The following is a 70,212-nucleotide window of genomic DNA, read 5'->3' on the forward strand; positions in this document are numbered from 1 at the left end:
GGTGTCCAAATCCTGTGGCGATCGCTCGTCAAGGCTGGATGTCGGGGTAGCGGTTGCTCCTGGCGATGACCAGGATCACCCTACAGCGGAGGGTACCATGGTGCTCGTACTCTCGGCTGTAGTACCTTGGGCGTTCTGTAACGCCAAGGTCCTCCAGGGTGTTGATTAAGAGGCCGGGAAAGCCAGGTGCTGCTTGGCAATCGCCCTGGGTCCATCCTTCCTCAGCCATCTGAAACATGAACAGGGTAAACAGTCTAGCACAGATACAAAAGGGAGTGGATAGCATTTATTATTGCAACACAGGGATACAATTTTTCATGGGCACGGGGTTATTAGGGTCGGGTTCTAGCTTGGAGTGCTAATCCTATTACGGGGATTCTTCCTCGGTCCTGATAGAGCGCTTCTTTATTGGAAGGAACCGATCCATCTCGTTTTCGGTCTGGGTACCCTTATCCCAATGGGTTTCCATGGGTTCTTCTTCTTCTACCTCTATCCATCCACCTATTCCGTTACGGTTCTCGTATTCTTGCATCTGGGCTTGGAGGGCGGCTAAGGAATACTCGGCACTTGTGGCTCTCGTCCGTTGTTCCTCCAGTTCCTGGGTTATCTTTTCAATCCCATGGATTAGCTGCTTCAGTTGTGCCGCCTGTTCGCGGTAGAGTGCATCCAAGCCAGTAAGGTAGATGGACAGGTGGGAGACCGTATCTTCTAGGTCTTCTTCTTCTCGTCCAAGTCCCCTCATTCGGGCAATCCAAGTGCGTCCTCTTCCCTCAGCGGGTGGGAAAAATCCCATAGGGGTCCGCTGAAGGTGTCGCCTGTAGAGCACACGCAGCCGGCGCAGGGCTTTACGGGCGGCCTTTCGATAGGTGTCGGGGAAGCGGAAGCCAGCGGTGGAGATGAACCAAGGATCCACATCAGGGTAGCGGGTGCTTCTCTCCACAAAAACCATCATGTCGCACCGAAGGGTGCCTCCGGCGATGTACTCACGGTAGGCATACTCCGGTGGTTCCACAATCCCAACGCGTTCCAGGCTGAGCAATAGTAACTTGGGAAGGCCGGGCTCTGCGTGGCAGATTCCGTTAACCCATCCATTGCCAGCCATCTGGAACAAGGCAAAGACCAGTGGTGAGTGTTTGCAGAAAATTTTCTAAATCGGGACAAGTTCCAGGGCCTGAAAAGGGGTCTCGCTCCTAGGGTCACGTCCTACGGCCAGCCTACGGCTCTGATACCACCTGAAGCGTCCCCCCCCATCAGGGAAGACTTAAAAGTGTCGATTTATCAGTCTCAGGAGGCTGATAACACTTTTATTACATCAGATGGTACATCACCGTACAACTCTACGCGGTAATGGGCAGTGAAGCGCCACTATCGCGAGGATTGCAAGTAAAACCCACACTAATACACTAGCTACGAAAAGAGGATCATCAGAGTCTTGCGCCATGCGGAGTTCCAACGGTGGCCTCAACCACAGGCAAGACTGGGAGCAGGACGGAACCCTACTCGACGTCTTCGGGGATGTAGTCGGGATCTTCCACTGTAAAAGTAAGAATGGGGTGAGTACGAATGTACTCAGCAAGTCCAATCACACCCACGGAGGGGGTATAATAGAAATTAATGCAAAGGACAATCCAAGGGTACGGTTAGGGTTTGTTTGCAGAAAACTAGGTTATATGCAAAGGCTCGTTCATAAATATTTTCAAAACTAGTTTCCAAACACCAAGAAGCACGTAGTGTTGATTCACACAGGATCCAAGTTTTAAACTGCTACTGGACTCCCCGTCCACCGTAGCACACGGCACAACTGCCGGATACTTTCCAAACAACTCACACCAACCCAACCATTCTCGGAGAGAAACACTAGTTATGTGACCACACCGTAACTTGCCCAATACCGTGGGCACGGCTATTCGAATAGATTTTCAACTCTGCAGAGGTGTGCAACTTTACCCACAGGTGGGGTACCACAGCACGAACACCTTAGTGCCGGTGCAGATCCCATCAAGCCCTTACCCACCTTAGCTAGACCTGACTAGCCACCACGGGATCTATCAAGGGGTCATTCGACCTATCACCGAGGTTTAACCGGGGCATAAGTCACACAGAGCTTATCCCGTCTCCTTGATCACCCGTTGCTCCCAGCTCTCCTGATGGCTATCAGACTAACTAGTGGGGTTAGGCCAAGCCGTTGCCCATACAACGGTCAAGTGGTTTGCACGACAGGAAGCTAGGTGAGACGACACATCAACTCGGTCCTTAGGGGTGACAAGATGAATATCTTCCTTCCACGCTCAACCACACAGGTACGAGCGCACCAACGGCAATTCACACAGAAATGCCATCCATCCCGTCTAACTCACTTTTCAAAACCACACTTTATCCCTTCCCACACGCACACACACTTTCTTTGCAAAACCAGGTGGTCAAGGTGTGGTTATCGCAAGTAGGGGTGGCTATCCTACCATGTTTTCAGCACACAAAACCATGCAATTTTATAAAACAGGCCTCCGGGTTGTGTTTATAAAAACTAGGGCAGGAACATGCATCAAAAGGGTGGAGTTGAACTTGCCATCGTCAAGTCCTTGCGGGAGGTCTTGATCAAAGCACTGTCCTTCGGGTTCGGGGTCGCAGAACTGGTCCTCGGTTGCTTGGTCGCAGTCGGGAACTTCTTTGTTCACTCCGTGTCCTTCGACGCAAACAAACAGGCATGCAATCAAGCGAGAGAACTAAAAGCTTTTATCGTTGAGCTTGAATCGGAAATAATTTAGTTACGGAGGTAGGGGTAATATCTTCGGGTGGTTTCTTAATGGCGTGGTTAGAACTATACTAGAAACGGAGTGGTAAAGTTTCAGGTCGATCGGAGGTTGTTTGGCGCATAAAATGACGAGTTAACGGGGTGTTAGGGTTTAAACAAGGGTCCGAGGGCCTATTCGTAATTATAAATGATATGGAAAGGGCTTGGTCGTAATTTCTAGATATGTTTGAGGCTCATTAGAAAGTGGTGGAGGTTTAGGTTTATATGGTGGAGGGTGTATTTGAATTATCATAAAGGGCAGGGTTTCTTTTGCAAACAAACGTAAAAGGGTGAAAGGTTCTTGAGGGAAATAGGGGAAGGGCAGGGGGTTCTGGGCAAATTTGCCCCTTCTTCCTCGTCTTGCTAGCTGAAAATAGAGGAGGGGGGGGGGGCTCGGCGCCGGCCAAATCCCGGCGGCCGGGGCCCGGGGCGGCTCGGGGTTGAGGGGGAAAAGAGAGAGGGGGGCGCGGGGGTCCCATCCCCGGTCTCACCTCGGGCTGGGGTGGCGCGTGGGAGCGGGGCGACGGGGACCGGCGGCGGCGGTCGGGGAAGCTCGGTGGGGCGGCGCTAGGGCAACGGAGGCGGGGAGCTGGGCGTGTGGTGGCGGTCGTGAGGGTGCCGGGGTACCCCTCAGCCCGTTTTATAGATGGCCGAGGCAGTGGGGCGGTGAGCTCGACCGACGGCGATCGCGGGCGGCCATTAATGGCGTTTTGGTCGCTCGCGGTCGTCGGGACGTGGCATGGCGGCGAGGGTGCCGGGCACCGCACGTGGGGGGGGGGGAGGGCCGGCGCTGTGCGATACAGGGGCGGCAGTGGCGGGGAAGCGACACGGTGGCGGCGAGCGGCGCGGCACGCGCGGGTCCGGGAGTGCGCGCGTGCGCGTGGGTCCGGGAGTGCGCGCGTGCGCGTGGGCCGGGGCGTACGCGTGCGCGGTTGGCGGTGCGTGCGCGTACGGCGGCGTGCGCGGCCGGGGAACGGGGCGACGCGGCTGGGGCCGGAGGCCGGGCGGCGTGGCGAGCGACGGACGGCACGGCGGGCGGCGCGGTCACGCGATGCACGCACTGGGCGTGCGTGCGTGGGCCGTGCGCGACGCGGTGCGGCAGGCGCGCGCGTGCGCGAGGGGAGAGGGGGCCGTGGCTCGCGGCCAAGCAGGAGGGGGGGCGGCGTGGGCTGAGCGGCGTTCGGGAGCAGGGGACAGGAGAAGGGAGGAGAAGGAAGGAGGGAAAAGAAGAAAGGAAGGAAGAAAAGAAAGAGAGGGAAAAAGGGAAAAAGAAAAGAAATAAAAGGGAGAGAGAAAAGGAGAAAAGGGAAAGGGAGAGAGAGAAAGGGAGGGGCGCGTCGGCGCCGATCGCGGTGACGATCGCGGTCGGTCGGCCACGCGCGAGAAGTACAGCATCACTCCGGCGCTGATCGCGGAAGGCGGTCGCGCGTAAGCGGTGCGGGATGGGACGTCGGTCAGGTCCGCTGTCGGGCAGGAAGGGTTAGGGTTAGGGTTTTGACGTCGAACGACTTTTAAATGAAGCACTCTAGCGCATGATTTAGTTTGGTGAATTTTCAGGGCGTCACATAGGACTAGCCGGTACAGAAGGAAACTACTCGAGTTGTACTCGAGTACGATTCCTAGGCTAGTGTTGGACTAGGATTTTATATAACCCTATCCTCCTGGATATATAAGGGCGGGCAGGGACCCCCTCAAAATATTACATCAACACCCAAGACAATACAAACCACCAAACAGGATGTAGTCTATTACGCACATCGCGGCCTGAACCTGTCTAAACCTTGTGTTGCTTGCACCTTTGAATTCATGATCTAGGCGTCACCCTGCCTAAATCTTACCACCTTAGGCATACCCCTCGATGGGCAGGCAGTAAAATACCGAAAGCTGGCGCGTCAGGTAGGGGTGCGCATCGAAGATCCACTGGCGAACTCGATGGCATCATTCAAGTTCACTAGTGTTGTGCCCCCTCGGGGGACGACGTTCGTTTTCGGCTCGTGGGTTTGCATCACAAATGGTGCGGGCAATTTTCATCGATTCATCATCGACATGAAGCCGAAAACTCTCGCAGCGAGTTTTCATAGCGACCTCGACGAGTTTGTCGATAATCTCGACGACTTATCAACCCATGGCTCCACTACGAGGACCGAGGAGGAGTCCGTTCTCGATGTGACTCTGTCCAGCGCTGCAACAACCTTGCTCGGGTTGGACTCTTTCCAATCTGAGGACTTGCGTAGCCGATCGCGACTCGGTCTACGCAATTCGGCCACTAATCATCAGAAGGACAACGATTCCGAGTCCCTCTCCGCATTGGAAAAAGACCTGGACTATTTACTCCGAATCGGAAAGCCCGAAGCCACCGCACGTCGGGTGGCTGCGGGTTGTCTTGGTGACAACGGTTTGATGATCACCTCCACTCCAGAGGGCCGTTTCGTGCATTGGAAGGGCATGAAACTCTATGACCTACTCGAGGATGAAGACCGACTTGTGGCACACCTTGAGCCCTTGCCTTTTCAGGAGGGCAGGCCATTAGCCACCGTGGCAGAGGAGTCGACCGAGCTAGTCGAAGCGAGCTCTGCATCTCGCCAGGCGCTGATGGCGGAGGAGGGCGAGGATGATGGCAACTTACCCATCATCGAACTTGATGTGATATCTGAATATGAGGCCACAGCCAACGCAGGCGACGAAAACGACGCCGATCGTGAGGCACGGAGGGCCAGGAACAGAGCTCGCATAGTCCGGCGAAGGAGGGTCAACGAGCACATGCGATCTATGCATCGCGAGCTAGACGCTGAATTCGCTGCCGTAAGCGAGAGGGACTTCAGAACTCCAGTGGCCAACATCGCCAGGGTAATAGCTATACTCGAGCGCAGCAACGATCCAAACCTGCGTCAAGCACTTCACTACGCGCAGAGGGCTTGGATTCAGCTCGACCAACAAAACCCGACGTCCATCGTCAAAGAAGAACACGTGGGCGAAAGCCGCAGCCAGGGTCATAGTCGAACGACAGGAGGCCGTCCTCGACCTCATCGCAGCAACAACAACGACAACGTTCGTGGGAGTCAAGCCACTGGCGGGAGGCAGCAGCCACCTCCAGGAGGCAACCCACAACAGGCCAATCATCGGAATCCTCCAGAAGACCTGCGCCAGCGAATCAATGAAGGATGCGATGTGCGATCCATAATCGATTCCAGGCGCAGAGAGCGTGAAGTAGCCGAGACAGAGGATACCGACTGCAGCGACCATTTTCCAGCGTTCACCGCACGGTTGAGTAGTTACAAGTACCCTGAGGGCTTCAAGCTGATTGGGATCACCAAGTATGATGGCAAGCAAGCTCGTCAGCAATGGCTACATTGTTACTCCACCGCCATTGAAGTCGTAGAGGGCTCCAACATCAACAAGGTCGTCTACTTCCCGATGGCTTTGGACCCTGCGCCGCTCACATGGTTGGAGAGCCTCAGCAACAACTCGATCGACTCCTAGGAGAGGCTCAAGAAAGTCTTCATCGACAACTTCCAGGGGGCAATCACCCGTGCAGGTACTCATCACGATCTTTCTCAATGTAAACAGGAACGTAACGAGCTCCTACGGTTCTATACACGCCATTTTTTCGACGTGCGCGCCACCATTGCGAATATCTCGGAGGAAGACATCATCGACTGCTTCTGCAACGGCATCAATGACCCAGGCATCTATAGAGACTTTGGGCGGAATAGACCGAAAGCTGTTGCAGGGCTTCATGACATGATGCACGACTGGTCCGAGTAGGAGGAAAAGATGCGGGAGCGGTTCCCGAGGCGCAATGATAGCAACCTGAGGCACACAAACGACAGTCGTACCGACAAGAGCCAGCGGGACTACTCGGGTCCATCCCGAAAGCGCAAGCCAGACGACCTCGTCGCGGTTGTGGATCGTCCTTCGCGAGGCAGGAAGACTATGACATAGGAGGAGTTCGAAAAGCTCCGGCAGAAGAAATGCCCATCGCATCCAGGTGCCAATCATGCGGCAATTGATTGCTACCACCTCCGGAGGACATTCAGCAATCCTGGTGGTGGCAAGAAGAACAAGCCAGCGGACAAAGAACCTGAAGAGGATGACCAAGGGGACAAATCGCATGACGCGAAGTTCCAGGATGCCTTGAAAACCATCAACGTCATTTTCGGGGGAGATGAGGAGTTCAGTTCCACGCAGGAACAGAAACTGCTCCTCCGAGAGATCATGTCTGTCAAGCCGGCGGTACCACGACCACTCCGTTGGTCGGAGGTCCCCATCTCGATCTCGCGCGACGATCAGTGGACAAGCTTCTTGGAGCCTGGCAAGTTCCCCCTGGTTTTGGACCCGGTGGTGGCAGAAGTCGGGCTCACCAGAGTACTCATCGATGGCGGAAGTGGTCTCAACCTCATCTTTGCCAGCACTTTGAGAAAGATGGGCTTGTACTTAATGGACATGCTCGTTCCAAGCAAGTCTCCTTTCTACGGCATTGTCCCAAGTAATGGAGCGCACCCACTTGGCACGGTGGTTCTTCCAGTCACCTTCGGCACGAGGGAGAACTACCGCACCGAGTTCATCAAATTCAAAGTTGCCAATTTCGAATCTTCTTATCATGCCATACTGGGCAGACCGGCACTGGCCAAATTCATGGCAGTGCCGCATTATGTTTATTTGCTTCTCAAGATGCCAGGACGAAATAGGGTACTCACTCTCCGGGGCGACTTGAAGAAGTCGTATGATTGCAACCAGGAGTCGATCCAGTATGCTCCAACTGCGCGTGTGCCAGATGCTTCAGGAGAAGTACTCACGGCCGCGCAACAACTCTCCCAGGCCGGGCTGGAAATCCCTACGAGAAAGGCCAGCAAGTCGAGCATCCGGTCGACCAGCGACGTGGCCCTCAAGACGATCTAGCTCCACGAGGGTGACTCATCCAAGACCGTCGTTATCGGTGCAGGGTTAGATGAGAAATAGGAATTCGCGTTCGTCATTTTCCTTCAGGCTAACCGAGACATATTCACGTGGAAACCAGCGGATATGCCAGGGGTGCCCAGGGAACTGATCGAGCATAGTCTAAATGTAAACGCACAGGCTGTGCCCAAAAAGCAACGCCTTCGAAGGTTTGCTCACGACAAACGTGAGGCAATCAAATGGAAAATAGCTAAACTCCTCGCGACTGGCTTCATTAAAGAAGTAATCCATCCAGAGTGGGTAGCTAACCCCGTCCTTGTATGAAAAAAGAATAATGAATGGAGAATGTGCGTTGACTACACCGATCTCAACAAGCATTGCCCAAAGGATCACTTAGGTTACCGTGCATTGATCAAGTTGTCAACTTGACGACGGGTTGTGCACTCCTCTGCTTCCTTGATTGCTATTCAGGGTATCGCCAGATTGCGCTCAAGGAGGAAGATCAAATAAAAACCACATTCATCACCCCGTTCGGGACATACGCCTACAAAACTATGTCTTTCGGGTTGAAAAACGTAGGAGCAACCTATCAACGCATGATTCAGATGTGCTTTGCTGATCAGCTGCATCGGAATGTTGAGGCCTACGTGGATGACGTGGTCACCAAGACCACCCGATGACCTGATTACAGACTTGGAAGAGACGTTCAGCAGCTTGTGCAGGTTTCGGTGGAAGCTCAACCCAACTAAATGCATTTTCGGAGTACCATCAGGGAAATTGCTCGGGTTCATCATCAGCAACTGAGGAATTGAAGCCAATCCTGTGAAGATTACGGCCATCACAGACATAGGGGCTCTAGCCATAATTAAGGATGTGTAGAAGCTAACAGGATGTATGGCAGCCCTGAACAGGTTCATCTCTCGACTTGGGGAGAGAGAACTACCCATCTTCAAACTCCTGAAACGCCAAGACAAGTTCCAACGGACGGAAGAGGCCGAGGGGCCCTGCAAGATCTGAAACAACACTTTCAGTCACCTCCGGTCCTTACAGCACCACTGCAGGAGAAGATCTACTACTTTATATTGCGGTGACAACTCATGTTGTCAGCAGTGCCATTGTAGTCGAGCGCAGCGAGGAGGGCCATGCGTTTGGAGTGCAGAGGCCCGTGTACTTCGTCAGCGAGGTACTCTCCGAATCTAAGGTACGATACCCGGCAGTTCAAAAACTTTTATATGCAATATTGATCACATCAAGGAAGCTGCGCCATTACTTCGATGAGTACAAGATCACTCTGATTACGGATTTTCCGTTGGCGGATATTCTGCACAATCAGGACGCCACGGGGCGTATATCAAAGTGGACAGTGGAACTGGGGGCTTTGTCAATCGACTTCAAGCCATGCACTGCAATCAAGTCTCAAGCTCTAGTCAATTTTATGGCCGAGTGGCGAGAGAACCAAATTCCAACTCCAGTCGAAAAGCTAGAGCACTGGACCATGTATTTTGATGGGTCCCATAAGCTCGATGGCGGTGGTGCTGGGGTCCTATTTATTTCTCCGAGAGGCAAACAACTGAAGTATGCCCTCCAGATCCTTTAGGAGGTATCCAATAATTAAGCCGAGTATGAAGCCTGGCTTCACGGGCTATGTTTGGCAATATCACTAGGCATCAAGCGACTACTTGTATACGGCGACTCACTTCTGGTCGTTCAGCAAGTCAACAAAGAGTAGGACTGCAACAAGGAGACAATGGACGCCTATGTACAAGAAGTTTGCAAGCTGGAAAATAAGTTTTCCGGCCTGGAGGTTCATCATGTGATACGGGAACATAATGTTGGCGCGGACATACTATCCAAGCTGGGATCCACCTGTGCACAAGTTCCAGCGGGAGTTTTCGTCCAGGAGCTGAAACAGCCATCCATCAAGTCCTCACCTCAGGTAACCACCGATGCTGGCCTTAAACAGCCTGATCGGGAGGTTATGATGCTTGGAGAGGACTGGAGAGAGACTTATATCGACTTCATCCGGGACCAAAGACTACCAGTGGGAATGGACGCAAGAAGCATTGAGACAGCTTGTGTCATACGCAGAAGCAAAGGTTTCGTCCTAGTTGATAATAAACTCTACTGGCATGGCACACGATCAGGTGTACTCATGAAGTGCGTCACGGGAGAAGACGGCTATGACATACTGCGGGAGATACATGAGGGCGTTTGCGGGAACCACGCAGCTTCAAGAACGCTGGTGGGGAGCTGGTTTCTGGTGGCCCACCGCAGTGTCCGATGCTGAGGATCTCGTGCGGAGATGCCAAAACTGTCAATTCTTTGGCAAACAATCTCACGTCCCAGCTCACAATCTTATCACCATACCGCCATCCTGACTGTTTGCTTGTTGGAGCTTTAATATGATTGGGCCCTTTACAACGGCGCCAGGTGGTTTCACTCATGTATTGGTGGCTATCGACAAGTTTACCAAGTGGATTGAGTACAAGCCGATAGCCAAGCTCACACCAGATAGATTCATTGATTTCATCTCCGACATCTTGCATCGCTTTGGCTTCCCGAACACCATTATCACGGACCTGGGATCAAATTTCACGGCCAAACAGTTCTGGGAGTTCTGTGAAAATGCGTGCATCGAGGTCAAATATGTCTCTGTTGCACACCCAAGGGCCAATGGTCAAGTCAAGAGGGCGAACGGCATGATAATCGAGGGCCTCAAGAAAAGACTCTATGACGAAAACAGCAAGAAAGGAGGAAAGTGGATACACGAGTTGCCACATGTCGTCTGGGGGCTCAGGACTCAGCCGTCCAAAGCCACAGGACAAACACCTTTCTTCCTTGTCTATGGCTCGATCGGATTATATCTGACTTGTTGGACGGGCTCACATGAGGAGCTATTTCGACTACGCCTAGAGTCGTTGCACTCGGGGTAGTTTCGACTTCTTGCCATGAGCATGACAGTCGATGCGACGATGATCGCGTTTTTCCTAATAGGTCAGTTCCGCTCGATTGGATTATATCTGACTTGTTGGACGGGCTCACATGAGGAGCTATTTCGACTATGCCCAAAGTCGTTGCTCTCAGGGTAGTTTTGACTTCTTGCCATGAGCATGATAGTCGTTGCGATGATGATCGCGTTCTTTCCTAACTGGTTAGATCTGCTCGATCGAATTGTATCTAACTTGTTGGACGGGTTCCTATGAGGAGCTATTTCAACTACTCCAGGGTCGCTGCACCCGGGGTAGTGTCTACTACTCAGCCTAGAACATAGATAATCCAAAAAATCATAAGGCAAAGATGGGTATAGACATCAGTGACAGATATATAGAAGAAGAAGAGTACTTGTTTTTACAAAATCTCAATCCTGTATTACACTTTCCACTATTTTATCAGCTACAGGTCGGGCTTCTAGGAGGTACATGCTGAATTGCTCTTCAGAGCACTCTGCAGCCACACCCTGCACGTATACTTCTAGTCGAGCCTAAGGCCAAAAGGATTTTACAAAACTTAGCGCGTGGATGACACATGTGATGGGGGCTTCGTTGATGAAACTGAGGAATTTTTGCGGAGCTCTGAGGAGTCGCTCCAGCAGGGATCGCCCATCTACTTCGCCGCCTTCCTGCGGATCCACCATGTCAACAAGCTGTTGGGTGGCCCCCTTAAAGTCCTCCAGCTCCTTCTGCCGCTGCTCCAGCTCCTTCTATCGCTGCTCCTTTTCTTCGCCCAGCGTCTTGATCTGCTGAAGGCAGTCAACGAATTGTTGTTCAGTGTCGGCGATCACCTTCTGCAGCCTCTCGACATCATCTGTACGGCGATACAGCATATTCTTCACATCAGTAAGCAACTCTTCTTTATATGTTAAGATTTTCCTAAGCTCTGCGGTGAAGACAGTTTTTAGAACTCAAGTCAAACTGCTAAGGAAAAGTACTCGAGCGAGCAAAGGACTTGCCTTGGTAAGCCTTTTTCTGCTGTTTGAGCTATTCTTGGAGCTTTGCGTTGGACTTCTCAAGGTTGTGGAGATCGTTCTTGAGGAGCCATGTTTCTCGCGTCCGCTCCAGCTTCAGCTTAACGAGCTCTCTCTGAAGATACATGTTCTTCTTATGCTCTTCTGATATGCGTTGATCCTTTGCTCGGAGTTCCTGGAGGCCACTCACCACTGCTTTCAGCTTTTCAGATTTTTGTTGGGAGAGTTTGGCCACATACTGCATAAGGGGAAAGACTAAGACAAGCAACTCGACAAAGTATAATGGCAGAAGAGTAATCATGCCTTACCACGGTAAATTGGTACATCTCCTTGGAGATCTTTTGAAAGTATCGCATGTTGTTGACCATCACGAGTGGATCATCCACTAGATCTGTGGTGATAATGTTCTGGTATCCACTCCCGGACACCAGCAGATCTTTAGGATTTCTTGAGGTACCCGCAGCTTCTTCAGTTGTTTGTTGTGGGGCACCTGCAAGTCAAGACGCATTCAGTACATGAAGTTTGTGGTCTAAGCAGTTTGCCATGGGAGGTCAGACACTTACTTGTGCCATCTACAGGAGTGGCATTAGTGGCCTCGACTTGTTCCTCACCACCGGCATTGGCTTCGGGTTGCTGGAGCTTGGGGGGTGGTGAGTCGGGCAGTGTCGTGTCCTCCTCGGGGGCTGGCAGCTTGGGGGCTGGAGTAGCCGAGACATGCTCTGGCTTAAACCCCAAGGCAGATGCAGTCCTAACGAAGCAGAATCAGTTATATCATTAAACAAGTTGACAAGACCAGAATATGCATTATGAAAAAGGATCTGCACTTACAACGACAATTTCTTCATGGTGGATTTGTTTAGTCTCAGGGCCCGTGGTTTTTTCACCATGGTACTCGTTGCCGGTGGCGGGGTCCCACCAGCCGATTGCGAGGTACCCGCCACGGCAATGGTTACCATCCCTGTTGAAGTAGTCGATGGGTCCGTCCCAGCAGTCTCTGTGGCGCCACCTGCTCGAACATCATCCCCAGCGAATTCGGTGCCGATCACCTTTTGGCGCTTGGGGTCGGGTGGAGAAGCAGTAGGACTGCAAAACAGACAATCTAAGCATGCAACAACTCCGATATCTGACAATTCTACAGGACAGCAACTTCATACCTGGGGGGTTCGACTACATGCGCTTTACGTTTGCACACTACCCGACGACCCCGAGGGACCAATGGCAAGGCTTCGGCCAACTCCATGGATGATCTGGGGGAGTTGTCCTTCTTTGCCTTCCCTTCAGCCGCTCTCTCCACCGGGGGGCTCTCGCTCTAGGTCATCTCATCGCTGGGCAGAGCTTCGGATGCTTGAGCTTTTTTCACATCCGCCGTGGCACTAGGAAGAAGGTGGTCCGGTCGGGAGAAGTCGGGTTATGGTGGATAACTCTGGTACAACTCTGTGTGTCCCTGCAGAGGATTTTCAGTCAACAGTTACAAAACAACAGAACTTATTCCAAAGTACTCAAATACTTACCGGCTATGGAGGATTTTGCGCAGAAAACAACTATGGGACGTAGGGAACTGCATTCACGTCCAGCAGTACTCGCTTGACCCGGATGAACGCGGCATCGTCAGTCAGCTCCTCTGCGCACATCCGAGATGGATCCTCAGCGCCCATGTACTCAAAGCCTAGCATATGGCGTTGTTGGATTGGCTGGATTCGGCGTTTGAAGAAGGAAAACATTACGGATGCGCCAGTCACTCCTATTTCCTTATGGGCTGCTATGATGGCTAGCAACTCATCAACTTGATCCATATCCCCTTTGGAGAGTTCGGTGTTCCACTCCGGCCTTACAATAGGCGGTTTATCTGATCTTTCATGGAGTTGGGGGGCATAGTTTCCAATGTAGAACCAATGGTTTTTCCATCCAGGAATATTGGGGGGGGATTTGTAGGACAGGTATCTGTCCCCGGCTTGTTGCCTAAGCTGGATGTCGGCGCCCCCTACAATGGATGGTTTTTTTGGAGGTGGGTTGTGGCTTTACCCGGAAAAGAAAGCGAAAAAGATCCCAATGGGGTTCAATTCCAATAAAAGCTTTGCAAAAATGGATGAAGATAGCAATGTGGCGGATTGAATTCGGGTTGAGGTGATGGAGCTCAAGCCCGTATAAATAAAGAAGGCCACGGAAGAAAGAGCAAGTGGGGAGAGCTAAACCCCGTTCAGAAAAATGGTAAAATGAGACAATTTCATCCACATTTTCCATAGGAAGAAGTTCACAAAAAGAGGGCCGCCAATTGACAAGACTTTTCTCCTGAAGCAAACCCTCGGAAACAAGATTCAGGAGTTCGTTGCTGGAACACTTACTGTAAGTCCACTCCCCAGATGGCGGCTGCGACTCCTTCCCCTTCCCATCCTTCTCGTTGGATCTCTTGAGCGCCATTTCCAGATCTATTTGCCACGAGTTGCTCGGCGGCTGCGGAGAAGGGGCGGAGAGATTTGGCTAGTTTGGGGCTTCTCAAAGGGGGTGAAGGCGGAGCACGGATCTGATTGGGGATTCGGAAATTTCTCGGCGAATTGAAGATTGGAAGCACAGATTTTACCTTAAGTTACCGTGGGGTTAAATAACCAGCGGCCGGATACAGGTTTACTGTTCCGAAGTTTAAGAGTCGTGTCAGGGAATATTCGGAAGATGAGGGGTCATTTGGTGGATTTTTTAGATAACTTATTCGATTAATCATTTTTTCAGAGTTAATTGTCCCCAAAAAAGGGGTTTTCTGAATTCCAAATCTAACTTCCATCATCTGTATCATCACACCAATTATCTTCCGAGGGATTTTTTCACTGCATGCCATGACTTTTGGATCCTTTTTTCCAAAACTGAGAGATTTGGATTCAAGGCTCAGGGGCTGCGGGATACGTGGCATCAACTATTTATTTTTTGAATTTATTCGAAAAGTAAGTGAGAAAGATTCAAGACTATTGTGACCCTCAGCCTGATTCTTTGATTCAACCTAAGGCTCGGGGGCTACCCCATATGGAGTGCGATTTTTCATCGCACACCATACCAAAGAAGTAATTTGGGTATGAGCACCTCATAGCTTCGATGCAGCCAAGGAAGTACTCGAAGAAGAACTTTAAGATGGAGCTTCAAAAGAAGCCGAAGACTACTTCGAAAGTACTCGAGGAGCCTACAATACTCAGCTCGAAGAGCTCGGGGGCTTGTCAGACCCGGGACTACGGGACTGTGTACATAACGTAGTTCATACAGGATTAGGGGATAGGACATGTCCTATACCTTAACTATATTGTACTCTACTCTCATGCGAAGTAGGACTAGCCGGTACAGAAGGAAACTACTCGAGTTGTACTCGAGTACGATTCCTAGGCTAGTGTCGGACTAGGATTCATGTAACCCCGTCCTTCCGGATATATAAGGGCGGGCAGGGACCCCCTCAAAATATAACATCAACACCCAAGGCAATACAAACCACCAAACAGGATGTAGGGTATTATGCACATCGCGGACCGAACCTGTCTAAACCTTGTGTTGCTTGCACCTTTGAGTTCCTGATCTTGGCGTCACCCTACCTAAAACTTACCACCTCGGGCATACCCCTCGGTGGGCAGGCGGTAAAACACTGACAGGAGGGGCCCTTGGATGCGAACGCTTGGATTCGCACAATCGAGTCCAACTTTTCTCTACTTGTGGTGCCATGTTCCGATGCAAGTATGGTCTGTTTTCCCATGCAACAACTTCACGGTACCGCACGCCTTTGGTGGGATAATTATTTTGCCATGCTCCCAGTCGATAATGTTGTCACTTGGGAGGAATTCAAGAATGCATTCAAAGCCACCATATTCCAGAAGGGCTTATGGAGAGGAAGTTGAATGAATTTCTAGCTCTTACTCAGGGTACCGGCACTGTACTCCAGTATGCCTAGCCTTTCAATAACCTTTGTCAGCACACGGGCTATCACGCTGACACCGATGCTAAGAAGCGTGATCGCTTCCACAAAGGCCTTAGTACCCATCTCATGGACCGCTTGAACCCTATCAAGGTAGACACTTATAATAAGCTGGTTAACTTGACCATCACTCAGGAAGATTGCATCATGACTCACCGAGCCGAAAAGAAGAAGAAGGCACCAGCTGGGCCCTCTAGTGCTCTGCCACAAAGGTATCATTTGGTGCAGAACAATACTTCTAAAACTCCTCAGAAGATACCTCAACAAGGGCGTTGGGTTTTCAGGCCCCCATAGCAGGGCGTTGCATGACCCCCTATGCCTCAGCAGACTGGTCCAAGGCCGATTGCTCAGCAGCCAGCTCATTCGAGCAACACAAATCGTTGCTTTAATTGTGGGAGTTCTAGCCACTTTGCATGAGAAAGCCCCCAGCCTAGGCAACCAAATCAGAGGCATGGTTTTAGTCAGAACAATAAGAACAAGGGAAAAATATAGACTATTCAAGTTCAACAGGGAAGAATCAATTTCACTACACTTGCTGATCTTACAGAAGGTGCACCAGTGATTGCTGATCTTCCAGAAGGTGCACCAGTGATGTCGGGTACATTCAATATCTACAACAAGCCTGCAATTATATTATTTGATTCTGGTGCAACCCATAGTTTTATTAGTGCAAAATTTGGTGCAAAAGTGGCTTGAATTTTTGTCACACAAAAGGGCATACATAATATCAACACCGGGTGGTAAAATTGCTTCCAATCAAATCATAAGGCACGTACCGATCAAGTTGGGTAGTAACACTATCAAAACCGACCTTATCCTTTTGGCACTTGAAGGCATGGATAATAATTTGGGGATGAATTGGATGGCTCTGCACGGGTTATATTAGATATTTCTTCCCGAGCCGTGAAAATAAACTCACCCAGTCACAGAGCCACTACTCATTACCTACCTTCTTGGGAATGCATAAATTCTTGTGCTTTCATGATGGAAGGAGTCAAACCAGAAGATATTCCAGTGGTATGTGAGTTTGCCGATGTTTTTCTGGATGACTTGCCAGGAATGTCACCGGATAGGGACATTAAGTTTATTGTCGAACTGCAGCAAGGCACTGCACCTATCTCAAAAAGATCCTATAGAATGCCACCCAAGGAGTTGGCCGAATTGAAACTACAACTGCAGGAACATTAAGATAAAGGTTTCATTTGTCCTAGTGGATCATCTTGGGGCTGCCCAGCCCTATTTGTGAAGAAGAAGGATGACAGTTTGCGACTGTGTGTGAACTACCGACCTCTCAATGCGGTGACAATCAAAAATAAATATCCACTTACCCGCATTGATGTTCTCTTTGATCAATTAGTGGGAGCTAGAGTCTTCTTAAAAATTGATCTTCGCTCTGGCTATCATCAGATCAAGTTCGTCCATGTGATGTCCCTAAGACTGTCTTTTCCACATGATACGGGCTATATGAGTATCTGGTCGTATCTTTCGGTCTCACAAATATCCTGCCTACTTTATGTATATCATGAATTCAGTATTCATGCCCGAACTTGACAAGTTTGTTGTGGTTTTTATTGATGACATCTTTATTTATTCCAAGAATGAGAAAGATCATGCTAAGCACCTGCAGATTTTTCTCCAACGTCTTAGAGACCATCAGCTCTATGTTAAGTTTACCAAGTGTGAATTCTGGCTGTTTTTGGCCACACTACTTCCAGCGAAGGCATAGCCATTGATCCTAGCAAAGTACAAGAGGTGATGGAATGGAAACCTCCCACCTTCGTCCATCAAATTCGCAGTTTTCTTGGTTTAGGTGGTTATTATCACCACTTTATTCCGGACTTCTCCAGAATTGCTAAGCATATGACTGAACTATTGAAGAAAGGAGTAAAGTTTGTGTGGAGCAAGAAATATGAAAAAGCTTTCCACACTCTTCGAGAACACTTGACTATAGCCCCAGTCTTATGGGCACTATCTTATGGGCACTCATTGCATCTACACCGACCATAAAAATCTCAAATATATCTTCACTCAAGCCGATCTGAATATGAGACAAAGAAGATGGTTGGAATTGATCAAACATTATGATCTTGAGGTGCACCATCACCCAGGAAAGGCTAATATAGTGGCAGATGCGCTAAGCCGCAAGGCTCATTGCAATTACTTGTCCGTAGAATTCTATAATGGAATGTTATGTCATGAGATGAGAAAACTCAATTTGGAAATGATTCCCCAAGGCACTCTAAACCACATTTCCATTGAACCAACCCTCCACGATCTAATCATCATGGCACAATTATATGATGAAGGTGTTAAAATCATCAAGCAAAAACTCTCTCAAGGAGAGGAGAAATATAAATGTTTTCGCCAAGACAAGAATGGAGTTCTATGGTTTGAATCTCGCATAGTGGTTCCAAAGAATCATGAGCTCTGAAAACAAATTCTTGACGAGTCACATCTTTTCAAGTTCTCTATTCACTTGGGTAGTAGCAAAATGTATGAAGATCTTAGGCAAAATTTTTGGTGGACTAGAATGAAAAGGAAAATTGCCAAGTATGTCTCGGAATGTGACACATGTCAGATGGTTAAAGCTAGCCACTTGAAAGTAGCCGGTACACTTCAACCCTTGTGTATACCATTATGGAAATGGGAAGACATAAGTATGGATTTCATTGTTGGATTGCCCGACACCTCTCAAAAGCATGATTCCATATGGGTTATCGTGGATAGACTCACGAAAATGGCATATTTAATTCCGGTACACACTACTTTCAATGCCAAGAAATATGCCGAGATTTAGCTCGATCGCATCGTTTGCTTACTGGAGTACCCAAGATGATTATTTCAGATCTTGATGCTCAATTGGTAGCACATTTTTGGAACACTTACAAGCTTCTCTTGGCACCAAACTGATTTGAAGCTCGGCTTACTATCCTCAAACGGATGGGCAAACCGAAAGAGTGACCCAAATTCTTAAAGACATGCTTAGAGCTTGTGTCATCCATTATGACAAAAGTTGGGACAAATGCTTACCTCTAGTAGAGTTCTCATACAATAATAGCTATCAAGCAAGTTTGAAAATAGCACCGTTTGAGGCCTTGTATGGTCGAAGGTGTCGAACTCCTTTGAGTTGGTCCTAAACCGGAGAACGTAAAATATTTGGACCACACTTGGTAATCGAGGCAGAGGAAAAAGTAAGAGTAATACAAGAAAATCTAAGAGTTGCACAGTCTAGGCAAAAGAGCTATTTTGATAAAAGAAGAAAGCCTTTGCAATTTGAAGTTGCTGATCATGTCTACCTTCGGGTTTCACCAACCAAAGGTGTGCAAAGGTTTGGAGTGAGAGGGAAGTTAGCTCCCCGATATGTTGGTCCTTATAAAATCACCAAAATTTGTGGACCCGTGGTCTATAGAGTGTGACTGCCCCCTCCGCTTGCAGCCATGCATGATATCTTTCATCTCTCTCAACTTAAGAAGTGTATTCGAGTTCCGACCCAAATTGTTGAACAAAAGAAAATATTTGTAGAATCAGATCTCTCGTATCTTATGTTGAATCTCCTATCAAGGTACTTGATCAAAAGGAAAGGGTCACTAGAAAAAAGTGGTTAAAATGTATAAAATCCAATGGAGCCATCACACCGAAGAGGAAGCCACTTGGGAAACTGAAAGCTATCTAAATCAAAATTTTCACGGTTTTCTAAACTCACCTAAAGGTACATGCACTTTCCACACTAGACGTACGTATCCGAATCTCGAGATGAGATTCTTTTTAAGGGGTGAAGACTGTAACACCCTATGTGTTTAAAATTCTAAGCAAGAAAATCTAAACATAGCATCATGCATAATAACCTAGAATCGTTGAAACAATGCATCTAATTATGTGTGTGCATATGCATGTGTATTAATATGTATGTGCATGTCTACGTATGTGTGCATGTGAGACTTTTTTTCCTTTTGTGTTTATAACCATACATTCTCAACTTATCATAAAAAATATAGCATAAAAACACACTCATATTTTAAGGCCTTCCAAAGTGTACTGCAAACATCATTTGCAAATTCAAATGTTAAACACATGAGATGAATAGGAATTCGAATACTAGTAGTCTCAAATTTAACATAACTTCTAAACTAAAGCTCAAATGAACTTTGATCCAAAGTGAAAGTCATAGATTTTTAAATTCCCTACAACTTTATGTTCAAAGTTTTTCAAATTTATGTTCGAAACTTTGAGAAAATTTAATTTGAATCCCGACCCTTTCCTCTCTGCCACCCTCTCTCTTCTCTCCCCTCCCCTTGCCGCGGCCTTGTCCCGGCCGCGCCTCCCTCGGTCCACTCGCGCCCAGCTCCACATCCCCTTCCTTGTGCGCCTATAAAAGGGCTGCACCAAGTCCCTACTCACACACATCCGAGTACCACCACCACCGCGCCATTAGCGCCGCCACTCGATCTTGCCGTCGAGCCCCATTTTCTGCTCCTCCTCTGCCCAAACTGAGGCTCTAAACGGGTCGCCCTCGACCTGCTGGTATTCCCCAACTTCCCCATGCAGCCCTCCCTCTCTGGACCACCACCGCCCACCACCCGCACCTCGCCGAAGCTCCTGCTCACAGTCAGCAGCCCAACTCCGACCACCCCAGCCCCAACAGAGCACACCAACAGGTTTCCCTCGACCTCCTTGTGCTCTCCCACCCCTTTCCCCCGCCACGGACTAGTTTCCTCGCCGGATTTCAGCAGGGAAACACCAAGCCCCGCTCAGGGACTACATTGCAATCACCAAGTTCTTTTTAGGGTCCTTTCTGCTAGATCTAGGGACCTATCTGCGAGAACTCGAGTACTTTTGTTTTCAAGAGGTTGTCATTTGTAAAATTAATCTAAAATCATAGAAAAATTATAAAAATGCAAACTAAAATCTGTTGTGATCCACTTGGTGAATTCTACAACTTTTGCATAGAAGGATGACCAATTACAAACTATAACTTGATCTAAAATTAATCTTATTTTAAATAGCCTATAAATGTATCCCTTGATCTAGAATATTAATGTGGATGATTTTTGTACTGTAAGCTAGTCTCTGCTTGTTAAGACTTATGTAAAAATCTCAAGCCAGAACAAGTCTCTATGAGTAGTTTTTGTTGGACCTTGTTTGATATGCTATTTTGCTAGAGTTATTTGTTCATGTTGTTCTACTGATATTTTAGTATTGAAACTTTTACTGTAGAATAACCTTGATGCATAAATTCTATGGACAAAGTTTGTAACTTTCTAACTTGCTCATATGTTTTTAGTTAATAAAAACTACAATAACTCAATGTAACTAGTTCTGATGCTTAGAAAAATAAAAAATTTTAACTAGAAACTACCTTTGAGTAGATTATCATGTTGGAAAAGTTTGAGATACAGAAACTTTTTGGAACTGACTGTAGAAATAAATCTTGATTAATGTAGATGTATCTTAACTTATTTTCTATGCTCTGTATCTTGCACACTAAAACCTGAAAAATTTACAACAAACTCTCCATAAGTTTAGGAATACTCAGTAAATGTTGAGCACCATTTTTTGCATGGTTTGTTCTGTATAAATCGATCTTGATCCTATGAGTAGTTGTTTAATGTATTTTTCATGATTAATCTACTGAATGAAAATGGCTGGAAATTTTACAGTGAGTTTTAACTTAAGTAATATGCTCTGCATAAAAATTTCAACATTAGAAACTATCTCTATAAGTTTTTTTATTTTAATTCATGCTTACTTTTGAAAAATGGTCGTTTATGAAATGACAAAACCACTCACTTACTTAATGAAGTTAGTTAATCCAGATATTACTCGATAAATGACTGCCGAAGGAAAAAAATAAAGTGCTTTACAACTTAACTTGAGTTTTGTTGAATTACAACTTTATAGAGAAATAAATTATTTATCTTGTACCATTAAAATAACTCATATATATATGCATTCATATAGAATCGACGACTCTCGCCGACGGAACCTACGAGCTGGTGACGGAGTCCGAGAGTGAGCAGCGAGAAGCTCGGATCAATCCAACTGAAGTCATCAAAAATTCGAACAAAAGTTCGAAGAGCCCAAGGCTAGCTTTGCTCAGGAAGGCAAGCCCCGGAGCATAACCCCTATTTTTAAACTTATGCAACTTTTATTTATATATGCTATTGTGCATTAAGTTTGTAGGAGTGGATTGAAACCCTAGATGCATGATCCTAGGAACACATTAGTCTATGTCGGTCGCTAGATTGCCATGCTAATAGAACTCTGGTAAAAGTCGATTGATTTCATATCACTCGCGAGATATAGAAGTTGCTTGTTTTACTTATGTTGGAATCATAAGATTGACGGATGGGGCTATGTTACGATATTCCTATTGATGATTGAGGCCCCGTCTATTTAGCAAAAATGCTAAGGTCGCGGTGTGTGGTAGTGGTGGTTAAGCTTTTGAACGTACTAACCACGTGCTGAGAATATGGTAATCGGTAAGTTTAAGTACCTGATTGAACCGGGGTTGGAACATACATCCCAATGTCTTGACATCGTTTCCATGGGCACAAGGTGAGTGCAAGAGCAGCCACGGCCTGGCGTCGTTCCGTGGTTCGTGGATCTCTATACTTGAGGATGGTGATCTTGTTCCATGAAATGGGAATAAAGGAGAAAAGTTGCACGTGTGACTCCATGAGTAACCATGTGATTCGTGAATCTCTATGCTCGAGGACGGTGGCCTTGTTCAATGAAACGGGAATAAAGGAGAAAAGTTGCACATGTGACTCCATGAGTAACCACGTGACATGTGTTTAGATTTTCTTGCAAAGTTAAGAAATTTGATTCGAATCGTCTGTTTCTCGCAGCCATTGAGACTGCTTAACCCTTTTACCACATAGAGTAAGAAGAGGAACAATGATGATGATTAATCTGGTTGGATGCTCAATTAATTATTTCCACCATGCGTGATTGGATAGTTGCTTACCTAGAATGGTTAATCAACTAGATGCTAAAACTTGAAAGTAAGGACTCACTCATAGATGCTTTTGGCAAAAACAACCCTCAGCCAAAAGTCTTGCATGTCTAGAAGTCGGCTAAGTATATACCACTAGTCAGGTAAGCCTTGCTTAGTATACTTAACTTTACTTGTGGCTTTATTTTCAGGTTTGGTCGGTGGAATAAGATGCGTCCCCAGCCAACGATGATAACGCTGAATGATATTATGTACGGGCTTCATCATGATATTTTGTATCATCATTAGACTATTATTTATTTTCCGCTGCACTATTAAACTCTGTTTATTTTCCGCCGCACTATTAAACTCTGAAAGTTCTTGTTTATGAATATTTTTGAACTTGATTTGTAATAATAATTTCTGTTGAACTTTATGACCTAAAAATTATAAATTGTTGTAATCTCTGGGCTCACTTTCGTGTGGGTTGTATGTATGTATTGTTTCGATCGAAATTCCAATATTTGCTTCGGGATATTACCCGACTGTCGTTTTACTCCGTTTTAAATCCGTTTTAAATGCGTGTTAGCCCGAATTGCCTCTATGGTGATGGTTAGTACATTTAAGCCGGATTAATTCGAGCGGTTCTGCCACAATTTTCTTAATATAGACAAACAAAATTGGTGTCAGTGTATCAACGGTTTTGCTTAGCTTGTTATACATGCCCGTGATCATGGCTATACATTTCCATGGTATAAACTATGACGGATAGTGAATTGTATGCTCCATTTTTTTTTTTTTGCGAAAGAATTGTATGCTCCGTGACTTCGACTGACGCATATTTGATTGGTTCCAAAAAAAAAACTTGACCAGAAAGAGAAACATCCCTTGCTTTGTGTTAAGAAAGAAACATCGAGCTCTTTCGGGAGGCTCATACATGACCTTGCCATCCTGAGTTCGAGCCTGGTTGGCAGTCTCTCGGCTGATTCATGTTCATGACTAAAACATAAACGTAATAGAAGCTTCCTGTCGAAGTGTACCGTGAGCTAAACCAGGTCGTAATTGAAGATCAGTCATATCCGTATTTTTTACAACTAAATTTGGAAAAAAAATATATAAACGTTGTACAAATAATTTACAACAATTAACATATTAAACTTATTTCTGCTCCCACTGATACTTACATTCCAGAATAATTCATAGCACGTTAGTTAGTAGGTTTCAATCAAGGCTACCACATATATCAACACTAACGAGTAGTAGATAAATTATGTAATTGTAACATCTCTGAGGCTATATACAATGAATTGATATAATCCATGCCATAATGCTGTCATCAAGTTAAACATGTGTACTCACAAATCATATGACACGTCCCTTGAGCAAAACTAGCATCCCTGAGAGTAAAGGGAGTCATCCATAGAAAGAAACCTGTAGCAACAAATTTAACTTTTATCATGACATCATCGAAGATAATTGAGTATAGTCCACCAAACACAATTATAAAACATCTTATTCACCAGTTGAAGCATCAGACTGAGGAATCCCGTCATAAACTTCTGGATGATCACAGCTCTTTAATTAGCTTGCTTTAGTAGCAGAGAACATTATATAGAACCCGTTTCTGACAAATTTGAAATCAACCAACCCACATGCTTTGCAAAGATCTTCAAACTCCACTTCGGATAAGAAGGTATTATTGCCAGTGAATTGGCTAATGTACTGCAAGATAATTCCAAGCGAAAGAGTAAGGCAACGGAGCAGGGCAAAGTGAATCTACAGATAGCAAAACCAGACTATGCAAAGTTTAATCTCCCGCGCTCTGACTTGGAGGTGTCATAACACTAAAGAATATTTGAGGTTTAACATTAGTTGATCTATTGTGGTCACATGAAAACCATTATGTGTGCATGATTAGGAGTAGGGCCATTACCGGGCGTCCAATCCTCAATATCGGGATAGCTGGCGGAATAACATCTGCTACGAATGTAGAAGCAACGAAAACTCCCCCTGGGCGAAGGACTCTACTGATTTCTGCAACCTATAAAAAGATCACAAACATAATAAGAACTTTCACCAACTGTCACCAGGTAGGAGGAAGAGAAGTTGGATAAAGAACATTGTTGATGGACGGATCACTAAACTTCAATGCACTGCTCTGTTCGAGAGAGAGAAAATAGCAATCTCCTAAAGTTGTTCATGAAAGCAATTCCTTGTTCTCTATTTTATCAAGCTTCATGAACTTGTAACAAGTACTCCCTCCATTGTTGAATGTTTGATGCTGGTTATCTGGAGTGTTCGACCAACATCAAACATATAAGAACGGAGGTAGTGCCCTGAATTAGTTTTCTTGTATTGTGGCTGTGTTACTTATTTTGAGGTTGTGTTCATTAAAGGTAGATATATTATAGAAAGTGTGGTCACAGCCCATGAGATTATTCATAGTGTGCACCAAAGTGAAGAACCTGGGGTGGTTCTGAAACTTGACTATGAAAAAGCGTATGACAAAGTCAACTGGAACTTTCTTTTAGATGTCTTGAGGAAAAGAGGTTTTGGTCAAAAATGGTTGGCCTGGATGGAAAAATTTTGGCACAATGGCTCTGTAGGATGCATTGTCAATAACAAGGAGGGGGTCTCCTTTGAAACTGGGAAAGGTTTGAGGCAAGGGGACCCTCTGTCCGCTATCCTCTTCAACCTAGTGGTAGACGTGTTAACTAGGATGTTACAAAAAGCAGCTAATGATGGCCTTATTAAAGGCCTTGCCTCTGATGTGATAGACCATGGAGTAATTAGTCTGCAATACGCAGATGATACTATTATCTTTCTAAAAAGTGATGAAGACAGCTTATAACATGAAATGGATCCTTACCCACTTTGAAAAAATGTCTGGGATGCGCATCAATTACCATAAAAGTAAACTAATTCCCATGAACCTAGAGGATCATGAGAAACAAGGGATGCTAGAGGTTTTTGGGTGCCCTGAAGGGGCATTTCCAATCAAATATCTAGGTATTCCCTTACATCATCAAAAACTCAAGAGAGAGGACATACAGCCCCTTGTTGATAAGATTCTTAAAAGAATTGCTGGGTGGAGAGGAAAATTACTCTCCTATGCAGGAAGGTTAATCTTGATTAAAACTTGCTTGGCAAGCATTCCTATATACCTTATGTCCTTCTTCAAGTTTCCAAAGTGGACCCTGAAACTCCTAAATTCCCATATGGCAAACTGTCTTTGGGACGATTTTGAGGGACATGGAAAAATCCATCTTGCTAACTGGCAGCTTGTTAGTATGAAAAAAGAGCATGGTGGTCTTGGAGTGCCTGATTTAAGAGACCTGAATTTGGCTTTGCTAGGGTCATGGGTCAGAAGGTTTATAAAAAATGAAGATAAGCTCTGGCAAAAGATAGTTAAGCAAAAATATGTTAGGAGAGCTCCAAACATTTTCTGTCGCCCCAGTACCCCTTCCCCTTCAACCTTCTGGAAGGGTATAATCTGGGCAGCAAAGGCCCTCAAGTTTGGGTATAGGTGGAAGGTGGGGGATGGAAAAAGCATTAGGTTCTGGGAGGATACCTGGTTTGGTACTGCTCCTATGGCAGTCCAGTTTTCGGACTTATACTGCATTAACAACCAAATAGGGGAGACTTTGGACAAAGTGTGGGATGGTCGAGAGGTTAAACTGACCTTTAGAAGGAATTTTGATAGTGAAATGCTTGAGAGGTGGTTTGAGCTGAAGGAAATAGTGTCTAGTGTGGTCTATGACCAAGAGTGTGATGCTTTGGTCTGGGCCTATGAGAGCAAAGGAGTGTATTCCACTCAGTCTCTCTATGCGGTTATAAATTTTAGAGGGGTGCAGCCAGTCTATATCCCCTCGGTTTGGAAGATAAATGTACCACCAAGAATCCAAATCTTTCTTTGGCTCCTCTCTCATAACAAATTGATGACCAAGGACAACCTCTTGAAGAGAGGGATAGAAAAACCTAAAGAATGTATGTTTTGTTAAGAAGAGGAAACGATCAGCCATCTCTTTTTTTATTGTACTGTTGCTAAAGCTCTTTGGAACTCTGTTTCAGACTTTTGTGGCCTTTCTGTCTCTTGTTATACAGATATGGCTGGTAGATGGCTAGATTGTAAAAAGTTTGAGCCTGTTAACACCATCTCTGCAGGAGTTTTGTGGTGTATTTGGCTAACCAGAAATGACATGGTTTTTCGTTCACAGAAATGGATGGACATCAAACAGGTGTTCAGAAGACTGTGGAGGTGCATGCAGCTTTGGAGACCGATGTTCAAGCAAAACATGGTGCAAGAAGTGGACCACTGGTGCAACTCTTTGGGGAATCTGATCAGGACCCCTTCGTCGATAATGCCTTTGTGAAGAAGCTCAAACGAGGGGAGTTCGACTGGGGGCGGCTGAAGCACTAAAAAGCATCAAGATGTTGATCTTTTTCTCTAGCTGTCACTCTACCCTTTGGGCTTAAACTGTAATGACTGCTGGGGATGTTCCCTGTCTGCTGGGGCTGATCTTGCTGTAGGCAAGGGTCAGGTTTCCCCCCTGTTTTTCCTTTTTGCGCTCTTTGCTGGAAACTGTACTGAACATGCTACATTCTGCTTCGTTTCAATAGAAATGGGGCAGGGCCGTGCGCCTGTTTTTCTAAAAAAAATATAAAATGCATATGGGTTCAAGCCTTCAAGGCACAAGAGTGATGTTTGCAATGCATGTGCATTTTGAAGGAGCATTATGGAAGTAGCAAACTAGCATGCTGGCATGTATTTGAGTGCACAGAAGAATGTGAAGCAACCACGTCGATAGGTTAACACAAAAAATACATGAAGTGAACTATTTTTTATGGATGTAGGGAAACTAGCATGTTGTCATTACTTTGAGTGCACGGAAGAAGGGATTATTGTTAAGCTCTTCAGCATTGCAATTAAGAAACACGTAAAGCAATGAGAGCCTTTTGTTTGTGACATGAATTCGCAATTCAAATAGGGATCTTACAGCACAAGCTGGTGATGGCCAACAATGAATTGCAGCACCTGCATGCACAGCATCAATTGAGCCACTCACAAAAGGGAGTCTGGATATGTCAGCCCTCACCAATACTAATCTCCTGAAACAGAAGCAGAGTAACACTAGGGTTTACATTTGATGTTAGAATAAACTAATAACCATGGTCACAAAATAGGATGCACGAATACTGACATGACGGAGTAAATGAGTGCTGCAACTTAATCAATAGAACATGAAAAATAGTTACAGAAAAAAACAACAATGATCAAAGCCATACTCATCTGAAATATTTTCCCGCTTGATGTATTCATTGCACTGCTTCAACATATTCTCTGAGAAATCTAGTGCCACAACAAGAGAATGTAGTCTGCTCTTAACAAATAATCTTGAAAACAGGCCACTTCCACAACTTGCATCAACAACGGTCCCTCCAATTGTCGGCTTCAAATAAGTTTTAGCCATTTCAAACTGCAGGTATAGCAATGCTCTTCACAAAGTCTAAAAGGTTACATTTATATGCTCATACAAATGATACATAAATGCTTATATGTATACCTAAGCTGCTAAAGAAACTGAACCTGGTTCAAGCTTGGATTGTGTGGGTTTACGGCCAAGCTAAGACTGACATTAGAGGCTTGGGTACTTACTTCTAAGGGATGAGGCTACACCCTGGCCAAAACCCAGCTCACCTGAAAATGAACAGGCCTGGTGCCCCAGAGTCAACAACAGCTCAACAGTTACAATGGGCCCAACTTGGACACAACAGGGCCATTTTTTCTAGCATGGCTATTCCCGGAAAGTTCTCAGTTCTAAGTAAAAGACTATAATCATATGGTTTTGAAGAATTGGTTGCAGTTTACCACCACAGTAAGTAATGTTTTTTTGTGTGTAAGGGAAGAGTAAGTACTGATTGACAGAGCTCTTGAGTACCATGTTTTTCGCATGGGAAAGAAAAAGGAATTACTAATCAAATTACATTGTGCCGACTGTGACGTTAGATGTATCCCCCTTGTTGTAGTTAGATACTAGTGTAAGGGGCTTTCTGCATATTGTACATGCTGTATACATCCCCTTTGGGGCATCGCAATAGAGTTGAGTTGAGTTGAGTTGCTATTCCTAACATGTGAGACTGTTTCACAGATGCAATCAAACATCCTTATGCATACAATATAATTAAGCAGCATGACCTCTCTCTCTAGGCCCGGGAAACCACCCCATATGAAATTTTGGCGCCATCCTCTCTCGTAAAGAAATGATACCAGCGGAGTCCTGTTCGAATAATCATCTGTAAGGACTAAGAAATAATAACGGTAGAACTAGTTGACAAATGCAGAGTCATATTCTTGGTACCCCAACTCCCAAGCAAAAAAGAGTTCGGCAGACATTGATACTTGTACCAACTTGTAACCTTATATTGGATCTTTTTTTTCTCAAAAAACGACCATTTATTTGATCATTCCCTCTCTCTAACTCTCTATGCACAAGAAAACATGTTTGCTGCAACATTTCCAAGGCTTCATAAAGACGTGACGAGTTCTTGCACTACTGATTTAGAGCCTTAGGCATGCTTTCAGCTTTAGTTAGTAGAGAGTAATTGTTAAAAGAATTGCAATTCACAGAGACCTGAAGCAGAAGGTTAAGTGAACATGCTGCCCATCTGAAGCAGAATTTGAGTGAATTATGCCCGTAACATGAATATTTCCAAGTTGCAGCAGATCAATTTCCTCTTATAATTCACGCCCCTCGTTTCACCCAAACTCACCATGCTAAACAATTCCAGAAGAAACAAACCTCTTTACCTGAATAATTCAGTTGCTGCTGGCATGGACTCCGAGTACTCGGACGAACCAACTGCCACTGTAAGGTCCCAGTAATCCTGCTTATTGGGGTACACTTTTTTGCAGGTAGAACACTCGAGACTCGCAGCATCACTAGAAAGGAACAAACCGTCAGAGCGGGAACCTGCGATAAACAATTGGCAGGCAAGGTGAGGCCGGACGAGATACGGACACCTCGCTTACCCTGACTGATCGCTCGCGCTCACGAGGGGGTAGTAGCAGATTGGGCACGCCAGCTTGCTCAGCTTCATCTCCGGCGCCGGTTCCACCAGAGGCTCCTGGAAACAAAACCACATTCAGTTGCTGCGGAGCGTGCCGTCCGAGTGGGCTCCTCGCCTGCTCGACGGAAGGCGTCAGCGGGGTGGCGCGGGGCGGGGCGGGGGCACTCACCGCGGCCGCCTCGTCGGGTGCGTCGGCTGTGACGGCGGGCGAGACGCTCGCGCGCAGCTCGAACCTCCTCGCCAGGGCGGCCCGGCCGCGGCGCGCCGCGACGCGGTGCCGCGGGTGCCGGTTGTTGCCGCGCGGCGCCGCGGGAGCTGCTGCGCGGGTGGTCGCGGCGCCCAGCGCCGCCATGGGAGGTCGGGAGAGGTGGTGGAGCCCCGGAGACGTGGCCGCGTGGGCGTCCATGGAGGACGGAGGAGGCGGAGCGGGCAAGCGATGGAGGGAGCAGGTGGGCGGCGTGGCGTACGGGGCCGGGGCCTCCACGACAGGACACTGTTTGTGGTGAGGTCGGCTTGCGATTCTGAGTGGGGCCCTTCGCTTAGTGAGAAATACTCACTTCCCGAGTAATAAACAGTTTCAAACTTACACAAATAAAATAGTATTTATATTTATATTATAAAAAAATATAATTAAACTAATTATGTAATATATTTTCATACTAGATCTATTTAGAGACATAAATATTTATATTTTTTATAAATCTACTCAAATTTAAAATTATTTGAGGAAGCGAGAGTTAAATTCTTTATTGACGGACCGAGTACATCACTTGTTCTCCTCGATCTATCTATCATAGATTCATGGCGCACGGCATGGGCCCCTAGGCTGCATCTTTCGCAGATAAGTGCTAATGGGCCGAGTACTGCGTGCGGACGGCGGCCACCTCGCGCGCGATTCGCCTTACTCGAACGCTCCTTTAATTAATCATTCATATCCTATGGAAAGTCATGGGCCATAAGCCCATAAGACCTTCTGTCATGGTACATTTTTGCCGCTGCATTCGGTGGCCGCCTCCGCCAGCCCGCCTGTCGGAGTGCGATTATACATCACTAGTGGCGATGAAATCACCACCCATCGCCTGAAGCGGCCCACAAGCGGTCCAAAACCCCTTCTTCCTCCTCGTGCCCACTCGTCGCCCCGCTCGTCCCCGGCTCCCCGCCCCACCCTCCACCTTCATCTCCGGCGGTGGGAGCCGCCGGATTCACCGCCGACGACCGCCGCCATTGGATTTGCTCGCCCACGCGTCGACCTCCACCGCCGCCTCCGATGGGTTCCCGCCATCGCACGCGCTGCCACCGACCCTGCCGCCCAACTTACCTCTGTTGAGCGCCGGGGAGCTCGTCGTGATTCCCCCGCAAACCACCGAATATCCTTCACGGCCCGCGACCCGAGGCAGCCACCACCCCGCCTGTAACCCGCCACCACGGCCGGCTACCCTCCACCCAAGACCCTCTCACTACAGCCGGGATCTCGCCGGTGACGACCCGGCACCTCGAAACCCCTAGTCCCGAAACTCCAAGCCTCCTAGCGCGGTGGCGAGACGGAGGACGAAGAGCCGGTGAGGAGGAGCACGAAGCGGCGGCGAGCACGAGCGGATGAGGCCGGAAGTGGGCCACAACAGGCCAAAATCTCGCTGCCAAAACGCTTCAGGCGATGGCTCGATTTGTAACACAAACGCGCCTGGCGCCTGCTTCCCTCGGCCACGGCTGCCGCCGTCCCAGCCTCCCGCCTCCAGCGCGCTGCCGCTGTCACTGCCTCCCGCGCCGTCTAAAGGCCGCAGCCGCTCTCCCCGCCCTGCTGCATAACCACCACGACCGTCGACTCCCGCCGCTTTTGTCGCCTACCTCTCCGGCTCCGGGTCGATCGCGTCCGTGTGGCCTTGCTCCGGTCCAAGGTTGCTTTGTACTGCTGCTCTGCTACCGCGCGGTCTCTGCAGCCACCTCCTACCGCGACTGGTTGGATTCTTGATTGTCCCCGTACAAGAACAGTGACACATTCAGGGTTCCGGTTACATACGGGTTTTTTCTTCAGTTAGTATTCGGCCGTACACTTAGTACAGTGAAGTCTTCACTTTTGACCACTTCTTGCAAAGACTGGGGCTTTGGAATTTGGTTAAGGATTTACGTTGGGTTATCAGGGCTGGATTTGCAAGGACTGGATTAGTAGTTAGCCACTTATTTACTTGGCTTAATGAAATGGTCCCAAAGGTAAGAATTATATTGATTTCTCAATCCACTTCAGCCAAGATAGCACACAACAGTTTACATCCTACATGATGTAGTGATGGAGTTGACAAATAGTGTAACTGAGTTGATGAGGAAGGTCGCCCTCGCCAAAGGATTCTTTCTTTTGCTGCAAAAGAGGTCTTCTTATGTTGCCTGATTAAACTTTGTTTCTGAATGTCACAATTAGCATACATCTTTCAGTGAACTTCATCTGTAATTACTTGCTAGTTGCTATTGGCAAGTTTAAATTTCTATATGCGGGTATGTAAATGCATTTCGAAAGGAATCCTGACAACCCTAATGCGTATTATAATTGAGCTCTAGTCCTCTAGGTACATCTACATTCGTTTCATGTTCCTGCTAATGTCTAGTGAACGCATAACTGTGACTGATCAAAAATTATTTCTTTTGTTGTTTAAAGCATGTTCCTCCAAAGATGCATTGCTTGAGGAGGCTTTGCAACAAAAAGTACGCCGAAGCTACCTGACTCTGTCCAAGCTCGACATCCCCTGGCAACCTCGCTCTTCAGCGAGACAAAGATGGCTGACCATCCATCTCTTGTACCCCTAACAAGTAACAACAGAAAATGTTCTTCAGTTTCATCATCATTCAAAAAATTCAGAGCAATAATCAATCTGCTTCTCTCTCAGAGCTGTCTTTCTTGCTGGTCGCCCTAGTTACAGTTTTGCCAAACCAAAAAAAAATACACATATGCGTTGCTTGTGTTAGATCGAACCCAACCCAACCGATATGTTTTTGATTTTTGCTATCTCTGGCTCTGTGCTACTCTCTGAACTTGTGTCAGCATCATCCATGGCGAACTGATGCTGAAACTTCAGCTTGTTAGGATGACCGCGTCAGTTATCAAAGACTGTATGCCGCCAAGCACATTTGTCGTGCTGCCTGTCTATGCTCGAGAAGCTGATTATTTGTAAGGGCGGTCAGAATCTGCTGCAAATGCAATGTGTGCTATGAGACTGAACGAACCTTTGTTGTTTTGTAGCCATCTTAAACTTGCTTAGGTTCAAGGTCGTGTGCATTCGTTGTAAAACTCCTGCTTCTTCTTAATGAAATGCTTGCCCAGGAAAGTTCTCGAAAAAAAAACACTGAACGAACGTGTTGTGGTTACGAGAAGCACCAAGATTCTTCAGCCAAAGAAATCTAAGAAGCAGAAGTGACCATCCTGAGGTCATCAGGTCCATTTCTAGGCACAGCTAGTGTATCTCAGTGGGATATCTGGAGTTAAGTAACGTGGGAACTGTATTCAGAGATTAGCACTCAAAAGCAACTGAGCCGCTGACAGAATAATCATTTTCAGCACCAACTTGCACTTAATATTTTGATCTATGATGTTTATCTCTTTCCTAAAGGCCTGTGGAGTGTGGCTCTTGTACCTCTGTAAATACTACATCATGTAACTTCTTCCAAACAATGAAATGGGTCCAGGTCTCCAATCCAATTTCTGCAGCTTATACTTCACTTCATTGCAGTTTTTGCAGGATATCAATGAAATGGAGTACTCAGCTACAGCTTATAGTGTGGATCTGAAAATGTATTGCTACATCTATCAGAAAATTCAGATGAAATATGCCTCACGTATTAATCTGAAACTACTCAACATGATGATCAGGATGAATTCAACAAGACAGCAACGATGATTGATCATAAGGAATTCCACAATTTGTATATGAACTGCCTCAACAAAAGTTAAAAGATTTGACAGTAGCCGCAGTCTGAGATCAGTACGTCCTTGATAGCGATAACCATGCGCCATGATCTGAAAAGGGCTATGACAGAAAATAAGTGTCTTTTTTTTGCTGTTCTTTAACAGAAATTAACAGAAAATGACGTGGATTTTGCTCTGTTCTACTCCTACTTTAGATTCCTACGGATGCTACTTATTTATACCCCATGAATAGGATGATTCTCTCTTGCTCTTCTTTTAGCTGTTGAAAGGCTGCAGAGAAAAGAAGTGCCAGTAAACCCCCAGTGCAAACATCTACTCCCCCTGCAACCAGCAGCTGGAGCTAGTGGGTGTTTGTGTTGAGAGAGACCCCCCCCCCCCCCCCCTCCAGTGATAGCCAAGAATCCACCCCTCCGATCCAATTTATTTGACTAAACTTGGGAGGATCATGCAAAGATTCTGCAGTTCCACTCGTGAACTGCTCGGACTTTTTGATAGCAAGGAATCTACTCCCTAACTTTGGATGGAGTGCATTCATGCGGAAAAGTTCGTGTATCTCTAAAATGAGTAACACCAGCACAGTTCACAAATTGGAGGATCACGCAAAGACTGTCAAATAGTACAATTAGACGGAGAAGAAACGGAATTACGGAAAGTCAATCCCTCTAGCAACATGGGAAAATTCCCCTTCTAGCGATTTTTTTACCGCAGTATAAGCAGTATTCACATCACACTGCCACTAATTTACCCGTTACCACCCAAGTTTAATCCGTGTCACCCATTAAAAAACAACACCACCGTCGTCGTCCTACCACCACGCTAGGGGGCGGCGGTAGAGTTTGGCCGCTTGACGGTTTGACGTCTGCCTCCGGGAGGCGGAGACGCACCACGTGACCTTTGTACCAGCTGTACCAACCCATCTTCTTCTTCTCCCTCCCTCCCCCTGCCGCGGCGGTGGTGTGAGCGGTTCGCCTACCACTCACTTCTCACGCTCTAGCGCACACAGTTCCGCTCGATCTCTGGCCGTATATAACACGCCGGGGATTCCTTAACCCTCCCTCACGCCTCCGTCCGTCCGGACCCCGGATCCACCGCCGCCGCCGCCGCACTCTCCAGTCTCCACCCCCAAAGCCCCGCCTAGATCTTCCGCGCCGGCCTGCCCAAAATGGCGCCTTGGTCGCCGCGGCCCCTGCTGGCGCTGCTCCTGCTGCTCGTGCTCCTCTGCTCCCACATTGCGCTCTGCGCCTCCGCCGAGCCGGGGAAGCCCAAGGCCAAGCCCAAGGCCACCGGCGGCCGGAAGGCGCTGCTGGCGGCGTCCTCCGCGGGTGACGACGGGGAGGACGCGCCGGCGGCCAAGCCGGCCAAGAGCGCCCCCGCGGCCAAGATCAAGAAGAAGCTCGCCGGCGACGCCAAGAACCAGACCAATGTCGCCAAGGCCAAGAAGTCGGAGTCGGCCGCCGCGGCGAAAGGGGCCGCCAAGAAGGCCGCCGGAAAGGCGGCTGCGGGCGGGGACGCCTCCATTGCCAAGGTCCCCAAGGCGGACAAGGCCAAGGTCCCGAAGCCGGACAAGGCGGCTGCGGGCGGGGACGCCTCCATTGCCAAGGTCCCCCAGGCGGACAAGGCCAAGGTCCCGAAGCCGGACAAGGCGGCGGCCGCCAAGGCCAAGGGCGCCGATTCGGCCAAGCCGGCCAAGGTTAAGGGCGCCGATTCGGCCAAGCCGGCCAAGGTTAAGGGCGACGATTCGGCCAAGCCGGTCAAGGTTAAGGGCGACGATTCGGCCAAGCCTGCCAAGGCTGCGAAGCCGGGGAAGACGGCGAAATCTGAGGCCGCGGTGGGGAAGGCCAAGAAGCCGGCCAATTCGACCGCGGACGCCGGTGCCAAGCCGGCCAAGTCCGGCAAGAAGGCGCCGGTGGTAGCCGACGCGAAGGCGAACGCGACCGCCGTGAGCAAGGAGGAGGAGGCGGCGGCGGCGGGGGCGGAGGTGGAGGAGGACGTGGTGTTCGCGGAGGAGGCGGAGGGGACGGGCGACCTCATCTCCGAGTTCCGGGGCCTCCCCGCGCGGCTGCAGGAGACGCTCATGCCGGACCTGGCGCGCCTGTCGCACCACTCCAAGGCGTACCTGTCCGCGGCGAACGCCGGGATCGCCGACGGCGTGCGCCCGATCCTGGGCGGCCGGTGGGCGGCGGCCGCCGCCTCCGCGGCGTCGGTGCTGGTGCTCCTGCTGCCGCTCTTCATGCTCACCGCGCTGGTCCGGCGCATGGGCCCGTACCTGCCGCTCCTCCACCGCGCCCTTCTCCTCGCGCAGGCGTACCTCGCCATCTACTTCGCGACGCTGGCGCTCGCCGCGGCCGCCACGGGCCTGGAGCCGCTCCGGTTCTTCCACGCGGCGTCCCCGGCCGCGTACGCCTGGACGCAGGCCGCGCAGTCGCTGGGGTTCATGGCCTACCTCGTGCTCCAGATGGTGGACCTCGTGGCGGTGTTCTCCGGCGCGGCGTCCCCCGAGGAGGACGGCGGCGGGGACGCCACCAAGGCGTTGGGCCTCGCGCAGATGGTGGTGGGGCTGGCCGTGGGCCTGCACTACTACGCCGCGGTCTTCCACCGCGCCGCGGCGGGGGAGGCGCCCCGCGCCAACTGGCGCGTGTACGCGGTGTACGCGGCGTGCTTCGTGGTCGTGTGCGCCTGCGCGCGCGCCGAGAGGAGGAAGAAGGCCTACCTCGCCGGCACCGACGGCGCCGCCGAGGAGTGGAAGAAGAGCTGAGCATACTAGCAGAGCGAGCGAGGGAGGCACGGTAACAACAGAGATTCGAGATTTCAGAGGACGGGGCCTGTGTGAAAAAAGGAAAGACAATATGGCGGAAACCAAAGGGCGCGAGTGTAAGAAAGAATGGCCAGAATTTAACAAGGAGGAAAAAGGAGGGTACAAAAAGGAAAAGAAGAAGGGTGGAAGCTGTGATTTTCCTTTTTTTCCGTTTTCCACATTTATTATTTATGTCTCGCCCCTTTTCTTTTTAAATTATTGGCTTGGGTACAGAAGGATAAAACTTGATAATTGGGGAGAATAAGGATGCTACCACAGTACCACTAGAATCCTTTTACTAATGCGTAAGGAATTACGTTGCCCGGTTGGGAAAATCCCCCGTGGCGACTAACCGATGTCGAATTTTGGATGTGTGATTTTTGGTGGTGTTTGTTTTGTTCATATATATGTGAAATGCCTCGTTGTGTTCGAGTACTTGAATTTCTTGAGAATTTCGCAAGAAAGCAAGGATTCCTTGGAGATCCATGCAACCCAAAGCTCAGAGAGTCGGAGGCACAATGCTGGCATACCACATAGGAGAACTGTGCAGTTCCTCCGTGGAAATAAAATCTGCGTGATTTCTTCGACAAGGATGGGTGAACTAGAACCTAGAACCGGGAATGGCCGATCGATCGAGATGGGGACGAGTGAGTGAATGATTGCCGGAGTTCCTCCCTCCCCGCCCCGTGAGCTGGTCTGGAGAGCGAAAGGAGATGGGATCGTTGTGCTCTGCCGTCAGGACGGTGCGTGTGTTATTGCGTGATGCCACGCCACCACTATAAACTGGCAGAAATGCAGAGAAGCCTAACTCCCCTGTCCCCGCGACATTCGTGGTATGATATCTGTCGAGAATGCAGGAAAGCCTAACCACGTTCCGACCTCTCCGAGAGTGCTTTTCTGCCGAGAAAGATGCAGAGATCCTAGCACTTGACACTTGATCTTTCTCAAGGGAGTTCGGTAACAAGCCAATGTCGGATCTTGCAATCTCGACGGGATTCACATTCACCCAGTACATAGAGGAGAAGCAACAACGCACACTGGGGCCTCGGCGTCCGGCGCTGCGCATGGCGCGACCTCGTCTGCTGCTGCTGCTTTGCTTGCTCTGCAGGTGCAGCAGGCCTGCGGCAATCATTCATTCAGGTCCAGAGGGGTGTCAATGTTTCACCCAGCAGCGTGCAGTGAGACGCGCGGGACCCGGGAGTTGGTGGCTCTTGTCCTTCTCTGTTCGCAATGGCAGCAGCAAGCGTGTCGACTGCAGCGTGCGCCACAGCGCCAGTGCGCTCCGCAGTAACAGTCAATTTGTCCCGGTCAAATCGCGAGGACAACGGGTCACGGATAAGAGCTGGGCGGCGGGGCGGGGAGTGGCGACTGAGCTGAAGGGGAACGCTGAGCTGAGCTCGCCGTGTCGACGACGAGAGGCCGGCCGCCGCACGGTCCGTGCACGCTGCGGTGCCGCCGAACAATCGTTGACCCGCGGGCGTGGGGATGGGCCATAATCATGGTGACCGGGGGAGTCGGGGAGACATGCCAAGCCTCCACGGGCACGGCTCCACTCCCACTCCCGGCTGTCCGTCCGTGCCGGTACGGTGCTTCTCGTGCAGCGTACAGCGGTCCTAGCCCATCATCACCGTAGTCGTGGCTCGCCAGATTCCGTTCGGTGCGTCGCATTTGCTGCCAGCCTCCAGACCACACTGCACGTCGAATTGAACCGAGTTACTGACACGGCCGGACCCCCAACTAACCAGCCTCGCCGTACTTTCTCTCTCTGCACCGCCGGTGAAGCGACGCCGTGAGCGGCACAGTCCTATGCCGTCAAACTATCGACCGGTGTAGTGAGGCGGTAATTGCCGGTGCGCATGCACGAACAAGCTGGCGCACGGCCGCACCTTTTCCGCGCAGTTGCATTCACGACGGCACGCGCGTACGCCGGGTACCCACCCCACCCGCCTCAAGCGTCGCGCCCGCTCGCTCCGGCGTCGCCTTGTTCGGTCTGGCTCCCGTCCCCGTCCCTCCTCGACGTCCTCCCGTCGCAGCTCGATTCGCATGGAGGTGTTGCGGCGGCGGCACGGAGGAAAGCGCTGGAGCCCGCTGCTCCGATCAGCAGGGGAACTCCTTCGGTTTTCATTTTCTCGGGAGGGCAGGGGAACAGGGCTTGGCTGAGGAATGACCCTTTCATTACTGGCCTGTCCGTGACCAGCTTTTTGTTAAGAAAAAAAACTTTCACTAGCCTGTAACGTGCAAAGTACGCTGGACGGATTATATCACGCCCGGGATTTGTTTAAGGACCGAGGTTGATGCTGTGCCCGCACTTGTACGGGATGACCCCTTTTTTTAAAAAAATAAAAAGGTGGGAAGCTCGAGCTCGATGATGGATGGATCATGGGTGGAATGTGCTGCTCGCCTGCTCGGGCCCCGCGAAATCCAATCCCGGTCAACAGATGGTCAACCGCCGGAGTTGCAGCGCTCTGGTCGTTGACGCTCGACGGCCGCGGCGAGAGAGCCTGCGGCGACCGGCCGGAATTCTGGGCCACCGCCATTAGCAAAAGGACGGCGCAATGAAGACGTACCTAACCTACTCCACCACCACCGAGTACGTTGGATTGACAGTGGCCGCGTGAACGGATGCTTGGTGCCCCGCGCGCGCTAGCCACCTGGGCCGGACCAGACGCGGCCGCGGCGCCGGTGCAGCGCCACGCCGCCACGCGTGCCGAGGGCGGCGGCTAATGGCATGGCGCGCACCATAATCTCCTGTCACCTCTCTCTCTCTCTTAAGGTGTGACCCTGGCCGGTAACAAAATCTGATGCCAAAAATGGACCCCCACTCCTCTCCGGCCACGGACTCGACGATTGTCTGCTTCTGGCGAGGCACATGCCAATGAGCATCGATCGGGGTGGAGGTGGTGGTTAATCCACTCTGAACGCGTGAGAGCAACGTGACGACGCTCGCCGTGGCTGCGTTAACGCCTGACGCCAACGCCACGCCAGCGAGCGATCGACCACGGCCATGCTTGCCGGCCGGCTGCCTTCCTCGGCGAGAGAATGTCTTTAATAAGATTCCAGTACGCGGCCGACCGTTGCGGCGTCGTCACGGCTGGCGGCGCGCAAGGGCGGCGCCCGGCGGCGCCGAGAACAGGAGCGGGGGCGCCGCCGGGCGCGGGCGCTGTTGGGTCACAGGCGCGCGTCGCGATCGGGGCGGCGTCGCGTTCTCCCGCCCGTGGGGCCGGCCGCTCCCACGCGCTTTTCTGGACGGGATCCGACGGCCGATGGATCCGTCACCGACACTCTGTCACTCTGCCATTCACGCCGGCCCAACCAACTCGCTGCCCGCCTGCTCCAGTCCCTGTCCTGCCCTGTACCTGACGTAACTGCAAGCTCCCTGCCCCCCTGCTGGCCCCGAGATGCCGCCGCAGTTTCCATCGCCGGGCCAGCGGGCTCCGGCCGGCCTCAGAAAAACGCAGCGATCCGACGCGGCACCAACCGGTCAGAGCCCGTTGGCCGTCGTAGGCTGTGAAGCCACGGGGGGAACAAGAACAGAGAGAGCGAGAGAATTCGGAGTGCCTTTGGCCGTGACATCGCCTAGGGTCGATCGGCAAGCTTTTCTTGCATGAACTTGTTGTGGTGAAGCAACCATTTCGGTTCGGCAACAGCTTAGGCTGCCTAGACGGCGTCTTGATTAGCACCGCGTCTCGAGTGCATGGCGCGTGGGGCCACTCCAGAGAATGCAAGACGTGCACTGGTGAGAGGCCGAGTGTTTGCCGGGCTAGGTTAAAACGTGCTTAATCTACCTTTTGTGGCAAAGGATGCTAAATGTGTGCTGCCTCGAACCAAACGTACCCTAGATTTTGCAAGTTGTTTGATTTGCATCCTCCGAATCTTTGTGTGTTTAAGTTTAATAAAGCGAAAAAACAGACAATAGTTTGTAGTGAGAAAATAAAACCAAACACCTCTTGGCCTTTGTTTGATGTTTTAAATCGCGTGGCTGCGTGCATGTGTTGGTGGAAATGTGAAATTCGTATTGTGTGGTGGGCTGCTATTTGCCAGCCCGTTTGGGTTTCCATTGGACCGTTAGCCTGCTGGCTGTTCATCCCTTGCAAGTCCATGCATTTTGGTCTCGTATCAAGAAAAAAGCGCTATAAAACACTAGGAACATAAACAAATAAATCCAAATAACTCCAAATAGAGCACCAATAGATATGTCAATTTTTTAAAAAAAATGGCACTGATTATATTACTCTAATATAAAAAGAATTTGTTATGATTTTTAGACCAGATTTTTTATTTTTAAAAATAGAAAACCATCTTTAAACCATTTAAAGGACCAAATTTGTCCTACTTCAATAGTTGCATAGTGTTCGGTATTTGGTTTTATAGTTTAGGTTTGAAAATCATACTATTGTGGTGTTGGTATAGCTGTACATTTGGGCCGGGCTAAATGGGCCGGCACGCAGCCCGGTGAGTTTGGCCCGGCCCAAAAGAGACACGGCACGATAGATGATGGGCCGGGCTAGGCCTGAGAAAAGGTCGGGCCGTGCCATGGGCCGAGAAGCCAGCCCGATGGGCGGCACGGCCCATTAAAAAGCACGGCCCATAAAGGCACGGCCCAATAAGCCCGCATCGCATATATAAGCCCCCGCCCCGGCGCCCCCCCAGAACCCTAACCCTAATCCCACCCCCCCCCCACCCCGCCCCTAGCTCGTAGCGGTGCAGTGCCGCAGCCGCACGCCTGGCCGCCCGCACCCCCGGCCCCATCGGCCCCGCCCCGTCGCCCCACGCCCCCAGCACCGGCGGCCCCACCCCATTGCCCCGCACCCCCGGCCCCGGCGGCCCCGCCCGTCCCCGCAGGCTGCACCGCCGCAGCCCGCACTCCCGGAGTCCCGCCCTCCTCGCGGCTCCGCCTCTCCGGCTCTCCCCCACCCGGCCCCCGCAACCTATCCTGGATGGCTTCTTCATCGAGGTCGCAGGCCAACCCAAGCTCGGGGGGTCGTCCTCCACCTCCTCCTCTACCCCGGTTCCGGCCGCCGCGGACGACGTTTGTCGATGCCGATGCCGACAACGATCCGTCCGACATCGACCACGACCTTGCCGATGGATCCCCTCCGAGTTCGCAGACCTCAGTGCCCTCATCCACATCGACCCTGTCGTCCACGCCAACGCCGTCACCGCAGCACCATCTGCTACGGTGACCTCCGGCATGGCAGCGCAGCAGGGGCGGGGGAACAAGGGCAGGAGAAGGGCATGCACCTCGCACGTTTGGAACAACTTCGAGGAGATCTCTGAGGAGGTGAATGGTAAGAGGGTACGTTCTGGTGCTAAATGCACCCTCTGCAAGAAAGTTCTTACTGGTGTTTCTACTAATGGTACTGGTCATTTAATTAGGCATCTTGCTTCATGTAGTAAGAAGGCTGATCGTTTTGCAAGATCTCAATCTGTGCTTCAGTTTAGTTCTGATGGTTCTCTTGGAAATTGGGAGTACAATGCTGAATTTGCTTGTATTGAATTATGTCGTATGATTGCTAGGTTAGATCTGCCTCTTGGCATTGGTGCATATAATGCTTTCGTTGATTATATCAAATATGCTCATAATCCTATGTTTGCCCCTGTTTCTAGGCAGACAACCACTAGAGATGTTGCTAAGCTTTTCAATCAATCTCATACTTTGCTTATAGACTGTTTAAATGCATGTTCTGTGCAATTACATCTGATATTTGGAATGGTAATGCTAAGGAGGATTATCTTAGTGTGGTTTCTCATTTTGTTAATTCTAATTGGGAACTAGAGAAGAGGTTGCTTGGCTTGCGCGTTATAGATTGTTCTCACTCTAGTCCTAATATTGCTGAGCGAATTGGTTTTGTGCTTGATGAGTGGAAGTTGACTGATAAGATCTTGTCTTTTACTCTGCTAATGCTAATGCCATGACTTCTTTGACTCCTAAATTCTCTGGATACATTGGTTCTATTTTCTTGCATCAAAGATGTGCATATCATATTATAAACTTGATTGTTAAATCTGGTTTGAAGCGTTTGAAACCTTATATTGAAGCATTCAGAACTGCCATATCTTTCTTGAATTCATCTAATCAAAGGATTGCTGCATACAAATCTTATTGTATTGCTATGGGTGTCCGTCCTAGAAAGTTTGGCTTGGACATGGATGTGAGATGGAACTCCACTTATCTCATGTTAAAGCATCTTCTTCCTTACAAGAGTATCTTCTCTATTTTTATCCATACTCACTGTAAGCAGGCTATGGGTCAGACCCTTCTCACTGAAGATCATTGGTATGTTGCTGAAATCCTATTGGTATGTTACTGAAACCCTGCTTTCATTTCTTGAATTGTTCTATGAGCCTACTGTTGAGATGTCTGGTGTTTACTATCCCACTGCTCCTGTCATATTGCATCATATTATTGAGATTGCTGCTCATCTGAATAAATATGAGAATGATCCTTTGCTTATGGAGTCTATACTGCCTATGAAAGCTAAGTTGTTTAAGTACTGGAGGACTATTCCTATGTTGTATTTATTTGCTTTTATTCTTAACCGTAGGGCTAAGATTAGAGGCTTTCATAAGGCACTCTCACTTCTTTCGCAGCTTACCAATTATGATTACTCTTATTATTATGAATTTATTCATGTTGAGCTTTCTAAAGTGTTTGCTAAGTATGAGTAGAAATTTGGTAATATTCAGTCGCATCGTCAACCTCAAATTAATACTGCTGGAAAGAAGAGAAAAGTTTGGGAGAAGATTTTTAGTTCTGATGCAGTTGGTGGATGTTCGGCCCCATCATCTTGTACTAATGCATCTGCTTCACCTACATTTGCTATTGCTACAACTCCCCTGCTTGCCTCTCAGTCATCTGAGTTTTCATCATATCTTGATATTGACCCTATTTCTGATTTTGATGATGACTTTAACATTCTGAGCTGGTGGCGTGATCACAGGCGCTTATACCCGGTACTATCTATCCTTGCTAAAGATATTATGACGGTTCCTGTATCTACTAGTAGTTCAGAATCTATCTTTTCTCTTGTTGGCAGGGTAATTGAAGAGCGGCGTCGAAGCTTGACATGTGAGATGGTGGAGATGCTTTCATGTTTGAAGGACTGGGAGCTTGGAGCATCTCGGCAGCAGCATGACTTGGAGAATGAGGAGCTTCTCTCTGGATTCGAGGATTTGTACATCAACGAAGCGCCGTCTTAAGCCCAAGTGAGAGTGGGTTGTTGGCTGTACTCTTTTCCTTTCTAAGGTTTTCTCACGTAGTTGATATGAGTTTTTACTTAGAAAGTTTTTTAATGAGGCAGCCAAACATTAAGGCAACCCATAACTGAATTGGGCAATTTGTATCACTTAAACTATTTGGTGAACTATTTTGGACGGTTTGATTGTGTATTTATGTAATATTTTCTGGTTTAGTTGAGTGCTATATGTTTGAAATTTTCAATATACATCTTCTCTTCTGTTGTTTAAATAATTAAATCATGTGTTGGATGAGCGGGCTGTAAAGGCCCGACAGACCTAATGGGTCTATCGGGCTGTCGTGCTAAATGGGCTGGCACGGCCCGTTTAAGAGTGTACGAGCCGTGCCATGGGCCGAGAGGCCAGCCCGATGGGCGGCACGGCACGGCGCGTTAGTGAAGCGTGCCGGGCCGGGCCGGGCTGGCATTTCATACATTGGCACGGCCCATGTAAGAGTCGGGTCGGGCCGGCCTGGCCCGATGTACAGGTATAGGTGTTGGAAGGTGTAAATTGGACTTCTTCTATGAAAAATTCCTCCTGTTCAACTCTTGGGCAACACTATAGATTCTACATGAGAAAAGGTCTTTACGGTTGACTACGCTGAGAGGGAATTCATGCTCTAGAAGGCCTTGTTCAAGGTTAATTTGGACTTGCATTAATTTTTATATGATTCTTGTCTGTTTTGCTGTTTAGGCCGATGTATCAGGTCATAAATGGCGGCTGAATTTTATTCGATGATCTACTTGCTTCTGGATTTAAAATCAGTGGCCTGCAAAAAAAAATAAAATCAGAGCCAATTAATGATAGCCACGCTATACCATAACAGTAGTTGCTTGAATAAAAACTATCATAGTGGACTTTGTCAATTCTCCCTTCCTTGGTCCACATTCGTTGGGCTTAATGAGACAATAGATATTTCTTCTCGTTCCACTTTTCTATTTCAGCTGTCCGCATCAATTTGTCATGGTGATTGAACGTTTCATTCGCTGATCCACGTGCTTCTAGATGAGTCATTGATTAGATAAACATGATACAAAACTGTTGTATCGTCACTTAAATTCTACTTTGACTATGACTCAAGAGGGGTACAGTGTTATAGGACTTACAGTTCTACAGTGAGGATTTTAAACATCTAACTTGACTAGGAATATGACTCCTACTTACGTAATCATCTTGTCATGGTCGCTTCAACTCCACCATAGAGAGTTCTCTGCAAGGTTCATCTACACCGTTATTAATACGGTGCAAGCTTGTGTAGTTCTTACAGATATACCCTTTGTAGACCCTAATGCTTCTGCACATAATTTTAGGGGGTATATCATGTTCTTACAACCTGTGCCCCTCATGGGTTGCCACAGCGTCGATGGCCAAGGATCGGAGCGGGGAAAGAGAATACTATTTTCTTTTAGACAATTGAACGGAGATATATACTACTCTCTCCATCCCAAATTATTAGTTGTTTTGATTTTCTAGATGCATAGATTTTGCCATATATCTAGATATAAGATATACTAACTTCATCCCAAATTACAATTCGTTTCGGCTTTTCTTAATACATATATTTTGTTATGCACCTTGATATATACTATGTTTAAATACATAGTAAAAATTATGTATAAAAAAATACCAAAACAAATTATAATTTGGAACGGAAGGAGTATTATTATATCTATAAAAACTATAGTCAAAATGACAGGGAGTAATCGCCAACACCTGCACCTAGTAGGGACGATGCGTATAATCATTTCAAAATGTAGGCACCAGAAAATTCAAACCCTAGCCAGTATAGTACTCCACCCTGCGGGTCTGGATAGCGAAGGTGCTGTACTGCTGTCTCCAAGATAATATTATAAATAAGGTCACAAGCAAGGACCATATCCGTAGAGAGCACCATTAGATCAAACAACTAAGCTCGGCCAAAGACTAGTAGTAGATCATCGAGGCAACAGAAAGTCCATTAGCAACCTAGTAGTGCCGATAAAAAAGACCGATCGAGATCGCGAGAACCATGCTTACCTTTCGCGAGGCCAGCAATGGAGAGCAGCAGGAGCAGCAGCAGTTGGTGTGCGTGACCGGATCAGGCAGCTTCACCGGGTCGTGGGTGGTGAAGGAGCTTCTCCGGCGCGGCTACCGTGTCAGGGGAACAGCAAGGGACCCTGGTGAGTAGCTATACTCTGCAAATACTGCTACAAGTTAATTTGCTAAGTGTTATCCCTGAATGCGTGCATGCACTTTAACATGATGAAGAGGACAGCAAGAACGCGCACCTGCTCGCGCTGGAGGGCGCGGACGAGAGGCTGTCCCTGAGCCGCGCCGACGTCCTGGACCCCGACTCCCTCCGCGCCGCCTTCAGCGGCTGCCGCGGCGTCTTCCACGTCGCCTCCCCGGTGTCCAACGACCCTGTCTGTACATGCCGCCGCCTGTCCCCAGCAGCTCAGTTTCAAGTTTAATTTCGACGTCGTCTTCGCCATGGCATCATCAATTCATCAGTTGATCATGAACTGCATGCAGGAGCTCGTGCCGGTGGCCGTGGATGGCACCCGGAACGTGATCACCGCCGCGGCGGACGAGGGCGTGCGCCGCGTGGTGCTCACCTCGTCCTACGGCGCGGTGCACATGGACCCCAACCGGAGCCCCGACGCCGTCCTCGACGAGACATGCTGGAGCGACTACGACTTCTGCAGACGGACAGATGTCAGCCTCCCCTCCCCCCCTCCCCTCTCTCTTGTCCGGACTCCATTAATTTGATCATCGGTGTGCTCTCCAGCATCGGAATTAAACTAAACTAAACGTTCGTGCAGAACTGGTACTGCTGCGCCAAGATGATGGCCGAGATCGCGGCGACGGAGGCGGCGGCGAAGCTGGGCCTGGAGCTGGCGGTGGTGCTGCCGTGCAATACCGTGGGCCCGATGCTGCAGCGGACCCTCAACTTCAGCAACCACCACGTCGGGCGCTACCTCACGGGCACGAGGAGGACCTACCCGAACGCGGTCGCCGCGTACGTCGACGTCCGCGACGTCGCCCGCGCGCACGTGCTGGCCTACGAGCACGAGGGCCCCGGCGCCGGCGGGCGCTACCTCTGCGTCGGCGCCGTGCTGCACCGCGCCCGGCTTGTCGGCATGCTCCGGGAGCTCTTCCCGCAGTACCCCGTCACGGCCAAGTATATACTAGATTCGATTTCATTCCCTCGGGCCGTGATCGAATCTCTTGTGCCGTCAACAAGCTAGCTAGCAACTTATTTGATCTGCATGCTTGCTCGTTTCAGCTCATCACATGTGATGTGTTCTTGTTCTTCCCAGGTGTGAAGATGACGGCAAGCCAATGGCGAGGCCGTACGGGTTCTCCAACCAGAGGCTCAAGGACTTGGGCTTGGAGTTCACTCCCATCGAGAAAAGTTTGTACGAGGCAGTGATAGGCATGCAGAAGATGGGGCACCTGCCTATCATCGCGAAGCAACCCCGTGCAAACATGTAAATCAAGAGTTTTTTTTGCGAGTATGTAAATCAAGAATATACTCTGCTAGATTTTGTCAAAGTAAGATTTTTCCATATTTGTTTCAATAGGGGGCCGTTTGGATCATCTTATTTTGCAGGAATTGAAATCTTATTTGGATCAGAATTTGACATTCCACTACTTTCCAACTACTTTCTAAAGTTTAGATACAAGTCTATCCTAAATTCACAGGACGAAAAATGGAAACCAAGCTACGTTTCTATTCCGTAACTTCTGGCACGTTTTTTGGCTCACTTCTTTATAATAGAAATATACTCCCTTAGTTCCAAATTATGATTCGTTTGACTTTTTTGACCCTAAATTTAACCACTCGTCTTATTCAAAAAATTTGTGCAAACGTAAGCGATAAAGGGGCCTAGCAATTTTTATGCTCAGATTATTTTCAAATGAACCCATAAAGTTCAATTTGTATTGTACTTGTTTGACCGCGTGTTGTCATCTAAACTAGCATGTGTGTGAATGTGTCACTTTCGTATTTTCTTCTATCTCTTATATTTGTAGCACTATTGTTCACTAAGATGGCACGCCGGTGGTCAAATGTCATGGCGACATACAAGTTTCCTTGCTAGGCAATTTTTTAATTATTTTTTGCAAGATGTATCTCTTTGGGTCAGATCAAATTAGTGGAAGAAGTTGTAATATTTTTCTATTTCTAAAGTATCACTACAACACATGTGGGTTTCTGTGATGAAAATCTCATGATATCGGAGCTAATCATGGTTAAGGTACTTCTTTTGTGACGTTCTTTATTGGACACTATTGTTTAGTGACAAAAAGATTGTGTTCGTCACTAAGACCAACTAGAAATCGTCACAAATGAATCCAACTCTACATTGTGACAAATCTCATATCATTTCGTCATAAAGATTAACCGGCATGTGTCACAAAATTTATGAAAAAATAGCAATATTGATTCGTCATAAAAAGTATTTTCAAAAAATAGGAGTGGGTCCCACATATCCATTTTCTCTTTCTTTTTTTACTCAAACATTCCTTGTTTATGGGCTTTCCATTTTTATCCAGACTACAGCTTACGTACTGAGCTTTCAGGGCATGGCGGGCTTCCGGACTTGCTGCGCATGGGCTTCGGACGCCTTCGTGGGCTAACCTGGCTGCGGACCAACTGGGCTGCTAGTGCTTTCGTGGGCTAATTTGGTTGCGGACCGGACTACTGGGCTGCCAGCGCCTTCGTGGGCTCCGAACTGGGCTAGTGGATTGCAAGCCACGAGTCTCAAACCGGCAACCAAGTGCTAGCAAAGCAGAAGTGAAACCACTGGCATAGCAATCACTTACGGAAAAGGATGGGTAATTGGTTTATTTGTACTATTATACTGTTATCGCAATAGTAAATTATGGGAGCTATTCGTATCTCTGTTCCCATCGTCGCTGCGCCCCGCCGTCCACCTGCAGCGGCGCGGCGGCGCAGGCGCCACTTCGCTCGCCGGTGGCAGGTGACATCGCGCACGATCGCCATCGGGGAGCCACTGCACGAGCCGCCGTCCGGCTACAGCGGCGGCGCCCGTGTGCAGATTCCCGGCGAGGGCTGGCAGCAGCTGCCCATGCACCGCCGCGCGGATCAACTAGGCCCCGGAACTTTCCTTAAAAAAATTATTTGACCATCGGTATGCTCACCACCATTGGAAGTAAACTGAAGTAAACGTACGTGCAGAACTGGTACTGCTGCGCCAAGATGATGGCCGAGATCACGGCGACGGAGGCGGCGGCGATGCTGGGGCTGGAGCTGGCGGTGGTGCTACCGTGCATGGTAGGCCCGATGCTGCAGGGGACCCTCAATTTGAGCCACTACCACGTTGGGCGCTACCTCACAGCTAGGGATGTATATTTATCAAGCTTAGGTACCTCTCCAAATCTTTTAGTACTGTTTCTTCAAAATTAAATTCTATTTTAAAAAATAATATAAATATTTGAACTAAAAAGAGTTGGAGGAGCATGGATCACTCATTTGCAGCCCTACTCACGGGAGAGGAAGTCCTGCCCCAGTATGGTCACCTCGTACGTTGACGTCGACCGCGCGCACGTGCTGGCCTACGAGCACGAGGGCCTCGGCGCCGGCGGGCGCTACCTCTGCGTCGGCGCCGTGCTGCACTGCGCCCCGGCTCGTCGGCATGCTCAGGGAGCTCTTCCCGCAGTACCCCGTCACGGCCAAGTATATACTAGATTCATTCCATCGGACCGTGAACGAATCTATTGCCGTCAGCAAGCTCGTTTCAGCTCATCATGTGGTGTTGTTGTTCTTCCCAGGTGTGAAGATGACGGCATGGCAATGGCGAGGCCGTACAAGTTCTCCAACCAGAGGCTCAGGGACTTGGCCTTGGAGTTCACTCCCCTGAAGAAAAGTTTGTACGAAGCAGTGATACGCATGCAGAAGAAAGGGCATCTGCCTATCATCACAAAGCAGCCCCGTGCAAACATGTGAATCAAGAATATATAAAAATTGGAATAATTTTTTTACCTCATATTGTTACCTATCTGATGTAACTACCTAAGGTTGTCACAACTGATGATTCCTAGACATGTATCTCTATGTAAGTTGTTATATCGTCTCTACATAATTTGTAATAACACAGAAACTATCGTTTGTTCTCCACATAAATTCGTACTAGTATGTTGATATATTCTCTATCTCTCCCTTTCAAATTATAGATCGTTTTGATATTTCTAGGTGCATATTTTTTACTATGTATCTAAACACAGTATATATTTATGTGCATAGCAAAAATTATACACCTATAAATACCAAAACAACCTAATTTGAAACCAAAGGAGTATATAAGTTTAAGGTCTGGTAGATGTATAAGTTATTGTATTGTACGTATTGTACTGTAGAGAATACATGTCCTGTCGGTGTTTTACCGCTATGCCCACCGAGGGATACCCCCGAGGTGGTGAGTTTATAGGTAGGGTGTCGCTGAGATCAAGAACTCGAAGGTGCAAAAGAACGCAAGGTTTTAGACAGGTTCGGGCTGCTGAGAGTGTAATACCCTACGTCCTGTGTGGTTTGTACTGCCTTTGAAGATGATTGTCCCTGATGGGTACCTGTCCGCCCTTATATAGTTTAGGGGGACAGGTTTACATGGAAGTCATAGTTGGGTACAAGCCTAGAAGTCCTACCCGAGTACTTCTCGGGTAGTTTCCTACCGTATCCGACTAGTTTCACTACTGTACGAGTAATCCTAGTGCATTATGAGTAGTTACAACATATGTAGGGCGTGAGCCATATCTCATCCCGTATCTTAGGAGAAGTGTACCACGTGAACAGTGCCGTGTGCCCGAGTCTGACATGTCCATGCACAAATATGTACTCCCTCTGTCCTAAAAAAAGCTATTGTTTTAGAAAAATTCAAACATATTACTCATACTAAGAAATAACCTTGTTGCCCCTAATTACTATAGCAATTGTCATTGAAAACTGTATTGTTTATTTAATTTTCTACACCTCAATAAATGCATATGCATTGAAACTACAAAAGTAGAATTAGAATCTATTAAGCATTTAATTAGCTCTATGTGCTTCCCTATACAGTTTTTTTCTTGGTACTTAGCATTACTTTAATTAGATGAATGTAACTACAAGCTAAATAAATACTCTTTTGTAGGATAAATTTTAGATGCTAAAACAATAGTCTTTGTGAGGCGGAGAGAGTACTGTACATACCTAACAAAATAAGTTTCTATCCGAAAATACATACATGATTTCTATATATGTTACTACTATACATACGTACGGCATAAGTTGGCATAAGTATGAAATAGCTTTAAGATATATTAAATATAGATTTTGTTTCGAGTTTTGAACACATCTCTAAAGACCTAAAAACGGTGAAATTTTCGAGCAAATATTGGGCCACGTCGCTCCTAAAATAGTCAGATCTCGAGCGAATGAATCAGATAGGCTGCTATTGCTAGCAGATGGTTTGTCTTCCATACATCTCCACAGCCTTCCAATCTCTTCATCTTTTGTGCTGATGTTTTTCCTACACACGCAATATCTCTTCGTAGCTCGTGCCTAGCGTCGCCCACCCTTTTGTCCTACTTCCAACACCCAAGATCCCAAGCAGTTCTCAGTTTGATCAGCGAGCGAGCAAAACACGATCTGTTCTGAGTGGGCCGGCCATCTCCATTGCCACCACCACCCTTCTTCCCCAACCTTCTGACGCCAAATTTGCCATCCTCGGTGAGTGCTGCTGCAATTCCTCGCACCCACAGCATCTCTGCCCCCTCCGCAACCCGTTTTGTTCCTAACCCCCTTCATTCCCCCGTCGTGTAGGGCCATCGGCGGAGCTCTCTTAGCGCCGCCGCCGTCGTTTGTTGCACACCCTTTTCGCCGCGACTCCCTGCCGACCGAGCTTACTGGTAAGCCCACATGCCCCTTGCGCAGCCTGTGAGCTCGCGCAGCCTGTGAGCTCGCTACCGCACCACCCTTGACCCGTTCCGCTGCTTCCATGTGCCGGCCAGCCCGGCCGTTCCTCGGCATCGCGCCATGCATGCGGCACCCGCACGCCGCGCTTCCTCCCCAGCGCTCTGGCCGCGATCAAAGCTGGCTTGACCCGATCTGGACCCCTCGGCTCCGGGCCCGCTCATCAGCGGCGGTGGGTAGCCGAGGGGCGAGTAGATCTAAGGTGCTAGCTCGGTTTTTGATTGATCACATACATGAAACTTTGTAAATCGCATAGAAAATTATGTGGACCTCTAAAAATAGTGAAACTTGTCTTGCTAGCTTCGTTGTGCATTTTCTTATGCTTTATTTGTGTGAAAGTGAATTAATTACTTTAACTCTATTGGGCGGGCAAAAATTCACCTACATTATAAGAGTTTTGTCCAACAAAAGTATCCAAAAGAGAGATCCTTCGTTTGAAGTCCTTATGATCAAACAAAGATTTCGGCGTTTTGCAGACAAGCTAATATACCAACATTGAACAAGGAGGAAAACCTCATTACTACTTCAACCTCAACTTTCGAACTTACTAATTTACCACTCTTGGTCCCTATAGCAACAGAGAAAACGGAGATACACGTATGCTCCAAAATAGAGTTATAAAATTCATTTATCTTTCGTTAATATGACCCTATATAAACACTGCATATATGTTTCTGTTTAATTTGCAGCACTCATCTTTTGAGTCCCAGCTACCTGAAAATATTCAATATATGGAAATCGACAAAAGTGGTTATGCCTAAACAAATCTACATATTTCCATGATCACAAATATAAAATGAAAAGCATTATAATCCATATAACTTTGAATCTTAAGTTCATTTTCTGGACATGGGGTGAGAATGACAATACAAACAAAAGGAATTTTGAAGACTTTGCGGACAATCAGCAGGTACACAATATCTTTGTTCTAGCTTCCTTCTATGCAATAAACTATAGAAAATATCAAACCATATATCACTCATTATTTGTTTATTTACCTATAGGATTTCAATGATGGTAGCGATGATGAAAAGACCCCTTTGAAATGAACTAAAAGAACACGCTCACAAGGGAAGAGCAAGCAGTAAGGTATGCACATCAGCACATTCACCTAACCTGCCTAGATATTGTCACTAGTATACGAAAGATATGACCATTTTATTAAACAACTGTGCTTCAGGATTCTTATGAAAGATACGAAAGACTTTATCCCTATTCTAAAATCAAAACATTAGATTGACTATTTATTTATTTTTTTTCAAATGCTTTTCAGGAAATATCATGCTTCAGAATCTAAAAACTACATATGGAGTGGATTGCTTTTGGACAGAGACTACCAGCTATGTCTACATGTGGACAAATAGGAACTACCTTTTGTTGTATATAAAAGCTCCTATAAAGAATGGTCAGAGCAAAACATCAGAACTACCTTTTGCTTTATATATTACATCTTGTCAATCCTACCGCTTGTGAAATTAATATCCGCAATGTGAAAAATGGTGGATCTTTTGCTATAAATAGTCCCTAGGAGATCAATTTCCACCTTCAATCTAAAATCTGAGGCAATGTAGACCACTCAGTTTCACCTTGCAATTTGTTTCAAGTTTTTTAAGTACTCATGTGGATGCTGGATAAGTAATCTTAAAAAAAGTGCAAGAGAAGAAATAAGACCTCTCTTTATCAAAAATATTATGCATTAGCAACTGTAGACCCACTTGAAGATAAGAACTAAATAACCAGTGCACAGTTTGTTTGTATGTTTCATAAGAAGGTGATCGGACACTGACCCAACTCAGTTAGGGCGCGGCAAAGCCGCGGTAGAGTTTCTAGTCATATATAGATTTTGTTTTATAGATCTTAATAAAACGGTTCAAACGGGTTAGAAAACGTGAATTCCCTCGCGGATTGGAAATCCACATCTCACCTGGAGTAGGCCCGGGGCCTTGGTCGTAGCTTACACTTCACCATTTAAAAATAACCGTGTAAAAAAAATCCAAAATAGGTGCCTGCCTTGCTGGGTCGTGGTTAAGCCTGGCTTCCTGGGCTATGCTGTCTAGGCCCAAGCAGGTGGAAATTCAGGGCCCAAAAGCTCTAGTTTTAGTTTCTTCTACTAGCCCAAGCATGGAACAAGGAGAGGCATCCAGTCCACCGGTATCGTCTCGGCGAGACGGCGACGGCCGAGGCCCGAGGCAGAGCGCGGCGGAGGGCGCGGAGGCGAAAATCCACTCCGCGCGGGGGCTCAACGAGTCAACGGCGTGAGAGAAGCGAGGCTCCGGGCCCTGCTGCTCGGACGTCGTCGGCGGAGGAAGCGCGGAGGAGGCGAACCCCGCAGTGGTCAGGCCGGTAAAGGCAATCGCGGGCAGTCAACAGTGAGTGCTCCTCTTCTGAACTTTTCCTTTTTGGTTGAATTACCCCCTTCTGAGTTGTGAAATCTGAACTTGAGCGCCTGAAAGTGAAAATGGAACCACATTTATTGCCGTTTGTTGCGGATTTGTTACTCATTCTGCAGTGAAGTTATGACATATTATGCCATACTGTTGCATCCTGTAAAATATCACTGTCCCTTTTGTTTCTCTCATTCGGCAAGGAGCAAGAGAACTAAAAATTTGGTTAATTGGCACAGTTATTCATGAACAGAGGAAAGTTGTAATTCGAATAATTGAGGGTAATCTCAATCTATGCAATGGAAGAAAACTAGATAAGTATTAAAGGAACAAATAAAGGCTCATTTCAGATCCAGGAACTGCAAACCAAATGGCGAGGTTACCCTTCTGCTTTTGTATGTAAGGTGACTATAACTCAGTATATATATCGGTGGCCAACCCATGTGCCCGTAGCTGCCCGAATCTCTACAAAGTTGCACTCTCTAGTCTGAACCACGGCTTGCGTCATTCCTTTGAAGCTCATATAATTTCTCGAATCCTGATTGTTCACATCTTGTCCTGAAGGTACCCACACATTTTTGGTTTCCAGAACCAGACAAACCAGAAATATGACAGTTGAACTCCTTTTACACTTTCACAACACAGTGAAATGCTCCAGTGAGCTATGGTTTTAAGATAGCTTTGTGGTCCATATATTATACAGATGCTCCTATGCTTCATGACCTGGAATTGCTGTCTTTCTAAAATGATGAGTCACAGTGGCTAAAAGATTCCCTTGTTTACTGTTGAAACTTTGCTTTATTTCTATCAATAGAAAGATAAAAGCGGAAATATTTCCTAGTACAGAGTAATATCTAATTGTGGCATAACTTTCCTTGTATGGTTTCTTCTCTTTATGCCGGAAAAATGCTGGAACTTGTATTCCACATGATATTTTCCCGTTTGTAAGAAGTCCTAGCAACCTAGAATGTCAGACTTACGTGTTTTGACTCCAACATTAAAAATCTTAAAAGCTAGCATTGTAATTCTCTGTTTGTAGTTTCTATTGCTATCCTCCAGGTCAGTACGTACAATATAATTGTCTACAATGGCAGAGAAGCTTTACATTTGAAATCATTGGAAGGGTGGAAGTTAAGTGTATGAAAAAGATTAAGTCACCACATGCAATTGTTGAAAATTAAACACTTAGTCCCACCAGGCTAGTTCCAGATGTCATTCATTCCTTGTGTGGTGAACTGGTGATGGTATGGTCATGGTAAGGGGAAAATTTTTAGCTATGCATAGTGTGGTGTTTCCATCTGAAACTAGTATCACTTGGACATTTGCCAGTCATAGGGATATATTTATGCCTTCATGTAGATGTGAACAAATTTTCAAACATAGATCTGATTATTTGGATAGAGTTACTATAATATACAATGCTAATAAGATACTAATTAAAATGGTAATATCCTAAGGGGGCATGATCCCTAATGGTATTTAGGTAGTTTATACTAGCCTAACTTTCTAACTGCAAAAAGAATTTATCACCTTATAGACGCTTTGCCGATTTAGATTTTCTGCCTTACTGCTCAGGAACAGAATCTGATAACATAATCCTTACAAAAAAACATATGATCAAGAAATGAATGCTGGCAGAACCAAATTGAGACACAACTGTTGTAGAGTGTCCCTATAATGTAGGGTTAATTTGATCTAGGCTCCTGCAATTTTGCCGGCTTTTGAAATATGCCACTATAATGTATGATTGGAGCACTCTGCAGAGAGCATGCTATTTTCCATGATGGTTGCTTTTTGTCCACCAAGACAACACTGATGACACCATGATGATGGCAAAGGCACCACCCTGTTTTAGTCATAATCCAAACCTGCTGCATAAGAAAAGAGAATAGAATAAATACTGGTGCAGCAAGCTGTGTTTGAAACACAACTTCAAAATAAGAAAAAGGAAAATACTGAAAACCTGAAGAATCTTACACTGTCATGTGGGGGCACCATCTAGTTGGTTTGCAGTACCACTATCCTCTGTCTGCTCCTCATCCTCTACCATACCCTCTTCCCCAAATATATGGATTTCATGCCTTGGACGGTTAGGAAGGAGAGCTGCTGCCTTTGTAATGGTGGCCTTGGCAGCCTCCACCTCCCAAACCATTGCACCCCGACAATTAATACTGACCCAGAGACATTTGAGGGAGGAAAGGAGGCTAATGCCAAAATCAAAGTCAGTTCCATATGTGGATACTGTATCATGTACAACGAACCTAAACCAAAGCCGGTTAAGCCTTGGCATTGCACCTGCTTCAAATATCAGGCTCATCATTCTCTTCTTTGTTTTCAAGTACATAGAAGGGCGGAAATGGAAATCCTCGAGACACTGGAATCCATTGGGTCCGATCATGAGCGATTCCTGCGGGCATTCTGTTGTGAAAATTTGGAGACAGCGTAGAGCAGGCAAGTCTTTGAGCACATCAAAATCTCCGCCTCCCACTTCTTCTATAAAAATAACTAAGTTGGTGAGTGCTGAAAGGTAGGATATCCACTTTGGGAGCCTAGGGAAAATTGGACCGTTGTTAGACATCCGCATATGACATGGATGAGGGCACAATGAATCAAACAAGAAATCCATTGAACAACGTTCCGTTGTCTCAATCCTCAGGGAGTGGAGGTTTCTTTCTCCAAGATTACAGAAAGATGAGATCAGAGATTTCTTAAAGCTTCCTTCACCATTAATTGCATTACCACCACACCACTTAATACCAAGAACCTTGAGTTTGGTTAGGTTTCCTAACTCCTGCACAACTTCTGGGGAGTTTTTGCTGGCATCCAACATTGAAAGTTCCTCTAGGGCTGTCATGCCACCAATCCCATTTGGCAATCCTACACCATTAGGGACACATAGGCGCACTAATTGGTGTAGTTGAACAATAGTTGCTGGGAGTTCTTTTATTGTGGTAGCTCTGAGATCGAGTGTTTGCAAATGTTGTAACCTTCCAATTTGGATTGGGATCTTACCGACATTGCTGTTATAGAGACTTATATACCTCAAGTGGCTCAAACTTCCAATATTCTCAATGTCTCTGTCCTCTAGACTAGGACAGTTTTGTATATCTAGGACCCGTAAAATGTGGAAGTTCAAGAGAGATGGTATCTTCCCAACATCACCAAATACAGTAAATGACCGAACTTGAGACAACCTGTTCGCCCCTAACCAGAGACTTTGTGCTTCACAGTTTCCCTGGAGCGAGAGACGCCGAATTTTGTTAGTCGAAGGTGTCAACTTATGATCAGCCATTATAGTAACAAAATTTTCTTTAGCTGCTAATGATATAATAAGCTCAAACATTATATCATGTACCCGGCAAGCTCTTGGCCTTCCACTATAGTCAGTGCCTACTGGTTCGATCATGTTTCTATTGATGAGCTCGCTGAAGTAGTTTTCTGCAGTATCCACTAAGTTTTGTCCTTGTTGTTCTGCAACAAATCCTTCGGCTATCCATTTCCTTATTAAACACAACCGGCCTATCACATGATCTTCTGGAAATATACTTAGATCCAAGAAACATATCTTCAAATAGTGGGGTAGATCACAATAGCTAAGAAACAATATCCTTTTAACAAGTTCCAGCTCATGATCTTGTTCAAGTGCAGATCCAAGAGAGTTTCGCACCCTCTCCCACTCGCTTTTAGAGATTGGTTTAGTTGCTAATAGGCTAGCAATATTAACTATAGCTAGTGGCAAACCATGACATTTCCTTAGTATATCATCAGTAACTTCTTTCAATTCAAGAGGGCAATCATCTTTGTAGTAGAAGATTCTTTTCAAGAACAAGCTTCTTGAGTCGTCACTATCAAGGGGCATCATATGGTAAACATATTCTTTGTGTGGAAAGCTGCAATAATTAGCAACATCTTCAATTCGTGTAGTTGTGATTATTTTACTTGCATTATTGTTTTGGGGGAAAGCACATTGGACTTCTTTCCAAGCTTGTTTGCTCCATAGATCATCAATTACGACAAGGTACCTATCAGGCAATTTGGTGAAGAAGAAGCATTGCATTAGTAGCAATCCAAGGAATGTGTCCAATCACCATTGAATAAATAAAGAAAACTTGATGTAAGGGTAGATAAGGAACTATGGATTCGATAAATAGCATACTGCCATGCAGGCATACATGAGCATCCTTCGACAGACTTTAGAAATCTACATGTTACTGCTACAACTCTAAAGACACAGATCCTAACGCCCAAACATATGCTGCCACTTAGCCAACAGGGCATTTGCAATAGTGTGCATATTATTGGGAAGGTACTTTATCGAGCAGTGCCAAATCCATTACTTGAAGTGTGTGGTTAAATGTGTGCTCTAACAATTTTTTTCTATGGACCAGGTCTTCAAATCTGAATGATGTTTCCTGTTTTTTTTCTAAAAAAGTAGTTTGATCTAGTAAATGTTGGGTATTCTGGAGTAAACTAGGGGAAACTCAGTTGAACCTGAATTATGTCTTGTTTCAAGCACCATTTGAACCTTTCTTTACTTTTTTTATCTCCAAAAGGTTTCTATGTAGGGGGGAAAATCTATATATTTGTTTCATTTTTTAACTTTGATTGTGCAATGTGCATACACACATAAGTGAACTGATTACACAAAGAGAAAGGGCGGAGCAAGAAACTCGAATTTTCCCTTGGGGGGGGGGGGGGGGGAGGGGACCTCCGCCCCTGCAAATATACTATAATATAAAACACATGTTTCTTTCATGTATTATCGTGTACCTTTTATTCCGAAGATAGTCCCTATTCATTTTCACAAGCTGTGGATATTCACATGTTTTGAGAGAATGATTTTCCTGCACCCTTGCAATGTCTTGATTTTGATCTTCTGTAATCTGGCTACTCTTAAGAAACTGCAATAGTGTGTCACTGAGAATCTTATTGACATTAGGGCTTCGGGTCACGGAGACAAAGGCGGTGCAGTCGAATTGACTTCGAACCTTCTGGAAGACCTGATTAGCAAGTGTTGTCTTGCCTAATCCCCCAAATCCAACAATTGAAACCACCTTACGCTGTGTGTGCGAACTAATGCCATCGTTGAGCCATTGGATAAGTTTGTCCATTTGATCATCTATACCCACAAGTCTATCCGCCTCCTCAAAGAGCGCAGGCAACCTGGGATCGATTGCCACGGACTTTGGAAGTAAGGTGGATGGATCGATCTTATACCTTTTGCGCCGATCACTAACCTCCATCACGCGTTCCTTCAGCTCATTAATCTGAATACTGATATGATAATGTGCTTTCAGAGTGATGACCTTTCTTATGATCTTCTGGATGAACCCATTGCAGGTTGCAGCACGGCCAAGGTGGTGCACGAAGATGTCAATGCAATCCTCGACATCATAGGACAGCTCCCTCAACTGACCCATCCACTCCTTTACTTGCGAGCTTGCTTCCTCTGACTCCGACACCATCTCCAGGGCGGTGCTCATGCTGCTTAGTTCATCCCGCAGAAAGAGGACCTGCCGATGCACACCTTGGATGTTGGCATCCTCCCTCTCCAACAGGCTGCCGAGCCTACCGAGGAGGGGGTTCATCACCCCTACCAGAGCACTTGCTGTCACCCCAACCATCTCTCACTGTGCACTCTACAGAAGTTGGCAAGAACTTTGCTGTAACGGATCGTACTGGAATGACGCTTGGATCTCTTATATTCCAGCACTCGTCTGAGCAGGAAGTTTCGCCCATGCCACCAACGCGTGGACTGTGAAAAAATAGAGACTTGCCAGGTCATATGTTGTCAGAGTGGTCGTGTAGGAAGGACTTCAGAAAACCACTAGAAGTTACCTTACGCGTCGAGGCATTTAAAAATACAGCACAGCTTGTTCTACGCGATTGCTGCACCAGATCTGCTATCAAAACTACTCCCTCCATATTTTGTCCATATGCATTTTTAGAATGGAAAAGGTCCATGTTACTCCTCCTCTCAAGTATCGTCAAAGTCCGGATAACCTCTTAAATTATTTTTTGGTTCAATTTACCCTCTAAACTATGTCATTTGGTCCAATTTACCCCTTAATAAGATTTATCTTTTTTATTTATACATGCACAAACAAAGTCTTGAGTTAAAATTTTGCAGCATGATGGTGGACATATAGCATATTTTATAAAAATATGTCAAGAATTTTTCATCATTATTTTGATATGATATGATATTTGATAATAAATTAAATATTATAATACAGAATTATAGAAAAAGTAATGATTAAAAATTCATAATATATTTTATTTGACATACATTGTGATTCCCACTACAACCCTGCAAAATCTTAAATTTAAGGTTCCGCTTGTACGTGAAGAAATAGAAAAAGATAAAATTGTATTAGGAGGTAAATTGACCCAAATGATTTAGTTTAGGGGCTAAATTGAACCAAGAGATAGTTAAGGAGGTTATCCGGACTTTAGCCATACTTGAGGGGAGTAATTTGGACTTTTCCCTTTTAGAATTCGAGTAGTCAGTCTTTCTTGACTTGACCTTTGATGACTATAGAAGGTAGTAACTATCTAGATCACTGATCATATGTGTGCAAATACTATTAGATTTGTAATGACATCTAGTATACAATGTTTTATAACTTGAGCTAGCTAGCTTTATTGTAATATAGAAAATTTAGTTTGAATTTGCTTTGGTGAAAACCTTGTCTTGTGGCAACTCGAAATCATCATATTTGAACAGCCAACCGAAGCGCGAATATCCTAGATTGGGTCTACCTTATGCTGGCGCCTGTTTAGGTCATTAGGTGACTCCAATCTACTGTCTTAAGGTCTTCTAGGAAGAATTTCCTAATCTACTGGTCTTATGGTCAGCTATTCAAAATCATGAACTGCCCCTTTCAATAAAGCTCCTGTTGGTGTCTTGGGCTGTAAAATTGGGCCACTTGATGGGAAGGGGCACCAACCCGGCAAAGACTCCATCAGTCAATGGAACCATTTAGGTGATGATTCCCGTCCTGAAAATTAAACCAAAGCGGAGTATGGTGTTGGCAAAGGGTAGCAATTGAATAGTCTGAAACAGCATCATCAACTTGGTGATTGTCGTTGTCCAGTGAAGTATTCGTACCTCGACAGTTGAAATATGTATAGAGTCATCACATGCAGACGAGCACAGGTATGGACTAGTATTTTACTAACAGAACTAATAAAAAGATGCAAGCTTAAATTTCTTTCAGCAAGCTTCTTATCATTGAAGTAAGATAACAAATAAGTAAAATTTTCAAATCTGTGATTTCTTCAAGTTCAACCTGAGACCCGTTATCTGAAGAATTCAAATATGATACCAGCTGAAGAAATCACACATTTCAATTACGTACACAAGCTGAGGTTCTCTACAAGCATGCATCATGACTACAAATAAATAAGCCATATTATTGTTTGAGCATCTGTACAATTTTAAAGAAAGAAGCAAGAGGTGGAGTAGCACACTGCAGTTCGCTCTGCTGTTATGCTTATGCCTCTGCTACTAGCCGTCCAAATAAATTAGACTAATAATAATCAAAATCAGCGTCGTGTACTTCGTAACTTAGGTTTGTCTTGTAAAGTTTGTAGCGAATCAAGAGGACTACACATCCCTATCTTCAGCTGCCCGCTTCTGTTCGCCACGTTCGTTGACTACTCTAAGCCTCTTATGTATAAAGTCGGTAAGTTCTCTGTATGTGATCATCAAGGTAGCGGTTTAGATGAGTCATTTGCTTTTCAATTGAAGTTTATCTATTACTGGTTAAAATGAGTAATATTTCCTCCCTTTCTTACAAAACATATTTTGTTTCTCTAGAACAAGGTTTCGGCCTACAATTTTGTTATTCATTGCTGCCAGGGCCTGTCCTGAGGATTTGGGGGCCCGGGCGAAAGCAAAACATTGGAGCCCTTTTAACAGTAGCTATAATATCGGTAACTATTCGGTGTTCATATAAAATATATTCATATTAAATACTTTTACATATTGCTTTGAAGTTTTTTTTACCATTTGTAGATGCACAGTCGTTGATGATTACGATCATGCTGAAAATCTAATAAAATATATATTCAGTAAATAAAAGCTAGTTAGCAGAGAAGAATTATTATGGAAACTGATGCTCCAAGTTATTTAAACCATGGCTTGTCGAAACTTGAAACCATCACTTACTTGTTGTTAACAGAGAAGAATTATGACATTACTTATCATTTTTGTGTCATCAAGGGAACAGAAAACTGAAACAAAAATGCGCCGCCTCATCACTGAATTACGTGTCTGTTGGATTGGTGTGAAAACTGCACACCAATCCTCCAAAGACTGAAGTAGTCAATGGCACCTTTATTTAGGTGTTAACCCCAGAAGAAAACCAAAGTCTCAAAGGACTTCTAGACCTTCGCCCAATCTACTGGTCTCAAGATCAACTATTAGAAATCATGCACGCTGTCCCTTTCAACGTTCTTAAATAAATTGGATCACTTCCTTCCACATACTTACGTCTGCCTCTTGGCACCACCAGGCCAAGGATCGATGAATACGTGCACCTTGGGTACATTTTTTTTTATATCCAGAATAGCAGAGGATTATGTTTTGGAAACTAGCAGTCATAAGCTCGTGGTTGTCGCGATGTGTTACATTGTCCAGCAACATTTTATTGTTACCACTCTCCAAAAGAAGTTATTACCATGACTATTTGCATCGCTCTCCTTCATATATTTCCAATGTTACAACAAAAAATTGTAACGAACAGAGTGTACAAAATTTGGAGTTTTTTATTTTTCATAATATAGTAACTTCGTTCTACACACAGGCTCTACAGTAGCAGTTAAATCTATAGCAAATACTTGAGCGATTCGGCAACTATTGACTGCTTATCCGAAAAGTAGTAAAAATATATTCTACTGGTTTAAATTTGAAAAATACATTAGATTATTTGAAAATACATTGGATTTAAAAAATAGTGCAAATAATAATATATAAATAAGAAAAATAGTAACAATGTTGTTCAAGATATAAAAAACACAGATGAGTACATCTAAACGAATAATAAAATGAGAAACAACGCGGTATCCGTAAATAGAGTACAGAACTAATTGCATGTCATTTTGATTGTTTGCAACGTCAATCAAATCCGACCAGACGGAATTCTTGTTAACAGAGGATCATGTTTTTCCTCGTGGTGCTGTTTACCGTTTATGTATGAGTTGGAGGAACAGGCGACCAAAATGCGAAAGTGCTGCTTCAGACACTGAATTGCGTGTCTGCTGACATGGAATGATGGAAACCGCATACCAATCCGGCAAAGACTGAAGCAGTCAATGGCACCTTTTTAGCCTTTTAGGTGATTCCGTCGTGAAAACCAAAGCAGATCGAGTACGACTCTAACCATTTAATGCGGACTAAGAAAATTGAAAGCTCAAATTTCTTCCAGTAGATTTGTATAGAAGAGGAGGGAGGGAGAGGGAAAGAGCGATTCGTGGACAGTGCTAAGCTACCTCACTAGACCAGTTCGTGCAGAGGCGCCGCAGCGTGCTGTACATTCAGTGCTCGGTATTTGGCACGGTGCGTTTTCGATGCAAAGGCACCGCTACGTGCAATACCCAATGCTCGGTATTTAGCGTGGCGTGTTTCCGCTTCAACAATATGAGATCCTCGGTGAAGGGACGACCACAAAGAATTACTCGTAAGTAACAAACATTATAGCCAAGACAAGATGAGTGATGAGCACTCAGCACACGTTATTATTATTTCGAAACATGCATCATATGGTCAAGCCATCAGGGATGCTGCCATCCGGAAAGCGAGCACGGTACAATCCCTGGAATTTGCGACAAAGTGATGTAACCGAACTGGTGTCCCGCCGACGGGGACCAACTTGTCGGTGCAATGCCGGATAGCAACACTGGCTTCCACGTACTCCTGCCTGATGTGCGCGAACATGCAGCGGTGCACCTGGCCCTCCACGGTGGTCAAGGCCCGCTGCGCCCGGCGAAGGTCGCCCACGGAGCCGGACCACATTATCCTGTGACGCCTGCTGATCAACCCTTCGTTGAGCATCACCTGGATGGAGCCTGCGGTATCGTCGCACGACAGCGCCGCCGTCTCAGCTGCGGCGCCCGCCAAGGTCGAGATCTTGTGGTCGGGCAGCGAGCTGGAGTGCATCGACTGCAAGCAGAGGTCGTGCATGCGGCTTCGATGGACATCGATGGCACACCCTCGCACGCATCGCCGACGGCGAAAAGCAAGGCAGCTGCTAGGATCGGCACAGGGACAAGGATCGTCGCTCTATTCATCATGTTATCGTTCGTAGTTTTTTTTTTCTCTGGAAAGGAAATTGATGTGCACGTCACAATGAAAGAACGCATGGCTTTTTGTAGGACTCCTTCCATTTATGTCAAGTAATAAATGCAATGCATCTTTCTTTGGATTCCTATATATCTGGCTTCAAATATCTTGGCCTTTGTAGGACTTGTTCAATTAATGGCAAGTACAAATGCGATCCATCTCTCCTTTGGAATCAGATATCATCTTGTTTTCTACTGCATTATTAGTTTCATATGGATGCAATGTTTTCAGATCGTAAAATCTTGTCTAGTTGTAAGGGTACCGATAAGATGTTAGTCGTCGATCAGCCCAATTAGTCGAGCCTAGTCAATACTAGTCGTAGTCTAGTTGTTCAGGATCGATATCCTAGTCGAGCATATTGTTTAAAGCAAAATCAAGATAATATTAATGGTCAAATGGTCACTAACTTAGTAATTTGTGAGTTTTGATTTATGAAGTAGATTGAAAGAGCACTAGACTAGAGCTAAAACAAAAGCAAGATAAAGGAGATACACTGACCGTTGGGGAAAGTTCGGAATCCAAATTCCAAACTCAAGAAGTCCCGGCTGCAAGACGGGCGGGCGCAACAACGGGCGGCTGGCAACGCGGATGGGTGGCCAACGGCTTGCAGTTGCTACTGGGAGCTGAGCACAACACACAGGAACGCGAGACCATATGTACCTAAAACCTAATGGGCCACCAAGTTACTAGCCTAAAAGGTCAAAAGCACCGATGGTCCAAAAGTTACCCAAACCATGCTATAATGTAGTTGTTCCTATGCTAATCAGATGACTAATCACGGTTAGTGACGATTAGTCGAACGACCAGACTTCTAGTCGAGGTAGTCGCCTCAGTGGGCATTATCGGTGCCGGTGGACCAATAAGCGCGATTAGTCGGACGACTTAAAAATATTGTATGGATGTGATATTAACTGCATCTACTTACAGATATTATATATGAGTCGGATACACTCCGTGGGACTGTTCAATCTTGTATGGATTCCATATGGAGTGTGTGAACATGCAAGATCATGAATGATGTGCCCTTAGGTTCAAAATTATATAGGGGTCCGATTTAATTAAATCCGACCGTGGAGTTCTTGCTAACAGTTTCCTCTTGGTATTGTCTAGTATACCATTTATGTGAATTGGAGGAATAGTCACCGAACTGCGCGTCTGCTGGCTGGACTGATGGAAACTGGAACCAATCCAGCAGAGACTCAAGCAGTCGATGGCAGGCACCATTTCGCCTTTTTAGGTGATTTTCCGTCCTGAAAACCAAAGCAGAGTACGGTTTTCGGAAATGTCTTCTGGAAATTCTAAAAACAGCATCCAACCGGTCAATTGCCGTTGTCTGGCGGCCTAATTCATACCTTCAAATAAAATGTGAAGAGTTAGCAGATGCATATGAATGCACTTAAGTACGAATCTAACCATTTAATAGCGGAGGATTAAGAAAAATTCAAAGCTCAAATTTCTTACAGTAGATTCGTATAGAAGGGAGGGGAGGAGAGGAAAGAGAAAAATCAAGAGCGAACGTATTTGAACTGTCGGCACAGGTGAAGATCTCTAGAAGAATGGAAATGCTCGACCTTGTAGTTTACACAAGGTGTAAATGTGGGCCTAGTTACGCTTTTCTTTTTTTAAAACGAACCGGCTGCCAATTATTTAAAAAGCAGGAGCACCCAGACAGCCTAGTACAAACCAAAAAGGCATAAACAACTGTACAGAAATATACACAGACAACACAGCTTTTAACTCCGCGAAACAAGCAACGCAAGGTTCTTGGCGCCCTCTACAATCCAAGTGTCAGCCTCGTCCCTTATCTTCACGTAGACGTTGTTTGTCGACTCCTCAGGGTAAAAAATTCTTGAGATCCGCTTGCTACGGTGCTACCTGATCGCTCTGAAACATTGGTATATTTCACCAACAAAAGCGTGTAGTGCCATGCCAATTGCCACTCTGAGCATTCCGTAGTCTCTAGACTGTAGGTGCCGAACGACGCGCTAAGATTGGCAGACCTGTACTGAATTTGGTTGTGGCTAAATGAGCTTTACTGAATGATAAATTGAGATGGATTCTATATGCTCAAATAAATGACTGAATGTTTGTTGGATGGATCCTGAATGCCTAAATGTTTATCCGATGGATTCCGAATGCTCAAATGAAAATTCAAGATCTGCTGGACCGTAAACAATGAATTTTAGAAGTGCTGCTGCTACATTGAGCAGTATTCTGAGATCTGCATAGCTATCCAAAATAAAGCTGAAAAGGGACTTGCAAAATGTGTAGCCATGCTCCCAGAATATTTGCTTGCAGAATAGCAAAAGAAAGCTAAACATATATACATCACTAGGTGCTGCCGATTTGAGGTTAGAACACTGAACGTTGTCAATCTGGTAATATAATTCAGGTGGCAAAGGAGAATGAGGTCTGGCAAAATTTAGTGTCCCCAGATGACCATGGTCCTGGAACTGAACATGCATTCAGACATGGCATACATGCATAAAGACTTGCATACTGCTTGCTTGCAAAATGAGATCTTGCTTGCTTCACCAGAAAACAAGCTCTCCAGTAAATAGATCATCGGTGTGAACTGTACAAGGATCAGTGCTTGTACATCCATTGACTTTGTCTTCAATTTGCTTACCAAGGATGTCAAGTGCCCTATCTACTAACACAGTGCATTCTGGAAAGTTGGCTGCTTGATGTGCCAAATTGAGAAATTTGCGAGACATATATTTGTAGCGAAGCATAGCATCCATTGGATTTTCAGCTATATTTCTTCCCTGGTTGTCTTGTGCAGTTCCAATCCATGCTTCCCATGTCCATCTCTTTAACACATATTGTGGCGGTAGTAATTTGATATTCATCAAATCAAGAACTTTAAGAGCATGGGCACATAATATCCCAGTTCTATCGAATTGCCTGCAGCTGCATACAACTGTTTGCTTTGAAGGATCACCGATAACTTCGTACTCCTCCTTGAAGGTAAAATCTCCCACTAGATATTCATTATTACCCTCCAATGCCTTGGTGCAAGCTGCCAAGGATTTTTCATATTCACCTTGAAAAGCTTCAAATATAATAGGTGTATACAGCTTGCTAGCCTGCACCAAAATAGGTGGTGGTCTCCTCATACAGATTTTAGGCAAATTTCTCCTTGAATCAAACTCTGAGTTCAGCTCATTATCCCTTTTTCCTTGCACCACCCTTTCAAAATGTATGAAGAACTCAATGATATCAAAATCAGATTTGAAATGGATTTTCAGGTCATTGGTCAGACTCTCATTCGACTGTGTTCTTCTCATTCCTAATGTGAAGACATGCTTCATATAACATTCAGCCCATTTTTCTTTCAACTTGTATATACCATCCAACCAAGTTTGCTTGCTCACCTTTTTCCTAATGATGTCAAATTTATGTTCAAATTCTGCCATGTCCACATACTCAAACATGCATGCACTAAAATCTGATAGAATATTTGTGTCTTCATTCTTCTCTTCATGTAGATGTTTGACGGCATTCTGCATAATGTCAAAGGTGCATAATCCATGCCATGCTTCTACAAATACTTCTGCAACTGCCTTTCCCATTGCAGAATCTTGATCTGTATAGATTGTCTTAGGTTGCTGCCCATTATGAGCTTTTAGAAAGGTCTCAAACAGCCACTTGAAGGACTCAAATGTTTCATCATACATAAGGGCAGCACCAAAAACTACAGTTTCTCTAAAATGATTGAATCCAACAAAAACACCAAAAGGCCTGCTCTCCTTATCTGTTCCAAAAGTAGTGTCAAAACTAACAACGTCACCAAAATGTGCATAGTCCATTATCATTTTAGCATCAACCCAGAATATGTTTGCAATTTGTTCTTCACAGTCCATTTGCAATGCATATTGGAATGATGGGTTCTCAGCAATTTTTTCTTGAAAATATTTAAGCATGCTACCTGCTTGGCCATATGCCATCCCCCGTTGACGCTTGGTCGGCAAATAGTTTGTGTGATCTTGAACTGTGTAGCTAAGATTCAGTGATCCGCCAACTTGGTGACTAGCCAACTCATGCGCCGCTTTCGGCTCAATTCCTGCATCATCTGCTGTTTCAATTTCAAAGGCCGGTATATCTGAAATTTTCTTTTGTGACACCATTAAGTGTAAGGTTTGTGGCAGGTATACTATGTGATTGTGCTCCAAAACCAGCTCAGACACTTCAAAATTGCCCTTCTTTCGGTCCATTTTAAGACTCATGTGGACTTGACAACCGGTTCTAGTTTCAGCTCGACGACGCTTTGTTAAATGATCCCTTTTGTCTTGTCGTCTATGACCCTCATTTGCACAAACAAATCTACATGATGTAACCTTGCCATCGGATTGACTTTTGTTTGTGTACCTTTTTCTCACCTCAAAGCCTTTTTGTGCACCATAGCTAATCCAAAATGACCAAGCCTCATCTGAATTTCTAAATTCCATGCCAACATAAGGTGCCAAACTAGGCATCAAGGTCTTACTGTATCAGAAAAGCACCAAGTGTGAGAGTAGTGCATAGACATACTGACTGAAAAAATTATGTAACCTCTTACTAAAATTTGTGAGGTCCCATGCCAAAAGGAACATGCAAGGAGTAGCAGTACTTAGGGACAACTACAATCCATCGGATGTCACTTAAGAAATAACAGGATGGAGTTGTATTACTTACGTATTGGAATCCTGGTGCGCTATATTAGCCTCTTCTTCCATTTCGGTAGTACAGAAGCAAATGTTATAGCAGCCGGGAACGGATCTTCAATCAACCACTTCTTCTTTGCCTTTGGAATTGCAAAAGAAAGCTAAAGGAAGAGGGATATTGTTATCTTTTTGGCGTGAAAGTCTGCAGCAATTCACGCTATTTTGTCCTCCCGCCATCATCTACGCAAGTGCTGTGGTGACAGACAGCTCCACATCACGGCAGACAACTGACTGGGCACTTGCTGTTTCCATGGGCGATTGCTTCCTGCCGTTGCATGTGGAATGAACAGCGACGCGGCATCAGACGTCCCTCTGACATAAAATGCCCAGCATCTAGGATATGCCTATCCAAAAACTGCAATGCAGAATACGGTATAATCAATACACAATTTGGTAACACAAACTACAAAACTCTCCTACAGTTCTGTATAGAAGAAGTATAAAATAATCAAACGTACGATGACAAATTCAAAAGGTCTCATAGTACCTACCAACAAATTGAAATACGGAACCACATATGTTAACCTACACACCAATTTCAGGCTAAGCTAAGCAAATCTGCACTTGGAATTGCCGAATTGGAGTTAACAATAAAGTGCTGGAGTAGTTTGTAGTCCACTCACCACTCAACAGTTACGCAGAGCAGAGCGAGGCGCTGGACGGCTGTAGTCGGACGGCAACGCGGGGACGCCGGTCGGGGACCGGTTAGCCGGCGCGGCCGCGACGGCGACACGTCGGGGTCGGGGCGACGGGCGGCGGTGGCCCGGCGTTCGGGCACTGCTGGATCCCTGGAGGAGTGGAGGACAGCTCCGCGAAGTCTGCCGGCCTGACGGCGCAGCGGCGCGGGTGGGCGCGTGGCGGCGTCGCGCGGAGCGGGATCGCGGAATCGGGGGACGGGGCAGCGGTCGAGACGGCGAGACGCGGTTCAGGCGAGTCGGCGAGTGGAGGGAGGGGGCTCCTATCCCAGCTTCCGGAAGGTAGAAAGTCTAGCGATCTAACAGCCCATTAAAGCCCAGCAGACAGTAGCTTACGGCCCAAACAGCAGCACACGCGCAAGAGGGCGAGGCAAGACTCAAGGCAGAAGGAAAGAAGCAGAGGCAGGCTGCTGGTGCCTGGTGTTGGTACGTGTTGCTGCCGTCAGTGGATGGAGGTTCATCCCTGGCCCTGCGTGGTATTTTTTTTGTTGTTGTTCATAGTTCATTATATTTTTTCTACTATAATCTTTGTAATAGTATATTCAACATTTTGGTGAAACTAATTTAGCCATTTTAAAAAACTAATTCAACG

General features: G+C 46.6%; 5 protein-coding genes and 1 pseudogene across 11 annotated transcripts; 3 read left to right on the forward strand and 3 right to left on the reverse strand.

Moving 5' to 3' along the window:
* Nucleotides 1-23,713: 23,713 nt before the first annotated feature.
* On the reverse strand, nt 23,714-30,117 carry LOC112896964 (uncharacterized methyltransferase At1g78140, chloroplastic). 3 transcript variants are annotated; one of them, XM_025965101.1, is made up of 9 exons: nt 29,766-30,117; nt 29,559-29,653; nt 29,337-29,468; nt 28,704-28,806; nt 27,815-28,005; nt 27,526-27,637; nt 24,462-24,569; nt 24,049-24,250; nt 23,714-23,959 (listed from the first exon to the last, which is right to left on the reverse strand). In XM_025965101.1, exons 1-8 carry the CDS (start codon nt 30,000-30,002, stop codon nt 24,110-24,112), a joined length of 1,119 nt encoding a protein of 372 aa, XP_025820886.1. In that variant the 5' UTR covers nt 30,003-30,117; the 3' UTR covers nt 23,714-23,959; nt 24,049-24,109. The 3 variants fall into 3 exon arrangements, with proteins under 3 accessions (XP_025820886.1, XP_025820888.1, XP_025820887.1); XM_025965103.1 differs by having other exon boundaries at nt 28,725-28,806; nt 29,766-30,116; XM_025965102.1 differs by having other exon boundaries at nt 23,768-24,250.
* Nucleotides 30,118-34,426: 4,309 nt separating this feature from the next.
* LOC112898590 lies at nt 34,427-36,738 on the forward strand. 4 transcript variants are annotated; one of them, XM_025966938.1, is made up of 3 exons: nt 34,428-35,076; nt 35,152-35,172; nt 35,206-36,738. In XM_025966938.1, exons 1-3 carry the CDS (start codon nt 34,672-34,674, stop codon nt 36,262-36,264), a joined length of 1,485 nt encoding a protein of 494 aa, XP_025822723.1. In that variant the 5' UTR covers nt 34,428-34,671; the 3' UTR covers nt 36,265-36,738. The 4 variants fall into 4 exon arrangements, with proteins under 4 accessions (XP_025822721.1, XP_025822722.1, XP_025822723.1 ...); XM_025966936.1 differs by having other exon boundaries at nt 34,427-35,199; nt 35,233-36,738; XM_025966937.1 differs by having other exon boundaries at nt 34,427-35,172.
* An 8,699-nt stretch (nt 36,739-45,437) lies between these two features.
* LOC112896402 (cinnamoyl-CoA reductase 1-like) lies at nt 45,438-48,096 on the forward strand. Of its 2 annotated transcripts, none has more exons than XM_025964357.1 (6): nt 45,438-45,698; nt 45,787-45,941; nt 46,051-46,233; nt 46,341-46,699; nt 46,839-47,009; nt 47,103-48,096. In XM_025964357.1, exons 1-6 carry the CDS (start codon nt 45,548-45,550, stop codon nt 47,260-47,262), a joined length of 1,179 nt encoding a protein of 392 aa, XP_025820142.1. In that variant the 5' UTR covers nt 45,438-45,547; the 3' UTR covers nt 47,263-48,096. The 2 variants fall into 2 exon arrangements, with proteins under 2 accessions (XP_025820142.1, XP_025820143.1); XM_025964358.1 differs by having other exon boundaries at nt 47,132-47,181.
* LOC112896403 lies at nt 47,653-49,660 on the forward strand (annotated as a pseudogene).
* Nucleotides 49,661-55,855: 6,195 nt separating this feature from the next.
* LOC112898256 (disease resistance protein RPM1-like) lies at nt 55,856-59,498 on the reverse strand. The gene is made up of 2 exons (XM_025966615.1): nt 58,645-59,498; nt 55,856-57,896 (listed from the first exon to the last, which is right to left on the reverse strand). The coding sequence occupies exons 1-2, from the start codon at nt 59,496-59,498 to the stop codon at nt 55,856-55,858; spliced, it is 2,895 nt and encodes a 964-aa protein (XP_025822400.1).
* Nucleotides 59,499-66,363: 6,865 nt separating this feature from the next.
* Nucleotides 66,364-69,886, reverse strand: LOC112898461 (protein FAR1-RELATED SEQUENCE 5-like). The gene is made up of 3 exons (XM_025966791.1): nt 69,549-69,886; nt 68,897-69,280; nt 66,364-68,707 (listed from the first exon to the last, which is right to left on the reverse strand). The coding sequence occupies exons 2-3, from the start codon at nt 68,935-68,937 to the stop codon at nt 66,751-66,753; spliced, it is 1,998 nt and encodes a 665-aa protein (XP_025822576.1). The 5' UTR covers nt 68,938-69,280; nt 69,549-69,886; the 3' UTR covers nt 66,364-66,750.
* Between the last annotated feature and the right edge of the window lie 326 nt (nt 69,887-70,212).

This window comes from Panicum hallii, chromosome 6 (genome assembly GCF_002211085.1).
Source record: "Panicum hallii strain FIL2 chromosome 6, PHallii_v3.1, whole genome shotgun sequence".
NCBI lineage: Eukaryota > Viridiplantae > Streptophyta > Magnoliopsida > Poales > Poaceae > Panicum > Panicum hallii.

What these genes read in the sequence shown, in the direction of transcription:
- LOC112896964 (XM_025965101.1), bottom strand. Translation starts at nt 30,002, where the DNA reads ATGGACGCCCACGCGGCCACGTCTCCGGGGCTCCACCACCTCTCCCGA. An exon ending in AGCGCGAGCGATCAGTCAGG is followed by an intron (nt 29,469 to 29,558) that starts GTAAGCGAGGTG and finishes GTTCCTTTCTAG; the next exon opens with TGATGCTGCGAGTCTCGAGT. An exon ending in TATTGAGGATTGGACGCCCG is followed by an intron (nt 24,251 to 24,461) that starts GTAATGGCCCTA and finishes ATTATCTTGCAG; the next exon opens with TACATTAGCCAATTCACTGG.
- LOC112898590 (XM_025966934.1), top strand. Translation starts at nt 34,672, where the DNA reads ATGGCGCCTTGGTCGCCGCGGCCCCTGCTGGCGCTGCTCCTGCTGCTC.
- LOC112896402 (XM_025964357.1), top strand. Translation starts at nt 45,548, where the DNA reads ATGCTTACCTTTCGCGAGGCCAGCAATGGAGAGCAGCAGGAGCAGCAG. An exon ending in GGGAACAGCAAGGGACCCTG is followed by an intron (nt 45,699 to 45,786) that starts GTGAGTAGCTAT and finishes AACATGATGAAG; the next exon opens with AGGACAGCAAGAACGCGCAC. An exon ending in ACTTCTGCAGACGGACAGAT is followed by an intron (nt 46,234 to 46,340) that starts GTCAGCCTCCCC and finishes ACGTTCGTGCAG; the next exon opens with AACTGGTACTGCTGCGCCAA.
- LOC112898256 (XM_025966615.1), bottom strand. Translation starts at nt 59,498, where the DNA reads ATGGTTGGGGTGACAGCAAGTGCTCTGGTAGGGGTGATGAACCCCCTC. An exon ending in GACTATCTTCGGAATAAAAG is followed by an intron (nt 57,897 to 58,644) that starts GTACACGATAAT and finishes ATTGCCTGATAG; the next exon opens with GTACCTTGTCGTAATTGATG.
- LOC112898461 (XM_025966791.1), bottom strand. Translation starts at nt 68,937, where the DNA reads ATGGAAGAAGAGGCTAATATAGCGCACCAGGATTCCAATAC. An exon ending in GCGCACCAGGATTCCAATAC is followed by an intron (nt 68,708 to 68,896) that starts GTAAGTAATACA and finishes TTTCTGATACAG; the next exon opens with TAAGACCTTGATGCCTAGTT.